This window comes from Papio anubis, chromosome 18, assembly GCF_008728515.1.
Source record: "Papio anubis isolate 15944 chromosome 18, Panubis1.0, whole genome shotgun sequence".
Lineage (NCBI taxonomy): Eukaryota > Metazoa > Chordata > Mammalia > Primates > Cercopithecidae > Papio > Papio anubis.
In genome coordinates, this window is record NC_044993.1 from 44,565,274 (window position 1) to 44,637,362 (window position 72,089).

A 72,089-nucleotide genomic window follows, 5' to 3' on the forward strand; every position below is an offset into this window, starting at 1 on the left:
GCTTAATAGTGAAAGAGATTTTATAGAGAGAAAGAGAAAAGCTCTCTCTCCTGCAGAGAGAGAGAGTGGCTCCCGAGTGCGTCTTCCAGTCCCATGGTGAAGTGCACAGGGTTTTATAGACTGGCTTGAAGAGGCGGTGTCCAATTTACCTAGGGCCCAAAGGTTGGTTGGACCAGGTGTGACATTTACATAGCACATGAAGAAGCGGACCACCCCCCACCCTAATCTTTTATTATGCAAATAGGTTTCCTACCTGGTTGACAAAGAAAAGGGAAGATGGAGCTGCCATGTTGAACATGCCTGGTGCCCTGGTAGCCTTTTCCTATTGTCACAACTGCTGGCATTCACCTGTGCAAGCTTCCATCTTGCTTATCTGTGTCTGCAACCTTATCTATGTCTGCAGCTCGATTTTACAGGCTGCTTTTTGATAGAAAATAAATGATTTGGGGGCTGCTTTTTATTAAAAGGGAAACCTTACTGAGGACTTCCTTACCCTCACTATCTGCCTAAATAATTTCTTTTTAACTCCTATATCAATACAATTATTGTTTGATGTAGGTCAAGTGGCTTTCCTTGGTGGCTTTCCTCCAATAATTGGTTCAAAAATCTAGGCTGCATCCATCTTGTGATGGTGTCATATCCATCATGTGCCCTCAAGAATTTGCCACAGACCAAGTGTGGTGGCTCATGATGCTTCTACTCCCAGCATTTTGAGAGGCCAAGGTGGGAGGATCACTTGAGTCCAGCAGTTTGAGACCAGCCTGGGCAACCTAGCGAGACCCCATCTCTACAAATAAAATTAGCCAGGCGTGGTAGTACACACTTGTGGTCCCAGCTACATGGAAGTCTGAGGTGGGAGGATCGCTCGAGTCCAGGAAATCAAGGCTACATTGAGCCATGATCACACCACCTCACTCCAGCCTGGGTGACAGAATGAGACCCTGTCACAAAAAACAATTTGCCACAGAAGACGAAGAGAGAGGGTGGATGATGACATGGGAGATTTTATGGCCAGGCTTGGAAGTGGTATACATCCCTTCTGCCCATGTCCCTTTGGTCAGAATCCAGTTACGGTGGCCCAATCGAAGGGCAAAAATGGCTGGGAATTGTAGTCTTCTTATGTACATAGGAAGAAGAAAAATAAAATGGGATTTGGTGAATGTATAATACTATCTTTGCCACAAGCTCCTAATTTTGTTGCTAGATGCTTTTCAAGTTATAAAAGAATCCTGCTTGTTGTAGCAAATGTAACATAGGCGTATAAAGGTAAAACTAATGACCTCCCTGCTCTCTGTCTCCTGGCTTCTATGCCCTATGTCGTCTGCCACACCGCCCTCCTTGTTGGTGTAATTGTATTCCATACGCATGAATGGTTCAGGAGACATTAACTCTGGAAGGCCCTTCTGAACTGGAAGTTCTCCTGATAAACCTTCTAGAGTTGCTGAAGAATGTCCAAATGAAATGTTTATCCAAGAAGTCCAGCAGGTTGACAGGGGAGCAATAGCGTTTTGTTGGAATTTAAGATCCAGTGCTTTCATTTATGTTTTCCTCCATTGGCTGCAGGGTTTGGCAGGAGCTGTGGCAACAGAAAGACCTGAGTTCAGACCTGCTCTGCCTCCTACCCTCCATGTGACTTTGGACAAGTAGTAAACTCCTCTGAACGTTATTTACCTCAGCTTTGAAACAGAGATCTGGTATCTAACCTATATCCCATGGGTATCAAATACCCATGTGGTATTTGCAATGCTACAAGATAAAGTCTAGTCTTAAATCTGCCAGATTGTTGGGTACCTCTGACATCTCAACATCCACAACTAAAGACCAAGCCAGCTCTCATTTCAAACGTGTACAGTGGGTCGGGCACAGTGGCTCACACCTGTAATCCCAGCACTTTGGGAGGCCTAGGGGATCGCTTGAGTCCAAGAGTGCTAAACCAGCCTGGGCAACATGGCAAAACTCCGTCTCTATGAAAAATACAAAAATTAGCCAGGCGTGGTGGTGCACACCTGTAATCCCAGCTACTGGGGAGGTTGAGGTAGGAGAATTGCTTGAACCCAGGAGGAAGAGGTTGCAGTAGCCAAGATCACGCCACTGCACTCCAGCCTGGGCGATAGAGTGAGACCCTGTCTTAAAAAAAAAGAAAAAAAAATCAAGTGTGTACAGTGTGACTGAGAAGCTGGTCCTCTGCAGAGCAAAGTGCCATATGATAGGGAGGAAAGGAAAAGCAAATATGGACTCAAAAATGTCTGGATTTGAAGGTTTGGAGTAATCAGGAAGAAAAGAAGATATATAGGGAAATCTAGACTGGAAAAGTTGGAAGTTATTAGAAGCATGTTGAGAAGGATCAGGCCATTTTGCTACGAATCTTCCTATTCATTAGTTATGTGTAGTTCCCATCAACAGGGGCAGAGCCCCGCTGTGGCAGATCTTGGTGTTTTTTGTTTTGTTTTGTTTTGTTTTTGAGATGAAGTCTTGCTTTTTCGCCCAGGCTGGAGTGCAATGGCATGATCTCAGCTCACTGCAACCTCTGCCTCCTGGGTTCAAGTGATTCTCCTGTCTCAGCCTCCCAAGCAGCTGGGATTACAGATGTGTGCCACCATGCTCAGCTAATTTTTTTGTATTTTTGTAGAGACAGGGTTTCACCGTGTTGGCCAGGCTGGCCTCAAACTCCTGACCTCAAGTGATACACTGGCCTCAGCCTCTCAAAGTACTGGGATTACAGGCATAAGCCACCACACCTGGCCTGCAGTTCTTGTTTCTAATGACCTAGTAGAACAAAACCTTCAGCGATGCTCCCAGGTGGCAATGTCCCAGAGGAAGTGATTGGGTTGTACAGTGCTTTAGCTGCTTTGTAGTTTAATGTAACAGGGATCTAAGAGCAAAGGAGAGCAATAAAAGGCAAGCGTCAACTCTCACCTGTCAATGTTGAGAGGGTGGTGGGAAGAAACGATGATAACCAAAAAATTAAAACCAGAAAGGGCCGGGCGCAGTGGCTCATGCCTATAATGCCAGCATTTTGGGAGGCCAAGGCAGGCAAATCACCTGAGGTCAGGAGTTCGAGACCAGCCTTGTCAATATGGCAAAACCCCATCTCTACTAAAAATACAAAAAAAGTAGCTGGGCATGGTGGCTAGTGCCTGTAGTTCCAGCTACTTAGCAGGCTGAGACACGAGAATCCCTTGAACCCTAGAGACAGAGGTTGCAGTGAGCTGACATCACGCCACTGCACTCCAGCCTGGGTAACAGAGTGAGACTCCGTCTCAAATAAATAAATAAATAAATAACTAAAATCAGAAAGGTCACATTGAAGAACTCAGCAAAAAGAAGAAAGGACAGGCACCTGAATGATAAAACCTTGGGTATTTACACAAATCTACAAAGGAAAAGAAATGGAAAAATGGTTTATCAGTAAATGTTCAGTAGAAAAAGCAGAAATCACTTCAGATATTTCAAACAGAGAGAGCTTGAATACAGGGAATTAAGTTATAAAGCTGGTGGAAGGACTGGGACAGCAAAAATGGGAGAGGTGTGTTACCTGGAGATTAGAAACTACAGGAAGCTGTGAACATACTCCATGTAGTTAAATTCTGGGCATTAAAACTGCTTATCATCTAAAGTTTTATGAACAGCTATGGGTAGAGTGTGGTGGTTCATGCCAATAATCCCACCACTTTGGGAGTTGAAGGTGGGAGGATTGCTTGAGGCCAGGAGGTCAAAGCTGCAGGAAGACCAACCTGGGCAACATAGCTAGACCCCATTTCTAAAAAAATAAATTTAGCCAGGCATGGTGATGCATGCCTGTAGTTCCAACTACTTGGGAAGCTGAGATAGATAGGTTGCTCGAGCCCAGGCGTTCACAGCTGCATTAAACTATTGATATAGGAGTTAAAAAGAAATTATTTAGGCAGATAGTGAGGGTAAGGAAGTCCTTTATAAGGTTTTGAAAGTTTTCCCTTTACTGAAAAGCAGCCCCCAAATCATTTATTTTCTAACAAAGATCAGCCTGTAATATCAAGCTGCAGAAATATATATCTTGTTGTCAAGTGAAAGACTATGTACATTGCCTGGCATGTGGTAGGTACTCAGAAATTGGCTGTTATTATTACAAGTCAGCTCACTGTACCTACATTTGAAGCCTGCCCAGTGGTTCCTCAGAAATCAAGCTGGGGTGTAGGAGGATAAACATCTCATCTGGATCCTGACAGCATGTGAATAAGGAAGAATCTTACCCCACGAACTAGCCTGTGATCTTGGGAAGTCACTTCACGCCCTGGAACATGCTCTCTGTTTTGCAAAGGGGAGATAATATTTCTATTACAGGGTTGTTGCAAGAATGAAATGAAATCACATGGCCAAACCCGACACACAGAACATGTTCAGTAAATGTTAGCTCTTATTGTTAGACGCACAGTTTTGGCAAAGGAGGCTCTTGGGAATGGTGGAGGTGTCAGAGGCGTTTGAACCAGAGCAATTCCATCCTGAATAGCGGCTGGGTAAAATGAAGCTGAGATTCCCAGATAGTTAAGGCATTCTAAGTCACAGAATGAGATAGGCGGTCAGCTCAAGATACAGGTCATAAAGACCTTGCTAATAAAGCAGGTTGCAATAGAGAAGTTGGCCCAAATCCACCAAAACCGAGATGGCGACGAGACTGTGCTCTGGTGGTCCTCACCACTACACTCCCACCAGCGCCATGACAGTTTACAAATACCATGGCCACGTCAGGAAGTTACCCTATATGGTCTAAAAAGGGGAGGCATGAATAATCCACCCGTTGTTTGGCATATGATCCAGAAAGAACCATAAAAATGGGAAACCAGCAGCCTCCGGGGACTGCTCTGCCTATAGAGTAGCCATTCTTCATTCCTTTACTTTCTTAATAAAATTTCACTTTACTCTGTGAACTCGCCCTGAATTCTTTCTTGGGTGAAATCCAAGAACCCCTCTTGGGGTCTGGATCAGGACCCCTTTCCTGTAACAGAGGGGTGGGTGGCAATGTGAAAACAGATCTTGGTGGTGAAGGACCCCCATTAGGGGGCACTATTTCTGCACATTTTTCAAAGGTAGTATCTACCAGTTTAAAAGAAAAAATTGAAAAAGCTGATCGGTTCACTACCTTATTAAAAGAAGAGTGGTTTGACTCTAAAACCCCAAAAGGCGGTAACTGGAGGGTTATGCTGTTTTATGCTGCAGGCTCTCAAGCCAGGCTCGTGCCTCTGATATCTGTAGTCCTAGTGCGTTAGAGGAGAAGGGATCAGGACTGGAGGTGTATTGTGATTTCTTGGCTGCAGCACCCCAGGCCCTACCCTTCAGTATGTCAGGAACTGCAGATCAAACTGAAATCTCCAGGATTCAGGCCCCATCTTGGTTTGCCTGGAGGGCTGTTGGGGCAGATTCCAGGCCTGGCACCAACCCTGAAAGGCAACTTTTAACGCAGCAAGGCCACACATCGTCCTCCCGGACCTTCCTTGGGGATCTTAGGAGTGCCTGAGAACCTACGCCATGCCCCCACGCTGGGGTGCTGGGGGTGATTCAGGCTTCTGTCTTCTTTAGGGAGGAATTGCATAGCAAGGGGGCTGGATTGATGTCCTGCTTGGCCACAGGCATGTGTGTAGGAGGCAGGACTGGGGTGAAGCACCTTCCTAGGGCTTCCAGGCTTTCAGAGATTGGGGCAGTGCCTGTCCTTTCGGAAAATCAGTGTTAAAATTGGAGAAAGTAGTGCATACCATGGGGTTGTTGAGAGAATCACAAATATCCATGAAATGTCCCAGAAATGATGGGAAAAGCTTTTGGGTGGCTGGCAAAACCAACAATGGTAGACAGGGTTGGAGCTAGAGAACTGTTTCTTACAATTTTAGTGGGGGATGTTTTGTTTGGGATCTAGTCTCTGCCAGCAGGCAGAGTCTCCACCCTCCTGCTGAGTGACCACCCAGAGGTGAAAGAGCTGAAGGCCACAAGTGAATGTTTGTATTTTTGCTGCAAGCAAGAGGTAACCTCCAGGCTCTGGAAGCTCGTCTTGAGGTCACTGGTTTGGTTTGGCTTGCAACAAGTGCACTCCTTTTGCTCAGTAAAGCCCAGATCAAGGGTTGATCATCAAAGGCACAAGTGACCAAGGTGGCAAGAAATCTCATTTTTATTAGGTTTCTTGGGACAGGGCTATGCCTTGCCCACCTTTTCATTCCCTCCCCCTCCTCTAATTGGTACTAATATATGTTTTTGGTTTTTTGTTTGTTTTTCTGAGATGGAGTCTCGCTCTTGTCATCCAGACTGGAGTGCAGTGGTGCAATCTTGGCTCACTGTAACCTTCGTGTCCCGGGTTCAAGTGATTCTCCTGCCTAATCCTCATGAGCACCTGGAATTATAGATGCCCACCACCATGCCCTGCTAATTTTTGTATTTTTAGAAGAGATGGGGTTTTGCCATGTTGGCCAGGCTGGTCTTGAACTCCTGACCTCAGGTGATCTGCTTGCCTCAGCCTCCCAAAGTGCTGGGATTACAGGCGTGAGCCAAGTGATCATCCTTGTTGATCACTGAGTAGATTCTGGAGTCCAGAAGTAGGTCTACAGCGACCCAGGGCAGCACTTTCTTTCATGTGCTCGGTCTCCAGGAGCTGGAATGACACCTAGATTTGGACTGTGTGTCCTCTCAGCAGGGCTGGGTTCACAAAGAGCCCATGCTCAGAAGGACCCTGGACTTGGTTAATGCTCTGCTGTTGCCATCTTGGAATTCTTCATTTTTCTTGTTTTACAATTTTAAAAGAATTATTTCATATATATATACACACACATATATACACATATATACACATACATACATATGTATGCATATATATATACATATATATACAGTAATTTGCCACAATTAACAAAAAAGCACACACAAACACATAGTTTTATATGTGTATTGCATGCTTTAATTTTAATTGTGAGACATTTTGTTTTAATTGTGAGACTATTTTTTTCTGAGACAGGATCATATACTCTCACCCAGGCTAGAGTGCAGTGGTGTGATCACGGTTCACTGCAGCCTCGACTTCCTGGGCTTAGGTGATCCTCCCACCTCAGAAATGGCATTCTGACACACCTCCTGGGTAGCTGGGACTACAGGTGTGCACCATCACACTCAGCCAATTTTTTTTTTTTTTAATTTTTGTGTAGAGATGAGGTTTCCCCATTTTACCCAGGCTGGTCTCAAACTTCTGGGCTCATGCGATTTGCCTGCCTCAGCCTCCCAAAGTGCTGGGATAACAGGTCACCACACCTGGCCATTTTCACTATGTTTAAGTGTATAATTCAGTAGCATTATTTACACTCACAATGTTGTGGAGCCATCACCACTATCTGTTTCAAAAACTTTTTGTTGCTCCAAATAGAAACTCTGTACCCATTAGGCAGTAACAACCCATTTCCCCTCCCCTCAGCCCCTAGTATCCTCTAAGGTACTTTGTCTCTAGGAATTTGCCTATTCTGGATATTTCATAGAAGTGGAATAATGCAACATTTGTCCTTTCGTGTTGAGCTTATTTCTCTTGGCATAATGTTTTTGAAGTTCATCCATATTACAGCGAGTGTCAGAATGCTATTTCTTTTTATGGCTGAATAAGATCCCATGATATGGATATACCATTTATCCATTTATCTCTTGATAAACAGTAGGGTGATTTCCACCCCTTTGCTGTTGTGAATGGTGCTGCTTTGAATATTGACATACAGGTAGGTATCTGAGTCCTTGTTTTCAATTCTTTTCTTTTTTTGTTTTGAGATGGAGTTTTGCTCTTGTCACCCAGGCTGGAGTACAGTGGCACGATCTTGGCTCACTGTAACCTCCACCTACTGGGTTCAAGCGATTCTCCTGCCTCAGTCTCCTGAGTAGCTGGGATTACAGGCTCCCACTGCCACCCCCAGCTAATTTTTGTATTTTTAGTAGAGACGGGGTTTCACCATATTGGCCAGGCTGGTCTCAAACTCCTGACCTCAAATGACCCACCCACCTCGGCCTCCCAAAGTGCTCAGATTACAGGCATGAGCCTCAGCACCCGGCCTGTTCACACTTCTTTTGGGCACATCCCTAGGAGTGGAATTGCTAGCTCATGTGGTGATGCTATATTTAACTTTTGAGGAACTACCAAACTGCTTGAAATTCTTAGTTTCCAAACAAGGGGACCTGCATTTTAATTTTTCACTGGGGCCTGCATGTTAGGTAGCTGGTCCTGCCCCTCAAGGCTATTGTTAGAGGATACTGAAGTCTAAGGCACCCGAATCACCTCTCCTTTATATGGCTCAGCCCTCAATGACCAGAAATCAACCATCACCTCTATCTTGGAGCCCACTTAAGGTTTATTTGCCTTCCTGTGGACAAACATGGTTTACTCTTCTGTATGTGCCACACAGTGGAATGAGAAGAGTTTACTTAAGGCCATTAGCTTAAGGACTGAAACCATCGAAACCCACATAAGCCTCCTCATGTCTGCATTACATGACTACTATAATGTGGTCTTCATAACATGACTTTACTATTCCACTGTCTTTCCCAGTGTATTTGTCTGTTCTAACATTGCTATAAAGAAATGCCTGAGATGGGGCAACTTATAAAGAAAAGAGGTTTAGTTGGTTCATGGTTCCACAGGCTGTACAGAAAGCATAGTGGCTTCTGCTTCTGGGGAGGCCTTAGAAAACTTACAATCATGATGGAAGGTGAAGGAGAAGCAGGCACATCTTACATGACTGGAGCAGGAGGAAATGGTTGGGGAGCTGACAAACACTTTTAAAGAACCAGATCTCATGAGAACTCACTCACCATCATGAGAACAGCACAGAGGGGAAGGTGCTACACCATTCATGAAGGATCAACCCCATGATCCAATCACCTCCCATTGGGCCCCACTTCCAACATTGGGGATTACAATTCGACGTGAGATTTGGGCAGGGACACAGATCCAAACGGTATCAACCAACATGATTTCACTATGGCAGGAAACACTTGCCTAGAAAGATAAAGATTGCAAGTAAATTTAGTGTTTGTTTTAGGAATTTTCCCCAAACTTACTTAGATTGCATCCAATGACTGTTAACTCACCTTGCTGTCTCCATGATCCTGGATGACATCATAATTCTATTCAATCTTAGTCTGCCGCACACTTAAAGAGCTGCCTTAAACCAGATTCTTAAACGTCATAAACACCCTGAATTTACCTATGCCACTCAGACATTGTTATGACTGCCAGGGTAGTGCTCTCTCTTACTGCCATGATCTTTGCTTTATCAACATGCTGTCTTGGTGGTATTTTATGGGAGCTAGCATTCAATAAGCTGCAATTTTCCTTTCCACACCTTGTAGTTGCTCCAATCCTATTTTATCCAATATCTGATCGATCCATCCATCCATTCATCCACTGATTTATTCATTCTACATATATTTATTGAGTGCCTACTGTGTGTTCAGCACCCTTAGATCCTGGTTCAGTGATGATGGATAATGTTATAGCCCTTGTCTTTACAGCGTTCACCCTCTCCTTCATCATTATGTCACGTTTCTCCTCCTAGGTGAAGGGGCCCAGAATATGCCACTTTGGTTTAAGGATTATTATGAGCTGAAAGCAATTGGGAAAATACAGACACAGGAAAAGTTCTCTGTCCTTCTCCTTTCTGCCTAAAAGCAGGCCACGTTTCCCTTTGTAAAGGTAACATAAATTTCCATTTGTAAAGGATTTGTGAAGTGGTGCCACTCTCCAGTACCAGAAGAGGAGAATAACACTTAATAATGGAAATGACTTATCACTGGAGACGATACCAAAGTGAGTCTGCATAACAAATCCTACTATTTATCCCTTATCTACTATACATTTCCTAGTTATTGTTCCACAGTTTACCACTCCTAGAAGCCCAAATGATCTGCTTTCCTTTGTCTAGTCACTTCACAATTTATCACCATTTGTTAAAATGGTATATAAGCCCCTGAGTCTGACCACTTCTTTGGGGTCTTTTTTTTTTTTTTTTTTTTTAATTTTGAGATAGAGTCTCACTCTGTTGCCCAGGCTGGAGTGCAGTGGCACAACTTTGGCTCACTGAAACCTCTGCTTCCCAGGTTCAAGCAATTCTCCTGCCTTAGCCTCCCAAGTCAAGTAGCTGGGACTTAACAGCTGTGTGTTACCACACCCAGCAAATTTTTGTATTTTTAGTACAGACTGGGTTTTGCCATGTTGGCCAGGTTAGTCTTCAACAACTGACCTCAAGTGGTCCACCCTCCTCAGCCTCCCAAAGTGTTGAGATTACAGGCGAAAGCCACTGCACCCAGCCTGGGGTCTTATTTTCTGTGAGGCCTCCTGTGCTAGAAAAAATATTAACATCAAATAAAATTTTTATGCATTTCTCTTGTTAATGGCTTTTATCCCTTTATTTTGAAGGCTTCAGTAACTGAACATAAGAGAGTAGACAAAATGTTTTTCTTCCTCTATGTAGGGAACATAGAGACTAGGAAGTACTTTCTCCTTGAATTGATCTGAAAGTGGAGCTTTCCAACAGCAAAAATGCTGGATCTTTGTGCTTTTAAAATCTGGACTCTGGATCTGGACTTGATCTTCAGAAAGTCAGGAAGCAAGGTGTTTGCAATGAGTTTGTCATGCACAGTAGTGATGAATTGAATTGTCAGTGCTGTGCTTCTTTGCCTCTAAGATCCTTAAGATCCTGCTTTTTTTTTTTTTTTTTTTTTTTTTTTTTTGAGGTGGAGTCTTGCTCTGTCACTAGACTGGAGTGCAGCAGCGCTACCTTGGCTCACTGCAACCCCTCCTGGGTTCAAGTGATTCTCCTACCTCAGCCTCTTGAGTAGCTGAGACTAGAGGCATGCACCACCATGCCCAGATAATTTTTGTATTTTTTAGTAAAGACAAGGTTTCACCATGTTGGCCAGGATGGTCTCGATTTCTTCACCTCATGATCCGCCTGCCTCGGCCTCCCAAAGTGGCTGTAATTACACGCCTGTAATCTTTGGGATTACATGCCTGGACGGTCCTGCCTCGTGCTTCTTTTTTCCTGGTGTTATCCCATGCAGCTGGTGCAGAAACAGAACCGAGAACTTGGAAGTCACAAGGTGGCCTCACCCCCAAATAGGACTGTTCTTTTGAAGCCCACTGCCCAGTTGGTAAAATGACCCACCAGCATTGCACAGGAGAGCCCACAGGGAGATATGTCCAGGATATATGATCAGTCTGGTAGGTAAGGGGCCCTATCAGAGGCTTTGCCCAGAGATATGACCTGCCAAGCTGGTTTGTAAAGCAGCTCTAGCTGCTTCAGAGTGATTGTGGTGTATCTGGATGAACACAAATCTGGATGCTCAAACAAATCTCTTGATGTTTGGTTTTCTTTCAATTTAGTCCCAGCAGTTTGGGAGGCCGAGGTGGGCAGATCACTTGAGGTCAGGAGGTCAAGACCAGCCTGGGCAACATGGTGAAACTCTGTCTCTACTAGAAATACAAAAATTAGCTGGGCGTGGTCACACATGCCTGTAATCCCAGCTACTCAGGAGCTGAGGCAGGAGAACAGCTTGAGCCCAGGAGGTGGAGGTTGCAGTAAGCAAAGATTGCACCACTGCACTCCAGCCTGGGTGACAGAGCCAGACTTTGTTTCAAAAAAAAAAAAAAAAAAAGAAAAGGTGTTTCACTTTTCTTCCCTTTTTATCTTTTTTGTAGCTGGTTCTTAGATATACTCCAGCCCAGTTTATTTATCTTGTAAGCTTCAGGCAGTTTACTCTTCCCCCAACCCTTCCCATCTCTCCTTTCCCATGTGATTTCATCTTTCCTTGGTAATGGGGTTTTGACTGGCCTTTTTTATAACACTAAGTCACCATGAGACAGAAAATTGCTCTCCTTATCTTTATCAGGCGCTTTGGTTTCCTGAGCTGTTTTTGTAAGTGTGTGTATTTCTGGTTTTGCTTCTGGTTGGCAAATAGACCCGGAATTCAGGGAGAAGATTGGATACCATGGTGTGTCAATTGGTCTTTAAAAGAAATAACAAAAGTTGATCACATGCTGAAACCGAGGGCCAGTGCGGAGCTGCCTCCCAAGAGGCCAATGAATTTCATTAAGGAGATTAAAAGTCTCGAGTGCACAAAGGCTCTGTCACGTGTTTCTGGATGCCTGCCTCCTCCAGCAGCCTGAGCAGGCAATGGAGTCCAGAGTGCTGGACTGAGCCCTTTGGGTCAATGTCAAGATGATAACGATAAGGAGAGGATACAAAAGGAAAACTTAGCTGATGGGACTCAGTGATTCCTCACAAGGCCATACTAGCAGCATGAGCAGACCTTCGTTCTGCAGGACTGACTTGCTCCGTGTAAGATGTTTGGCAGTGCTGTCCTCAACCCCACCAAATATGAGTGGCCCTGGATCCAAGCTACTGTACCAACCAAACCAAACCCAACCCTAAACAAAAGTGACACACCTGCACATTTCCTTGGACAGATGCATCCTTGGTACCAAACAGCCCTGCCTCTGATTTTCTCTCTAGGTGGAGAAGAGGCCTTGTGTGCCTCCCAGGTGGAGAATTGATTTGCTTTGTCCGGGCCCTTCTCGCAGGATTCTAGGGCTCCGTGTTCCCTGACTGCCAAGGGCTTTGTAGAGCCTCAACCACTGAGGGGCAAGGTTGGAGTGGCCGAGAAGGGCGAGGGGTAGACTTGCAAGGCCTGGCTCAGACCGAGGTGGAGGAGAGGTGCTTTGGCATCGTATAGACCCAGGGCTGGACCTATCTCTGACTCTTACGGGCTCTGCATTGGCTCTGAGCTTCAGCACGTGATCAGCTTCTGCTTATTTCTTTGTAAGACGGTTTGGTATACCAGATATCCAGTCTGAGCCCAGACTGAAAATGAGTTTCACTTTTGAAATTTCTATAAAAGAAGTCACCACCCACTTCACAGGAGTTATGCCAAGCTCACAGGAGGTGGTGTGTGTACATAAAGTGCACAATAGTCCCCAGCCTGGGCACCAGAGCGACACTCTGCCTAAAAAAAAAAAAAAAAAAAAAAAAAAAAATTAAATGTAAGTCAGATGCTTACGGAAGTCTTGAAATACCTCCTTTAAAGAGGAATATCCCAAAAAAAGTAGTTTAAAAACTGTTTCAGTAGAACACAGGCTAGAAAAGGGAAAATGACTTCTACCTAATTGTAATAATAGTGAACACATACATAGCACTTACTGTATGCCAGGCACTGCTCTGAACGCTCACAAATTAACACATTTATTCCATAGAATAACCCGATGTGGTAGGCACTAGGATTATGATCTCCAGCTTACACATGAGAAAATCAGTGGACAGAGGATTAAATGATTGGCCCAAGGTCACACCACTAAACCAGGGCTATGGCAGGTTGAGGCTGCAGTGAGCCAAGACCGTGCCATTGCACTCCAGCCTGAGTGACAGAGCCACCAGACCTTGTCTCAAAGACAAATAAAAAACCCAAACCCAGGGCTGAAAGCCAAATTCTCAACTTCCAGGCCAGACTATCTGACTATTCCAGAAAACCTCTTACTAAGGGCACAGTTGGTGAGGGGCTCATGTTGAACTTCCTGGTGGCTGGGTATCCCCCATGTGGCTATGGCAGCTGGAGAGAATCCCTGCATTTCCTGGGCTCCAGATTTTTCCATGTCATCTTACCTTCTGTCAGCGACTGAGACCTCTGTCTCAGCAGGGCATCTCAGACTATCAGTGGTAAGGACCCAGGTTTTTATTTGCAACGGGGTCTAATATGTGATGAGAAATGGAAATTTTTGTATTAAAAAACATACAAAATACAAGCTCTTTTCTTTTTTATTACTAGATTCTTGCAACATAGCATTGTTCTATTAAATGTGTGTGGATGCTCCTGAACGCTTCCTCTCACTTTCTCTGTTTGCCTCATTATGGAGCCAGAAACAATCTTTTGGGTCTCTATGAGTGGCACAGTTTCTTTTTCTTTCTTTCTTTCTTCTTTCTTTCTTTCTTTCTTTCCTTTCTTTCTTTCTTTCTTTCCTCCTTCCTTCCTTCCTTTCTCTTCCTTCCTTCCTTCCTTTCTTTCCTTTCTCTCTCTTTCTTTCTTTTCTTTTTTTTTTCTTTTTCTTTTTTTTTAGAGATGGGATCATAAAGATGGGATCTTGCTATGTTGCCCAGGCTGGTCTCAAACTCCTGGCCTCTAGCTATCCTCCCACCATGGCCTCCCAAAACACTGGGATTATGGGTATGAGCCACAGTGCCCTATGAAAGGCATGTCCCCTGCCAGCCTCTGCGCGACAGATTCTGAAACTTCCAGAGGCAAAATGTCACAAGCAGTAATCCGGCGAGGTCCTGACTGGGCCTTTCCCCATGGTTACCTTGGAGGGAGAGGAGCTCAAGGCCATCTGGTCACCTCTCTCGCATTGTGTAGCAGCAAAGCACAGGCCTTAGAAACTCAAAAGCAAATCCATTCTCCTCATTCATGAGCTGTGTGAACTCAGACAAGTTCCTAACCCGTTTGTGCTTCAGTTTCTCCATCTGGCAGATGAAGAGGACAATGCCTTCCGCTCAGAGAGGCAGTGAAGGTGAGATGCGATTGTGCCTGGAAAGTGCTTAGCGCAGTGCCTCGATACTCTCTGTTCCTCTTTTTCCACAAAAACACTCGAGTTAGGGCCACTGGGAACATGTGGGACTCTGGGGAGAGGGCGGCGTGACTGTGAGCTTTATAAGAACAACGTGAACAAAATATCAGAATATTTGTTTAATATCAGAATATTTGTTTATTCTTGAACAAAATATCAGAAGAGAGGTTCTGGGTGGGCACAACCTCCACAAGTCCACACATGAGTGAGGATTTCCCAGGAAAACCTTACCCCGGCCAGAGAATTGTTGAGAGAAAGGCAGGAGGTCAACTCAACCTCAGACCAGTTGCCCAAGAAGGCTCCAGTTTCACACCTTCTACTGAGATTTTCTGGGGTGGAAGCCTGGCACTGTGTCTCCAGGGTATCTAGGACAGACGTGGGGTGTATAAGCACCAAACAACTGGTCAGTTTGGTTTCTGGATTTGGCACTGTTAGCTTCAGAGGCACTGTCTTGGGGTGTAGAGCTCAGCATCAGGACACCTCAGGCCTCTGAATCATCATGGGTAAGGCAGCTGCAATGGCCCAGGTATTAGTATGTTCAGGCTGCAGTCACTTAAAGTAACAGAAATGTGTTTTCTCACAGTTCTGGAGGCTGGAAGTCCACGTCAAGGTGTCCGCAGGGCTGGTCCTTCTGAGCGTGTAGGGGAGGGGTCTGCTCTAGGCCTCTCTCCTGGGCTTGCAGATGGCCATCTTTTCCCCATGGCTTCTCATCTGTGTCAAAATCTTCCTTTTGTAATTGGAACACCAGGTTTTAGAATTAGGATTAGGGCCCACTCTAATGTCTTCATTTTAACTTAATGATTTCTGCAAAGACCCTATCTCCAAACCCGCGTGCATTCTGAGGTACCAGGACTTAGCATTTCAACATATGAATTCTAGGAGATTGAGGGGGGCACATAGTTCAGTCTGTAACAGCCCCTAACCCTACTGGCTTCTGCAGAACCAAGCAAATTAGTCCTTAGGGCAGACCATCCAAAGGCTGATCAACAACAACAACAAACAAGCTTTCAGACCAACAAGAGAAGACAAGATTGCAGTGTCTTCATAATGACATTACTTTACTGATGCAGTGCAAGGAAAACTACGTTAGAATCTATTGATTCTCTCTCTCTCTCTCTTTTTTTTTTTTTCAGAGGCAGTGCAGGCTTCCTTAAGCGGTAGCCAATTAGCTTGTGGAGTCAGAGTCCTTACCTCATTCCAGGAATGGAGCCAGATATGATAAATGAGTATGAAGTTGTGCAATATCTGTGCAACACTGTTTGTATTATCATTTAGACTGAAAATCATCAAGACAAAAAGCATGACAGCATGTAATATTATTGATCCAGACCTCTTGGTTCCTATCAGCATCATGGAAGGAGAGAAAATGGCTCTAGTTTGAATTTGCTGGGTCCCCGCTTCTGTGCCCTAGAGGAGAATGATGTGTAACAGGATTTGACAAAATGGGGAGATGAAATGTACTTGGCAGGTCATTGCCGATACACTATTGTTTGCGTCTGCATGTTAGGGTTGGTTTTGTCTTACAGCCATCTTCCACTTCTCAGTTGCTAATAGAACCTGCTAGGAACGCAGAAGAGAAGGGCCAAGGTGCTGATCACAAGCATCGGGGCAGATCATCTAAAGCAGTGGTCAAAAGTTACAATGTTCGATATCAAATATTCTGATGTCTAAGAGGCAGGAGTGGGCAGTCTCCAAGTGAGTGGAGGCTCCTCGAGGAGGGGAGGGGTGGGGAGCAGGCTATGGCTTGGATCTCATCCTGTAGAAATGGGCAAACCTGGAGGGAAAATGGGCATTTGTGATATGAATTATTAATAGAAATGTGACATGGTTATGGGATGTGTTCTCTGGCCAGTCTGCTTGTGGGAAAGAGAAGAGGGGCGTGGCAGCACATCCCTGCTGGGTGCGTGCCTCTTTGCTGGTGGGACAGGGGAAGGGAATAGAGACCAGAACTCATAATAATCGCTCTCAGCATCTGATGACGGAAGGAAAATAAGGTACGTTTATGTCTAAAATATACATGAGGAAGGCACCAGAACAACGTTTAAACTGTGTTTCTTACTCAGTCATGTGACCCACTGCCAGCAAGGTCTTTCTGGGTCCCTGAGAACAGCCTTCTACAGAATTTCCCCACTATTTTTTTTTTTTTAAGAAACAGTGTCTTGCTTTGTTACCCAGACTGCAGTGTAGTGGCCAATCATAGCTCACTGCAGCCTCTAACTCCTGGGCTCAAGCGATCCTCCCATCTTAACCTCCCAAGTAGGTGGGACGACAGGTGCGTGCCAGCTTGCCTGGCTAATTTTTAAGGGGTGTGTGTGTGTATGTGTGTAGATAGGGTCTCCATCTCCACAAAACATCCAGAGATGTTGTCCAGGCTGGTCTTGAACTGCTGGACTCAAGCAATCCTCCTGCCTCAACCTCCCAACTATTTTTAATTTTTGAGGAAACTCCATACTGCTTTTCACAATGGCTACACTAATTTATATGAAATTAAAAAATAATATCTAGAGATTTGTGGCCTCCTAGAGATAATTATTCTTATTTGATGGGAGAAAGCTGACTACACAGGGATTCTTCACTAGTAAATTGGCCCCCACTGTTACTTTGGGGAAGCTGAGACTTCAGTGAGCAAATCTGAACAGTCACATTCAGCTGGTGCTACTTTTCCTTGAAGAATAATCCCAGAAGCTCCAAGCCCAGAATTTTAAACCCACACACACAATCTGTGCAAGCATGCGTGCACACCCCCACCTTAAAATCCCTTTTACTTGATGTGGTGTATGTATGGAAGCTGCTCTTTTGTATGGAAGCTGTTCTTTCTACTGGCTCCACATCCATGTGTATGTGCCTTATAAGCAGAGACGAAAATGTTTCCTAAGGGTCTACTGACGTTATGACAAGGTTTAGCAAATGTATTAAAAGACTTCACTTTCTTTGTTGTCAATTCAAAATTGAATGCGAAATTACATGAAAAGATGGTATTTCTCATGGTGATTTCTATTAACTCAATCACTACTCAAATAATAATGCAGTTGGTGTCATGATGAAAGTTCCAGTTCTACTTCAAGTCAACCCCTTGTACATCGCACGAGCTCCCAGGAAAGAACTACCCAATTAAGCACAAAGGGAACTAAGGAGAACCCCATGGCAGGACACAAGGGAGGTGGGACAATGATCGTGGGAAGGCTGTGCACACATGTGGCCGCACACGCGGCGCTGGGGTTGACATTTCTGCCTCACACTCACTCCTGAGCACTTTTAAACTCATCTTTTCAACTTGTTTTTCATAAGGTCAGGATCTGGTAGGCCATCACATCACGTTGCCTCCTTGGTATTTAAAATATTGGCAATTTCAATGTTTTAAAAGGTTTCTCTTAAACAAAAAGGCAAAAGAAAATGTTGACAGATTCAACTACAGAAAAAAGTAAAATTTCTATTGAATGAAAAATAAGACATTTCATCAGAATGAGAAAAGCCAGTCGTACTAAATGTGACCAAAAAGATTCACTATCTGTCATCAGATAAAGAGCTCATTCAAATAAAAGAATAACTTCAAAAGTCCCTATAGATAAATGGGCAAAAAATATTTTATAAAAAATATTAGGAAAAATGTTCAATTAATATGTAAACCAAAGAACTGCAAAACACACTTTATACCTACTAAAATTAGAAAAACAATTTAGAAAGCTAATATTTGATACTAATAAAATTGGTACATTCAAACATTACTGTTGGTTCAGACAGGCAAAACCCTTTTGAGAAATGAGTAATATTTAATGGGAGACATAAAACTGTTACACCTTTGGACTGGTAATCTTACTCATGGAAATTTATCCTAAGGAAATAATTTGAAAAAGAAAAGCAGCTATAGGTGATCTCTACTGCCAAATACACTGAAACAATCCAATTGTGCAGTAAGAGATCGATGGCACTAGTGTGGTGGACACATTTCAGGGAACTCAGAGTGAAGCAGGGGTCTCCCCTTCAGGAAGCTACTGTGAAAGTCTGAGCTAGTGAAGCACCTAGGGTCTCTCAGAGAACTGGCAATGTTTGGTTAATCACATGATGTGGTAAAAAGAGAAAAAAGAGAAGGTGTGTGAGCTGAAAGAACATCGCAGGCTTGGTTTGGAGTATGCTGAGTTTGGGGTGTTTGTGGAGCAACTACATGGAGATGGCAGATATAGTCTTGGTTCCAGGACCCCCAGAAGATACCAAAATCTGCAGATTTTCAAGTCCCTGATATAGGCCAGGCATGGTGGGTCACACCTGTAATTTCAACACTTTAGGAGGCTAAGGTGGGAGGGTTGCTTGAGGCCAGGAGTTTGAGACCAGACTGGGCAACACAGTGAGACCCTGTCTCAATTAATCAATCAGTCAATCAATCAATAAACAGATAAATCCGGGAGTGGTGGTACAAGCCTGTGGTTCCAGCTACTCTGGAGGCTGAGGCCGGAGGATCACTTGAGCCTAGGAGTTCGAGGCTGCAGTGAGCTGCCCAGGCTGGAGTGCACACCATTACACTCCAGCCTGGGCAATCAAGCGAGACCTTAAGCAACTTGTACAATTGTGCCCTGAGACACTGGAGCATACAACAGCAGTGGAGGCATGCCCAGCCTATTTGCGTTATTTTTTATTGTTGCACTGAATTTTGTTTTTCTGAACATTTTCAATCTGCAGCTGGTTGAATCTGTGGACGCAGAACCTGCAGACAAGGAGGCCAAGTGTATTGAGACAGAGAAATCTACAATTCAAAGAAGGCGCCAACCTGAACACACTGGTTTAAGAGGCACAGACATACATGTAGTGTTTAAAACAGTGAGAGAGGCTGGGCACGGTGACTCACACCTGTAATCCCACTACTTTGGGAGGCCAAGGTGGGTGGATCACTTGAGGTCAGGAGTTTGATACCAGCCAGACCAACATGGTAAATCCCCATCTCAGCTAAAAATACAAAACATTACCCAGGTGTGGTGGCACGCACCTGCAGTCCCAGCTACTCAGGAGGCTGACGTAGGAGAATCACTTGAACCCAAGAGACGGAGGCTGCAGTGAGCCAAGATCGTACCAGTGCATTCCGGCCTGGGCAACAGAGCAAGGTTCTGACTCAGAAAACAACAACAGCAACAACAAAACAAAATAGTAAGAGAGAGAACGCTCACCAGAGAGAACACACAGAGTGGAAAGAGTATAGGCTGGGTTGGGAGCCCTGGGGCATGTTACGCTGCCAAGGAGAAGGTGGAGGCAGAGGAGTGCATGAAGTGGCCCAAGTGTGGCTGGCCAGGCAGGAGGGGCGGGGAGAATGGTGGGAAGGCCAGTGAGCGGTTCCAATAAAAAGGAGGGACCAGCACGCTGCAGGGCAGAAGAGGGGTAGGCGGGTAAGAAAGACAGCTTGGTGCCCTCTGAAGGTCAGTAAGGGCCAGGAAGTGTGGCCACTCTAGGGACACCTGGTCCAGAGGGGAGGGCAGAAGAAGAGGGGAGACAGGAGGGCCAAGGGATGGGGACTTGGGTGTGGGGTGCAGGCTGAGGGAGCAGTGGTGTAGCAGGAGAGAGCAGGATATAGGGAAAAAGAGGAGATGGTCAAAGGCACCACCCTGGGGGGAGGGCTGGGGCTGATGGATCTGGAATAGATATGAAGGGGCTTCCTCTAACAGAAGGAGGGAAACGTCATTTTCTGAACCCACGGGAAGGGAAGATGGTCGATTCAGAAGTGGTTCTAGGCTGGAGCAAACACTCCTGAGGCCTCAGTGGGCTCAGGGGCGAGGGACTCTGGAGGATGGAGGGTGTGGGGGAGGTGAGGGATCCTCTCTGAGAAGAATCGGAGAGGAAGCAGACCACAGACAACTAATACAGCTGCCAAGCTGCAGACGAGCTATGGGGAAGGGCTATGCAGTGTGGCGACAGGCTACAGGCTTTCCACCTCAGTCCCCTACAGCTCCTTTAGGACAATGGATGATAGGGCTGGTCTAGGCTCAGGATTTTGCTGGACAGTTTTGGCAGAAGAACAAAGATAAAATCCCTTGAAGATGCTGAAGGTGTGACCTGGCATGAATGAACTCACCTCTCCACTCCCTCCTATCTCCTTCACCCCCCAAATCTAGGAAGGACGGAAGGACATGAAGACAGAAAAAGGCTCATGGGCTTGGAGATATCTATAGAGATCAGGGAATGCAGATGTCAATGGGTTGGCAAGCAGGGGTCACGGAGCTGGAAGAATTGTCCCCTGAGATACCGGGACATGCAGCAGCAGCTGAGGAACAGATGCATGTGAGGATGATAAGGTGTGGCCAACAGTGCAGGGCTGAAATGCAGCAGAGGTGAATGTCACCGTGAACGAGGTCCAGCGACTACATAGGCTAGGCCATCTGTCATGTGGACAGAGAAGTGGTCAGGATGACAGTGGGACTGGGGAGTGACAGGAAGATGTAGGGCTACGATAAGAGTCTCAGTGGAAAGGTTCCATTGAAACCCCACCTGCAGAGAGGGGCAGTGATGCTTAGAAAGCAGAATTAATGACTGGGGAGAAAATCAACCAGGCTGCCCAATGTATGATATGGGGGGACCGGGAGAGCAAGGTGGGGATGTGCCGAGGAAAGGCTATCCCTGGGGGTGCACATGCTTTCAAATCCCTGCCACTAGATTCTAAGTAACTTCAGGGTCTTCATCTCTTTTGTCTCCCTCAAAGCACCTACCATAGTGCCTTTTTCTGAAGAAGAACTCAAGTATTTGATAAATAAGCAAACATATTTTCCAGTTTTGTTTCTAATGGAAGCAAATACATTAGCTTACAAATTTAGACTAACTGGGGAAAAATGTTCTATCTGAATTAGCAGGAAGTCTTTAATTAATAGGATCTATTCAAAGAAGCAAGGTCTTATTGCCTTCAAATGTCCACAAGAACATTTACTAATCAGATAATTTCCAAAAGGTTCTTGAAGTCCTGTTTTAATAAACAGAACAAAATATTTGCATTTAGCATCCTATTTATTTATATAAAAATATGTGCTACAAAAATGGCTGAATCCACTGTCTTAGCAGGTAAACATCTCTCCCCTTGTAATATTATTCATACAGTTAATTTCCATAGCAACCCCTCTTTTCTTGGGTTGTGAAATGCACGTGTCCAAATTAGCACACATTAGAAAGTCATGGCTCCAAATTAACAAAATGGATTTGGACTACACCACATTGAATGATTCCCATGTGTGCAGGCAAGAAGTTTAAGATAAGCCAAAGGAGACTGTGGACTCTGCTCCCACGTCATGTGGAGGTTCAGACCAGACCCTTCTAGTCCAACCTTGAGCTCAAATATTCTCTCAGTCACTAAAAGGGCAGCTATGTCTGGTTATTTTTTTCTAGTTTCAATGAAAACTTACTTGGTTTCAATAGAAGGAAGCCAAGAAAATCACCTGGGTCTGTGTCTAAGATCTTTGAAGGTGCAGCACTAGGCTTTTCAAAAAATACCTACACAAATAAATATTTCCACCGGACACATTATTGACACTCTAGTTCATGAATTGTGTCTAAACTTAAAAGAGACTTTTAACTGGAATTTCCCTACTGAAGATGAAATCCTATTCTCTCCATTACGATAGCAGATGAGGCCTCAAGAACAAGGCCAAAAGACTCAGTGCATTGATCTGCAAACAGTCAATATGCTCTGTGAATAGAGGTATCGAGGAGACAGAATGCATTTTTGCTACCTAAATCTATAGCTAAAGGTCAAGCTATTATCCTGGTAACAGTTCCATTAGGAGTAATGACGTGAAAAGAGGTATTGCATTAATGTATTGAGTTTTCTACTATGTTAATAGTGGGTCACTAAGAATCATAGTCGAATCATTTGCATTCATCTTTAGCATGCAATACATTCTAAAAAGAAATTCCCCTCCTTTCCTGTTTTAATATATGAAGAAGAAGCAAGGGCTAATTTTAAACGAGTCCAGATAATCTGAAAAAGTGGAATAAGATCAAAAATTAAACTAAATAAAAGATTTAAAGCATCTGCTTAATATAATTTGAGTCTCAAGGCACAGGTAGTGTGTGAAGTCACCAGAGAAATGATAAATACTCAGTCTGATCCATACATGAATAATGGCTTTTCCCAGATGCCGGCATTCATTTGAACCCCGACCTTTAATTGTATATAAAGAGTAAATCAGCTGCTGGTGGCTGGGCAGACCCTTCCTTCAGAATGCTGCTCCTCGTGTAATCATCATCAAGTGAACGCACCAGCATGTGGCGTGTCTGACAGGCTGAATGCACCACTCTGTGAATAGGGCAGACTGGCCATGTTCCCCAAACAGCAATCTATCCACACTGTCGTTCTCCTGAGGGACTTTTAATTTGGGTTTTTCTGGCTGGCTGTGCAGGGAAAAGCAGAATGTGGCATGGACTTTGAAAGGAAGTCACTGTGTCTAGCAGACACTTTAAGAAGGAGAGGTAGTTTGGAAGAGCTTTCACATTGCTGTGAAATCCTCTAAGAACTCTGGCCGGCAGTCACAGCCCAGCTTCAGCTTTGATAACTCAGTTTTAACTTGTGGTCAAATCAAGTTACATCATGCAAGGAAATCAAGGTTTACAGCATGCAAAACTGAAAACCAGGTCTTCATTAGATCTGCCAAACTCCTAGAGCTCACAAGGGGCAAGGGACAATAGTCTCTGCTGTCAGGTCCCAGGGGACAAGCAGAGGGACCCAACTGGGGACCACTTGCAGCCAGGGAATAGCGCTCAGGACCCAGAGGCTGGACAGCCCACCCGCCTGCCCCGGCCACTAGCCGCCAGGACCTGAGCACCGTCCCCGCTGCCTACGCAGGTCGGCAAAGAACGTCCCCTTTTAGCCTGTAGTTCCTCAGCAGAGAGGAGGGCCCTCCACAGGCCAGCATCGGGTCTCCAGCGCCACGCACACCATGATCACAGGTGGAGCTCAAGGTCACCACGAGGCCATCAGGCCGGGCAGGGCCGGATGCTGTGGGGGGAGTCCAGGACACCACTGGACTTAAGACAGGGATGGCCCCGGGCTTCGCGCCGCTGCTGCCCCCTCCCCTGTCGCGCCGCGGGTGCCCTGCAGCTCCAGGAGGGCACCCACACTGGGGAGAAGCCATTCAGCGGCGCCATCTGGGGCAGGGCCTTCACCACCAAGGGCAACCTCCAGGTACACTTGGCACTCACATTTGGAATAAGGACCCTCACACCCTCCCCCAAGGCGAGCTGCCTCGGTGGAACAGTCCATGACTCTGCTAGGGGGTGATGGCCTGAAGTTCTCTGAAACATTCCAGAAGGATCTGGCAGCCCGAATAATGAATGGCGACCCCAATTTTTGGAAACAGCCTGCTGCAGCTCTCTCCCAGGAGCTTGCCATAAAGAACAATGAGATTTCCATCATTCGGAACAGAGGCTTTTCCCAGATCCCTGGAAGTTTTGGCTGCTGCACCATCCCTCTGGGTACCCTGGGATGCAAAACGCACAAAACAGCCCTCCCATCATCAGCTTGGACAAAGCACCTCAGCAGCCTGCACAGCAGGCAGCGTCCACTCCCCAGGTCACCCAGGAGAACAAGGAGAGGGTATAAACTAGCTGAACACATAGGACTCGGGTCCTTCCACAGTGAATCTGACTGTTCTTGAGAACTCTGCAACCTTTTAAGTTAAAAAAAAAAAAAAAAAAAAACTTAATAGTCCCTAGAGGGAGAAAGGGCGTCCCCTGCAGTATTCCAGTGAAACTCACTTGCTAGTTTTGCTCGAATTAGACACTATGTTTTTAGAACTCTTCATCTTAAAAGAAGTGGTTTAGTAGTCCAAATGCTGTGTACCATGACAGTGTCTTCCTCTGACGTATTTATAATGTTAAGATTATGTGGGCAACAGGCAATATAATAGCCCCAACCTTAAATAAAGTTTACTTCGGAATACATCTGGCTAGGTAAACTTTTTTAAGCAAGATTTGTTTTACTATAAGTAAGTGGATTATTTCAATGCAATGTGAAGTTCTATTGGGAAAGATAGCATGCTTTGTGTGTACAAGTACCTGTCAGTAACAAGCTTTTTCTTAAAATTTAAATGTTTGTAGCCGCTTTGCGGACAGTTATTTTCTAGTGTGGTCTGTAGCCCAATGATTGGAGAACAAGTTACAGACAAAATATCATCATCAATTATTGACAATATTATAAGCAGTTGTGAGTAAATATTTTACATTATTAAAACTGTGCAATAAGAAGATAGTATTTCCGGGCGGGCACGGTAGCTCACACCTATAATCCCAGCACTTTGGGAGGCTGAGGCAGGTGGCTCACCTGAGGTCAGGAGTTGGAGACCAACCTGGCCAACAGGGTGAAACCCTGGCTCTACTAAAAATACAAAAAATTAGCTGGTGTGGTGGCAGGCACCTGTAATCCCAGCTACTCCAGAAGCTGAGGCATGAGAATCTCTTAAACCTAAGAGGCAGAGGTTGCAGATCACACCACTGCACTCCAGTCTGGGGGATAAAGTGAGACTTTGTCTCAAAAAAAAAAAAAAAAAAAAGATACCGTTTCTGTAATGTGATTGCAAACTTTTAATGTATACTATTGGACTTTTTGTATTTTGTATTAGAAAGGTTTGTTTATAATTTGAACATTTAAAATTATGTAAAGTATTTCATGAATCATGCTCTAAGGAAAATGAAAAAAACAATGTTTTGTCTTAAGATGAAACAATATTAGAAATCTATGCTACTTTACCAGAAGAGCCACCAAAACTTGTTAGCTCCTCAATACAATAGGAGCTGCTGTTTCTTAAAATGATTTAATTTTTCTACAAAGACCATTTAAAAACTGTGATCATCCCTAATGAAACTTCCATGAATTAATCTTAGGACTGTGACATGAGTACAAGTCAGGAAGGAACTAGGACAACACTGTTACATTTTACTGTAAGCAGGTCTGTCTCTCTCTCCTATTCCACAGACAAGATTGTGGCTGTCTGGTAGCACTGATCATGTGGACAGGTAACCTGAGAAAACAGCCAGTGTCTGGCATTATAATCACTCATAGCTTTTACATTTTCCGGGTTTGTGATTTATTTATTATCTTTTCAGATGAAAGCAAAACACAATGTCCTCTGATTATTCAGAACACAGTCTAATGCTGATGGCCTCTCCATTGCATCCAGTGAGAAAAGAGGCCAGGTCACTGGGGCAGGCTGAATCAAAACTTGAACAGAAGTGTTGTGTGTATCACCTCATTTTCACGCATTTCAAGTGTGCTGGCACCTGACATTATAAACTTTCAACAACAGAATTGTTCAAGAGATGTTCAAGAGATGCTCGAGTAGCTGAGTGACAGTGCAAGGAGGCGCATGGTTCCTGATGAAAGAATCAGACAGTGAAGTCTTCTCAGTTGAGACAGATAAATAGAAAATCTCTTTCTCATATGACTACAGCGATAACAGAAAACATTATAAGAGGATGAGCTATTTCTGCCAGTGCATCATCTTTGTAACTAAAAAGTTACAAAGACTCATTAGCGCTTTACTTCTGTTGGAAGTTAACATTGAGCTCTAAAGCTGTTTTTCATGGTTTTGAGATGTAACTCCCCCTTATCATACCACATGTTGTTCCCCATGTTTTCATAAGATGAGGGATTGGGGGTATTGCAAGTATTGGGAAAAGAAAATTGAAGTGGCTTAATGTTGCTGTGTTTCAGAAGTTGAATGTTTTAGTATTTATCTGTGGGGTTTTTTTTTGTTTGTTTGATTTTTTTGGTTGGTATTTGGTACCATGTAGTGCTATGTCTTCTCCCGAAAAAATGTGTATTTAATTTAGCAAAGAAATATAGTGTGGTAAATAAGATGGCTCATGAAGGTGCATCCTATATTCAGAGATAGGCCATCCCTCCCTGACAGTGAAGAGAGACACTATGTTTATACCGTAATACCATGTAGAGCTAGGGCTTCCCTGATCTAGCTGGGAATTGTTACCTAGACCCAATATTGTTTATTATTAAATCTTGTGGCTTGAAACATCTACGGATTGAAATGGATGTCTTAGTCTAGGTTACTATTTTTGACATACGTAATTGAAAAAAAATGCAGGATGTATATTTTAATTTTTTTAATTTACCATTTTATTTCAAGTCATTGTACCAAGCTCATGAAATGGTTTACTATTTTTCAGAAAAGTGAGGTTATGGCACATGCATTCTAAGATTTAATACATTGTTTTTAGGGAGGTTGAAATACAGTATCCTGAATCTTAAATATTATAGAACTTTTAAACAATTTGGCTTAGTTGGAGAAGGCTGGGGTATATTTAAGAATGTCATGTGTTCTGCATTACTCCTTAAGAAACAGATTTTCAGGCTGGGTGTGGTGGCTCACGCCCATAATCCCAACACTTTGGGAGACCAAGGCAGGAGGATTGCTTGAGGCCAGGAGTTCGAGACCAGCTTAGGCAACAGAGCAAGACCTGGTCTCTATAACAAAAGAAATTAAAAAAGAAACATGGTTTTGAGATAATAGTGATAACACTTGATTCTGTTACATATCACACTAAGACTAAATGAAGGTAAGGAAAATTGGTTCTGGAGATAACAGAGACAAAGTAGACAGAGCACATTGATTTCTGATGTAACACATAGTGTTTGAGGAAACTGTTTATGGAAAGTGAAGCCAAAGTACTTTATTTTACGGAGGTACCTTTTAATAACCCAACTGTTAGATGAATAAAGCTTTTTTTTTGTTTGTTTGTTTTTTTAGACAGATGCTCGCTCTGTCACTCAGGCTGGAGTGCAGTAGTGTGATCTCGGCTCACTGCAAGCTCTGCCTCCCAGGTTCACATCATTCTCCCACCTCAGTCTCCCGAGTAGCTGGGACTACAGGGGCCCGCCACCATGGCCGGCTAATTTTTTGCATTTTTAGTAGAGACAGGGTTTCACCGTGTTAGCCAGGATGGTCTTGATCTCCTGATCTTGTGATCCGCCTGCCTCAGCCTCCCAAAATGCTGGGATTACAGGCGTGATTCAAAGCAAATGGTACTCATCATTTGGAGTCTGAATGTCCCAGTTCACAGGGTTACTTCTAAAATGTAGAGCACATGCAGCCTTCTGATCAAAGGAGCGTGAGGAGACTACCCCTGCCAGGGCTCAGTTCAGCCCCAGGACCCCATGGCAGCCCATGGTCTTGGTCCATGCTGTGGGAGCAGTACAGGATTTATTCACTCAATAAACATTCGCTAGGGGCTTACCATGCCATGGATCCTAGGGGTCTACAGAACACATCCAGCTGACACCCTCTTCTACCGTAGACCTTCAGTTATTCAAAGACTACTCTCATTTTTTCACTGAAATGTCAGTCATTCTCAGGATAAACATCACTTGCTTCTTTAACCAGTCCTCACTCATTGTGGTTTTCAGTTCCTTCATAATCCAGCAGTCATGGAAGGAAATAGGAGAAAGTGGGAGAGGGTTTTCCAGTCACTGAATGGCAGTTGGGCTTCCAGTACCAAGAACTTTGGGAAGCAGGCCATACTCTTTCAAGGAGTGCATTATAAATGCAGTAATTCACACAAGTATTAAACATTGCAACATATATGGACTGTAAGTTTTTGTGGCTAGAGGACTCACTGGTATATTCATGGGGAAGTGAATGCTTTTGTGAGTTTCCGATCCTGCAGAAACACTTTGGGACCACATTAGGCTGCATCACATTGATTGTCTCGTGTTATTTCTCAAAATAGTCATAGATTCCATGTGGTTAAATCACCCATTTTAAAAGCAAAGCCAAATTTATTTCCTATGACCATATTTGACCATATGGTCATATTTCCTATGACCAATATGACTATATTATTTCCACATTTCCTGTAACCACAGGAACACCTCAGGGCATCACTAAAGTAAATTATGATTTTGACAAGCATCCACCAATACAGAATCGTTGAACGCTAGAGCTGGTCAGGGCTTTTAAAAATCATCTATTCCAATGCTGATAATTTGCAAAGAAAGGGCCGAGAATCATAGTGATTACATAACCCGCCCAAAGTCACAACAGTAGTTAAGTAACCACACTGGGACTCATAACTCCGTATCTTGAATTCTAGACCAGAGCTCTCTATTCTAAAGCAATGTTAGAGGTATTCTTTTTAATTATAATAATAATAAGTAAATTTTTATGCAGACTGGGTCTCACTGTGTTGGCCAGCCTGGACTTGAACTCCTGGCCTTAAGTGATTCACCCGCTTTGGCCTTCCACATTGCTGGGATTACAGGCAAGAACCACCTCACACCTGGCCTTTGGAGGGACTCTTGCTTTGTGTGTTCGGGCTGGTCTTCCTGTGTAGTCAGTAAGATGTTTCTGCAGTGTACTTTGGGACCTTTCTGCACAAATTCAGTAGATCCTGTGATTTTTTTAATGTAATAAAATGTGTTACAAATAAATTTGCAATAAAAATGCTGGACAATTAATTCACAGTTAGTAACCTATTGCCTAGAAAATTTCATTACTTGATCCACACATGTTTATAAGGAGGTGATTGAAGAAGTAGTCTAAATATGCAGATTCCTAATCAGCCAAGAAGAAGGGAACCACTGAAAGGCAACCTGGGAGGGTGTGTGGGGTTGTTCTGAGGCTGTGAAAGCCACTAAAATTCACACATAAGGCGACAGAAAAAGGGAATCCACATCTTTTGAGTACCTTCATGTGCTGAGAATAACTTGGTCTTCGTTAAGATGATGCACCACCTTTGGAGTCAGACAGAACTGGATTGAATCCCAGTTCCATCGTTCATTACTATATGATCGTGAACGTGTTTTTAACTCCTCTGAGTCTCAGTTTTCTCACCTATAAAAGATGGGGTTGTTATGAGGCTTATATATGGTACATGTGTAAAAATCTAGACACAATGCCTGTAATTTTGTAAATGTTCAATATACGGAGGGAGGAGTATTATATGTCCCTCATTTAATTTTTAGAGCAAGTTTATACGATTTGTGTTATTATTCATATTTTTTAGATAAACCAAGGATGAGAAAGATTACATAAATCACTCCAGCCTGGGCGAGAGTGAGGCCCTATCTTTAATATATATATATATCCTATACATAGATTGTTTTAAGATTATAGATAAAATAAAAATGTCTCCAAAATTTAGAAATTTGTTCTGAATTAATCAGTGTCCCTGTTAAATCATTTAAGTTAAAATTTTGCTTCTGATACTTGCTTTAGTTGTCTAAAAATTCAAGCCCTTGGACTTGATCCTTCTAGATGAGCAGAAGTCTAACTCTAGGCACTGTTCTTTGTCTGGAGCTATGCACCTAGTACATAATGAAAAGTGCTTACTGTCCGACCGCAGTGGGTCACGCCTGTAATCCCAGCACTTTGAGGGGCCGAGGCGGGTGGATCACCTGAGGTCGGGAGTTCCAGACCAGCCTGACCAACATAGAGAAACTCCGTCTGTACTAAAAATACAAAATTAGCTGGGCAAGGTGGCGCATGCCTGTAATCCCAGCTACTCGGGAGGCTGAGGCAGGAGAATCGCTTGAACCCAGTAAGTGGAGTTTATGGTGAGCCGAGATCGCGCTATTACATTCCAGCCTGGGCAACAAGAGCGACACTCCGTCTAAAAAAAAAAAAAAGAGAGAAAAAAAAAAGCAATTATGTTCACATTTAAAATCTTATTATGTGTGGTTTTCTCTCCTCTCCTCTCCCCTCACTTCCCCTCCCTCTCTCTCTCTTTTTTTTTTTTTTTTTTTTTTGAGAGGTAGTCTTGCTCTGTCGCCCAGGCTTTAGCGCAGCTATGGTCTTGGCTAACTGCAACCTCCGCCTCCCAGGTTCAAGCGATTCTCCTGCCTCAACTCCCGAGTAGCTGGAACTACATGCGCGTGCCACAACACCCGGCTTTTTTTGGTATTTTTACTAGGGACTGGTTTTCACCATGTTAGCCAGGATAGTCTCGATCTCCTGACCTCGTGACCTGCCCGCCTCGGCCTCCCAAAGTTTTGGATTACAGATGTGAACCAGGCCCGGTTTTCTTTTACACAAGGCTCTTCCTTTGCTGAAACCATCAGATCTTCCTCACAGTGGAGAAACCTGAAAGCTCCCAGCAGCTAGCAATGAATGAAAGGTGGGGGCGGGGCTGCCAGCAGGGCGGGGCCTGGTGAGCCAGGTGCCTAGCCTCCCACCTCACAATGGGGCGGGGGCGCGTGGAAGGTACTCTGGGCCTGATTGGTTCCTGCCAACCAGGAGGGAGCTCTGGCGGTTGGCAGGGCAACCTCCTTCAGTTGGTGGGAAGCAGTGAAGGAGGAGGAGGAGCTCCGTCTGTGCTCTCTTCTCCGCAATCACAGCTCTCAGGCTTGTCGCATCTAGACCCGTTCTAAATAAACCAAGCAGGTTCCCAAGGGACCCTTGCAGCCAAGTCAGCTCAGGGGAGGCGGCTGAGGCGGGGTGCGGGCTGCTGGTGGGGTGCAGCCCCATAGCCAGGGGCTGGCCCTGCCAGCGTGCCTTTGCTGGGAAGAGGTGGAAGTGCTAAGCTCTGCAGACTTGGAAGCAAGGGAAGGCCCAAGCTGCTGGAGAGGACCCGAGCTACCCCATGGGGAACACGCTGAGCTGTTGCTTCGGCACCAACGCCAGCCCCAAGCGGGGCCAGCGCAGGAGGTCTGGGGAGCTGTCCTGCAGCGCTGACATCTATGAGGCAGCGTCAAGCAATGGTGTAGGCCAAGGCAGAGAGGAGCAGAGGCGCTGCAGATGCAACATGCTGCTCCCTAATGCCAGCCTCAAGCCAAGTCAGCGCAGGGTGCGGTGGGCGGAACCGCCCTGCAGCTATAACCTCACGGAGGCGGAGGTGGCAGTAGCGCCACACCCCACTGATGTGGAGCCTGCTCAGTCGGATTTGGGAGCCCGCCAGGGCCATGACTTGCAGAACATCAGCGACCAGGAGACGCCCAAAGGTAAGGAGGCGACTGATACTGTTTGCCCTCAGGTGCATCTTTGGCCGCTGCTGACCCAAGGTCCCCCCTAGAGGCATCCACAGCCTCGGGCTCCTCCCTCCTGCCCCTAGCCAGTTTTCCTAGGCCCAGGCACCAGGCAGGGAGGACTGCCCTTGCCTCGTGCCCAGCCCCCCCACTCCCATTTTTTTTTACCTGCTGCATCTGGTGGTTTCTTTCCTCCTCCCTACCCCAGTGCCCAGTTCTGGCCCCTTTCTCATCCCCCAAGGCTAGGCGAAAACTAAGTTTTCAAAATAGAAAATGTATGCTACAGATTTCATTCCTATAGAGGAAGTGTCTTACAGCTCTTCTGTTTAAACTTTGGTTGGCCTCTTAATTTATTTAAACGTTCGAATTATTAAGCTTCATGATGAATGTGCCTTTGTAGATGGAAAGTACTGTACTGTCGGAATATTCACAAATCGTGAAAGAATGAACAAAGACAGTATGTGAATGAATTGTACCTTTATACACAAAGCATGCAAGTACTTGTGAATGTTGTTCCTTGTTTGGTGGTGTAAGGTAAGCCTCAGTGGTTTTACACACTAGGCAGTAGATGGATAGTGCTGGATGAGAGCCCAAAATAGACTCTTTATATCATTCTTTAGGATTTACAACACATTTCCATGTATGTCTCATATATCACCCTGTCTCTACAAAAAAAAAAAAAAAAGATTAAACCTTAGCCAGGTATGGTGGCTTGCACCAATAGTCTCAGCTGCAAGAGGATCTCTTGAGCCCAGGAGTTTGAGGCTTCAGTGAGCTATGCTGGCTCCATCGCACCATTGCACCGCTCCAGCTGGGGCAACAGAGTGAGACCCTGTCTCTTTAAAACATTGTTTTTTGCCCAAAACAGCTCTTTGTTTTTACATATTTGACATATTGAGCCGGTGTCTGACAGTAATTGACCACAGCATCACTTGCTGCTTGAGACTTTCCCTAAAATGTGCTGGTAATAGCAGCATAGAGGAGGGTGGTTTTATTTGATAAGAAGAAGGAGGAGGGCATGTATATGATTCATCTACAAGTTGCATCAGTTTATTTAGGTGCAAGTTTTAAAAAGAAGTCCCAGACACAGCCTGGTTTTATTCCACATACGTGGAGAACTTCTGTGAATTTTGCATTCTCCAGTAGAATTGGGACATTGTGTTCTTTATTTTCTTTACATTTATCACTAAAAACTTTTCTCAAGACTGTTAAAAGTGATTAAAATGGATGTGTAGCTTTAAAAAGAATTTTTTCTGCTCATCTAAATTATTACATTTTTCCTTCTTCTTCCTCTACAGATTTTGCTTCTGACTATCCAAGGGAAAACACACTCTTCCTGAGAAAATATCATATGAGTGGTAAGACAATATTGCTTCTTCCTCCAAGCAAAAAACTACAACCTGTTTCGTGTATTACAGAAAGTACTTAGAGGAACTCAGATATTAGTTAAAACTTTTCAACTTTTCATATATTTACATGTCTTAAATTAATATGTGACATAATTTCCTTTAGTTGTCACTGTTCATGGAAACATGCAGACTTTGTGTTTACACATTTGGTGACACTTTTATCAATGCAATTAATTGGCCACATGATTTAGTTTAGTAGTCATGGATTTATGCCTTTTTCTTCATACATCTTTGCCATTTTTCCCTTGCTCCAATGAGTACATTTTAATGATGAGTGATAGGATTTAGGCTACAGCTTGGATTTCACTTGAACAAATCAAAAGAATCCGTTGTTCTAGATTGGATCTGTGATTCTGGCCTCCTTTTTACACAGTGCTCTAACCACACAAGCCTATCACATCCATGTTCATGCTACTAGAACTTTTTCATTCGAATGTAATGGAAAGGTAAACATGGCCTGTGCTGTTTTCCAGGTTAGCCTCAGTGTGTGAAACTAGTGTAAAGTTTCCACATCCTGCTTGTTTTAGGATGAGAATAGAACTGTAGGAGTTTTCTGTACTCCTGCTTATTTTTTGTGACATTCTGTTAAATCTCACTTTATTTTCAAAAAAGCCATACACCATGTTTTTCAGTTATTTTCAATAGCAAGAATACAAGAAGTGGGGGTTCTATAATAACATCTGAAGTAATGCCGCACAATAAAACATGGGTTTCTCCCCTGCATTTTCATAGTTTGTGTCAGCTTTGCCTGTCTTGAGCTGGTAACTTCTGGTTAGGATTGTTGTATTTCTCAGTTTCTTCCAGAGCCATGGGCTTCTCACACATGGAGTGTATGGAAGTGGAAGAAAACCTACCCCATGTCCCTGTCCCTTCAGCACTGAGAAATGTGTGTCAGTGAGACCAGTTCAACTTCAAAGCAGGAGGCACTGTAGGGAACAAAGTGTGGCCCAAGTTCTCCTTGTAGCTTTTTTTCTTTGGACCTGTGTTAGAACAAAATGATTTTGTGTGCTGAGGATGCCATGTTCAATTATGTTGGCACACTCATTTTAACATTTGAGTTTAAGATAGGCTACTTTTCAGTTGTGTAAAGACCCATTTATTTTTTTAGTGACATATTAGTAGATGACCGATAAGTCATTTGGGATGCTTGCAGGGATTCTAGTGCATCTAGAGATTGGCTCCTGGCCAGAAACTGGTTCTTAGAGCTGTCAGCTATCAGATCCTGCTAATGAAAGTAAACTATGTGTAAATGTAGAATCAGAAAACACTACTGCTTAGGGGTTCGTATATACAATAGGTAATTTTTTTACCAGCTAAATTTCTCATCTGTCCTGTATTTTGGCATTTCTATCAAGGAATACCTGAGACTGGATAATTTAGAAAGAAAAGAGGCTTTATTGGCTCACAGTTCTACAGGCCATACAGAAAGTGTTGTGCTAGCATCTGCTCCTGGCAAGGGCTTCAAGAACCTAATAATCATGGTGGAAGGTGAAGTCATCTCTCACATATTGAGAGGAGCAAGAGAGAGTGGGAGGTGTTGCCTGCTTTTAAACAAGCAGATCAGGCCAGGTGCAGTGGCTCATGCCCGCAACCCCAGCACTTTGGGAGGCTGAGGCAGGCAGATCACTTCAGGCCAGAGTCTGAGACCAGCCTTGGCCAACATAATGAGACCCTGTCTCTACAAAACATTTAAAAATTAGCCAGGTATGGTGGTGTATGCTTGCAGCCCCAGCTACTCCACAGGCTTAGGTGGGAGGATCACTTGAGCCCAGGAGGTCAAGGTTGCAGTGAACCATAATCACGGCACTGTACTCTAGCCTGGGCATCAGAGTGAGACTCCATCTCAGAACAACAACAACAACAAACAACAAACAACAAAAACCCAAGATGATCATGCATGAACTCAGAGCAGGAACTCACTCATCACCAAGGGGATGGCGCTAAGCCATTCATGAGGAATCTGCCCCCATGATCCAAATACTTCCCGACCTCCAGCACTGGAGACTACATTTCAACATGAGACTTGGAGGGCACACACATTGCCTAATTTGTTTTGCCTTTCCTTGTGTACATGGGGATTCTTTCATTTTTGTGCAATAGAATATTTATTAGGTCAAAAAGTAAAACTATATTTTTAGATTTTACTTTATGAGATTCATCATGCCAGATTATTTAAATTATAAATTTTGTTGGTAAGAATTTTTAAAAATGGAAATTTATCTCATATAGTGATAATCAGATGATTAGCAACTACTTTTATCCTATGGTATTTATGCCAGAACTGATTAGTTATTTTTTCATTCTTAGTGCAAGAAAAGAGGAGGAGCTCTCACCTATATTATGTAAGTAAGCTTTTGAAAAGTTAAGAAATTAATTGTTTGAATTAAAACTCTGTCATGATTCCTTGAAAATTTAACAGGGAGTCAGTGCTGTTCGCATGATCATTTTTTGGTGGATTTTCTAAATCTCTTCTATTTTCCTAAGTATCAGGTTTATACTTTAAGTAAGTAAGTCTTTAGCTTACTGTGACCATGTTTAAGGGTGTCTGACATTTAAGTTACACAATTTGGTTGTGATAAAAATTGTGCCTTAAATATTTAATCTTTTGTATTCCAATAAAATTAAAAATAGCTAAATCCACTTTCTTCAACACTTTCTGCTGACTTCCTGTCGTAGCAGGTGAAAGCATAGCTTCCTCACTCCACTGTGACCTTATTTCCCTCCCCGTTTCTTCCACCTGAAACACATTTTTATTAAATCACTAATTGATATTTACATGATTATGACCATGCACATAGTATTCACTGCTGAGTCATGCAGTATTCTGACTGTGCCTCCTCCTTGTACATCCTTCATTGTTTCTCTGAAATAGTTCTGAAATCTGAACACTTCTGCACTTCTCCCAGATAACCCCCCTTTTCCTAGTCCATGATAGCTCATAAAGCCAAATGCGACCATTAGCCCCCAGCTGGCCTCTTTGTTTTCACATCCGTCATTATTTTGTGTGTGGAATTAATTTTCTGACTACGTTCCTTTGCCTCTTTTTTGACAGCTATTCTTCCCCAAGTGTTGTAACATTTGTCACATGCCTATCAAAAATAATATTTTATCTACTAAAACATATGTTCCATGTTTTCTCTGGAAGCAACTTTCCTTGGCCTTTAGTTATCCTCCTCCAGGATAGACTGTGTTTCCCTAGGCTGCCCTGAGCCTGTTTGCCTGGGAGCCCTCTCTGAACTCTTCTGTGACCACTCACGTTGGATCCCTGAGTCCTAGACTGTGCATTGCCCTCTGCCTTGTGTTACTCCCCAGTGGTGCTGGAGCACAGTTTCTGAGGAAAAGCTCATGGGCACACATGTATAGAGATCTAGCTTCTCTCAAAACCCCTCCTTTGTTATAGAGTATAAAATCCTACAGCGAAAACTAAATTTCATGGCTCTGAAGACATTTCTGTATTGTGTTTTCATTATACTGTTCTTGAAACTATTGCCATTGTGTGATACATCATATGTAACACATTTTTACATTTCTCGAGCTTTTTAGGACCTGCGCTATTCCTGGGATTCTGAAATTGTATAATACAGCTTCGTGGGAACCTTTTATTTTATTGTGGCCATTAAGCCTTCAGACTATCTCTTTTAGAGAATTGTCCTATTTTCTCTGTTTTATTATTATTATTTTAATATTATTACGATTCAGATATTGAGCCTCTTAGACCAGTATTTCTGCATTGATCTTTAATTTCTTCCCCTCCTATTTTCCAATTTGTCTTTTGCTCTGCTTCTTAGAGATTCTTTGACTTTCTACGCTAACCCTTCTATTGACTTTTTTTTTAATCTCCTGAAGGAGATTATTTTAAGATTTTTAAAAAAGTTTTGCTCCTGAATTTTCACTGGTCCCAGGAATTCCTTTTTCCTGTTATTTTGAACTCTTATTGGAGGCTTCCCTCAGATGTGTGGTGGCCTTTGGCTTTCTCTATTTGGAAGCAGGACCTTTGTTCACTGAGGGGTCTCATTGTGGGGATTTGGAGGTCAAGCCAGCTTTTGTTTTGGGGGACCTCAGTGTATCATATGAGGGTATGAGGGTATTTTCTTTGCATTGGTTCAGTTTTCTTCCAAGAAGGGTCTCCCAATTTTCTGCCTGGGCAGTGCAAGCATGGCTGCTGGCTTTCCAGAAGCAGGGTTGGGAAAGAAGGTGGAGTTTCACTTTGTGTGTGCAATTTATTCCCATTTCCCAGGTTTCAGCCCTTGTAGCTCTGAGCCCAGAAACCCTCAGGTATAATATATCCAGAGAATACACATCCAAATTCCTTATAAGATGGGAGGAGAGGTAGACTTTCCAAATTCCTTATAAGATGGGAGGAGAGGTAGACTTGAGGCTCTAAGCACAGATTTACAGTTGAACTTGCTGGTCTTGTATATTTCACGCTACCTTCCCAGGTACCATGTGCCTCTGATTTTGGAGCCTGGGTTGGGTTCTTCAAACAAGATTGCTTGTTTCTGTTCCGGTCACTCCCTGCCAGCTCCAAAGTTGTGCTTCCATGTCAGTTGCCACTCCTCTATCTGCTTTTCAACTCGCAGCATTGACTCAGAATCATCTGCCGTCTATCCTGTCTCCTGGTCCTGTATATAATGTTTATTTTATGACTAATGCTAATGAGATTTCAGAAGGAAGAGAAAATAAATTTCTGGTCAATCCATCATATTTAATCCAAATTTAGAACCCATATATAAGTGTAAATCTAAGTTTAAATTTGATATAATTATACATTAATTCAGACAATTTCTATTTTTACCTACAATAAGCATATTACACTTTTCCACTCAGGCCTTGTGTAAGAATTCTATTCAAACTCCATACCTGCCATGTGGTCCTATTGCTGTACAACATAGATGGAACTGTTTTTGTTAGTGCACAAAGTGTTAGAAATTTTTAAGTTAGCTAAAAGTCATTAATTATTTTAAAAATATCTGAAACATGTCTTGTGAAAAAATGGGGAGAAAAAAGTGATCTTGAGAGCTGGGCATGTTGGCTCACATCTGTATCCTAGCACTTTGAGAGGTTGAGGCAGGTGGATCACTTGAGGCCAGGAGTTCAAGACCAGCCTGGCCAACATGGTGAAACCCTGTCTCTACTAAAAATACAAAAATTAGCCCAGCATGGTGGCACACACCTGTATTTCCAGCTACACAGGAGGCTGAGGCAGGAGAATTGGTTGAACTTGGGAAGCAGAGATTGCAGTGAGGTGAGTTCAGGCCACTGAACTCCAGGGTGAGAAACAGAGCAAGAATTCAAAACAAAACAAAAACAAAAAAACAATATATGTTCATTATACGAAGTTTTAAATAGAACAAAATGGGGACAGATATCATCTAAAGCTGTAGCAACTAGTCTGTGTTTGGGTACTTTTTTTTTCTGTTCTTTTTATTCTCATATATGGATTTTTTCCTCAGAAACAACTTTTGTTATGGTGTAGTATTATGCTGTATTACCCCTAATAGTAGTGACCTTAAGGGATACCTTCTTTCATTTGGAATGAAAGTGTCTGAATGAGTCAATTTTCATTTTTCATAGTATATTTGTTTTTTGAGGCAATAAAAGTATGTACATCGACACACATACACTGTTAATGTAAAGTATACATATTAATAGAATAGCTTAAGAAACACAAGAGTTTAGCTAGAGTTAAAACATTTCTACCTTGAAGGAAAATTTGGTCCTTCATATAGTAATATTGTTCAAAAACATCTGGCATTTTTGTTAAGAAGTAAGTGAATTTACAGTAAAAAGCATCTAAAACAAGCAAAATGGTGTTAAACTGTATGGATATTTCTGATTACTGGCTACAGGCAATTTTTAAATACTGTGTACTTTTTTTTTTGGAGACGGAGTCTCGCTCTGTTGCCCAGGCTGGAGTGCAGTGGCCGGATCTCAGCTCACTGCAAGCTCCGCCTCCCGGGTTTACACCATTCTCCTGCCTCAGCCTCCCGAGTAGCTGGGACTACAGGCGCCCGCCACCTCGCCCAGCTAGTTTTTTTGTATTTTTTAGTAGAGACGGGGTTTCACCGTGTTATAAACAACCACTAGATCTTCTCCCTTCCCTGTCTTTTATGTACTTGTGGGAGGCCCTGATGGAAGAGTGTGATAACATGATGCAGACAAGCATATCCCAACAGAAGGAAGGCAGGCTCATCTGAGTTATTTTTTAAAAGCTAAAATAATTGGTATTTTTTGGTTTTAAATAATGCTGTTGATCTCTTCAACTATTTGGTAACTAGGATTTGGTTACTGCTATTATTTTTAAGAAAGAGCTTTTATTTATTTATTTACTTATTTTTTCAGACGGAGTCTTGCTCTGTCACGCAGGCTGGAATGCCTTAGCCTCCTGAGTAGCTGGGATTACACCCACCCGCCACCACACCCAGCTAATTTTTGTATTTTTAGTAGAGATGAGGTTTCACCATCTTGGCCGGGCTGGTCTTGAACTCCGGACCTCATGATCCACCCGCCTCAGCCTCCCAAGCTGCTGAGATTACCGGAGTGAGCCACCGTGCCCGGCCAAGAAGAGCATTTTTTTTAGACATAGATGATGCAGTTTCCATATTGACTGTTGCACTCTTGACAAATGAATAGATACTTTTAAAGTGTTTTAGAGATACTTTATTTTCTAGAGGGCTCAAAAGGTTCACTGTAACCTCTCTGATAGCACTGCAGATAGATTTTCACCGATTTGTAACTGTAGGAAGATTTACCTTCCAAATTGTAACCGATTTAAATAACTTGTCAAGCACTTATTGAACACCTTAATTTCTCCAACATTCTGTGCTCAGCAGCTGCAGGTAGGAGAAGAAGGGCCCTCCCTCCCCTGGAGAGGCTTACTTTCTCACCAGAGGGATGCTCTGCAGGCAACTGTTATCATGTAACAAACGGTGAATTAGACTGAGGAGTACACAAAACCGGAAATGTTTTGTGGTGTGGCTGCTGGCAGAGGGATCCCAGAAGGCAGAGGAGGTGAAGCTTGCTGGGACAAGGAGGAAATAGCTATTCCAGGCAGAGAGCAGCATGAGTGAGGCAGAAAAGTGCCATGATGTGTGTCAAATAACTTACAGGATAAAAATCAATCAACTTTTGAAATGAATGCAAAGTATTCTCAGAGGTTCTCATTTGAGTAATGTAATAGCAGTCTTATGTAAACATGAAGTGAAAGTTAAATTCCCAAAGTTGTTTTCATCATCTCATTTTCAGATGTGAGAGAGTCTTAAAGCAGTACTTTTTCTATCTTCCCCCAAGGAAACAGGCCCAGAGAAACCTATGGCCCCTCACTTGTTTGGTCACTGAGCCGCCCTGGCACACAGAGTCTCTGACACTAAAACGCTGGTTCCATCACACTGTCTCTTGAATGAGCACACTTAGGATTAGCAATTTAGTGAATGTAATATTAGGTCTTTATTTGCTGCAATAAAAATGGTCTTGTGCCAGTATTTTTTCATGTATGACGTTTTGTTGTAGTTAATGAATAATAAATATAGAAAATCTCAGCTGCTTTTTACTGCATAATTAAAAGAACATGAAATCTTATTTTAAACTTTTCCCATTATTTATAAAGGGAATTCATAATAGAGCCAGGTTTGATGATTGGTATCATAGCAAGGGCAGCATTTTATAACCCATTCCTCGAACATCACCTGCGGAAGTGAAGCACCCCCAATGAGTTTCCCATAGAGCTGCTCACGATACCACACTCAGGCAGGTCACGGGGCATAAGAAATACCTTAATGCTTTATTGTTGGACATTTTGACTAAGGAAAACAGTCCACACTTTTGTAAGTTCAGCCTACTGTGACATTTTTCTCTATCTTCTTTCTCCTTCAGATACCGCCATGGCATCTTGATAGAAAATACAGCTCATGTTCCACCATATTGCTAGATAACAGCACAGTCAGCCAGCCTGATCTTAGACACACACTAGAAAGGTGAGTACAATGAGGCTGCCAAGGGCTGAGTGACAGACGCCCATATGCTAAAAGCATCCCAGCCATCCTCTGTCATCTCAGACATTTGGTTTCCCTTTTCAGCAAGCAGTTTAAGAAATTGATGTCAATGATATATGGATTGCTGGGACCTAAATATGAATTTTCTGTTTCTCTTTTAACCTCAGATGCTGTGTGGTAGAAGGGAAAGCCAGATAGCAAATAAGCAATCCCAGAAACAGTGTAGCTATTTGATGCATTTATGTTATGACAGTGTTGAACCTAATGGGAAGGAGAGGTGCTTTTTATTGGACGTTTCTGTGAAAAATTATTAGGCCTAAGACGATGAGTATTACTTTGGAAAGTACTCTTGGAAGAAGGAATAGCTTGTCCTCCAGTGGTGCCATAGTGTATCTGCATTTAAATTTTCCCATCATGCATGAGCACTTCATAGGCCACAATCACACATGACTTTTCAAAATACCCTTGAAAGACGGGTTCAAGTTTCTTTAAAAAGTCATAACAGGCCGGGCACGGTGGCTCATGCCAGCACTTTGGGAGGCTGAGGTGGACAGATCAGGAGGTCAGGAGATCGAGACCATCCTGGCTAACACAGTGAAACCCCGTCTCTACTAAAAATACAAAAAATTAGCCGGGCGCAGTGGCGGGCGCCTATAGTCCCAGCTACTTGGGAGGCTGAGGCAGGAGGATGGTGTGAACTCGGGAGGCGGAGCTTGCAGTGGGCAGAGGTCGCGACACTGCACTCTAGCCTGGGCAACAGAGAGAGACTCTGTCATAAAATAAAATAAAATAAAATTTTTTAAAAAAGTCACAACAAAGCCCAGTTCCATTGGAGATGTCCACGGAACATTATTAACATCTCCTTAGATTATGAGTGCTGATTTTCAGGAAAACAGTTTGAGAAGTCTACCTTTGAATGTTAATGTCCTTATCCCTAACTTAACTTTCCAGTCTATAAACATGACTAGCTTACAAGCTTCATTTTGTTTCTAATGTACTAGCTTTTTAAGCTACTTTGTCAGTAACCTAATTTAATTAAAAATGGTAAATTTTTACTCATAATAATGTCACTTTCCGCTCTCAAGTATAACAATTATTGAGATCAAATTCTGTTTCAGTAGGAACTAGACTCCATCTATGTCTAACTAAAGCCCTGAGCTTTGGCCTCTATGGAGTCATCACTTAATGTTTGTATTCAACCCTGAGTAAAACGGCACTCTGTTTTGGCTCAAGTCCCTGGTTTCCTCTGATTTCAAAAGATTCTGATGTTTCAGTACGCAATTCAAAAGCAGTTGTTAAGCTTCACCTTGCTCAAACAAGTAGAGGTTCTGCTTTTTCTTCCAGCGTCATCTAAGTCTTACAAGTTTTTCTAAAATATATATATTTTTTCCTTTTTAGAGACGGGGTTTTGCTATGTTGGCCAGGCTGGTTTCAAACTCCTGGGCTCAAGCAATCCACCCAACTCAGCCTCCCAAAGTGCTATGATTACAGGCATGAGCTGCCATGCCTGACCTAGAAGTCTATTTTTGAAATACAGTTAGTTTTAATTTGCTCTCAAATTTTAGAAGGGATCATTTGATATATTTACTTTGATTAAATAAAGATTTACTGAGCAAATTAATACAGCAAATTGGCTTTTGAAAAATGTTTTTCATGGTTAGTAGTCCATTGTTCTCCAAGGGATGAGTGAGCCATACTAGAATCACATATACATGTTTCTTCAAAATATATGTTTACAAACACATGCATCTTCCCAGCTCCACATTCCCTCCATCTCTGGGCACTCACAAGCCTTTTAGAAAAACGGTTAAGTATGTGAGGCATTAATTTGTGGATAAAAGCGTTCCAGATGATTCTGACCTTAACCCTAACTCAGTCATTCCCAAACTTTGCTGCACATTGGAATCACCTGGGAAACTTTACCAACAACCCTGATGCCCAAATCACACCCAATGCCAATTAAATCAGAATGTCTCCAGCTGGCGGTGAAGCCATTTTAAAAGCTCCTCGGGTGATCCAGTGTGCATCAAACAAGGGGGCCACTGCTTCCTTTGCGTGGAGGAGTGATGGTTCTAACGTATAAATTACACGTTTTCCCTGTCATTTGCTCTTCTTCCTACCCATAGAGCCTTTCGTCTGTGCAAGTCATTTCTATGTATGTGTGCATATGCTTAAATTTAAACCATACCATGGTGTTTTGTGAACACCTGCAGTTCACAAAAGCACTATTTGGGGACCTTGGGCAAATCAGTTTGAAGCCTTGGTTCTCTTATTTGTAAAATGGGTGTCATGTAAGGTTCAGTGGTCCTTTTCAGCATGTAACTTTAAGTTCTGTGATTTTGAAATCAATTTGGAGATGAAACTGTTTGAGTCACTATAGAAATATCCATCTTAGAGGCTAATAATGTTGTAAGGCCTACTTTCTACAACCCAAATTTGCCTTCTCAAGTTATTCTGAGCCTCATTTTAAATGCTGAGGGCAAATGGAAGCACAGAACTTATCCAAGAGAAGCCCCTGTTTGCTGACACACAACATCTGAGGATGACTTAGGACCACAGTAACATACATCTGAAGAGTTGCATTTGTTCACTAATATTTTGTTTAAACGAATGTGGAAACACCTGTCATGAGTATTTTATGATGCAGTGTTACACTGTGTGTTCAGTGCTGCTTATTTCAGGATAGCTACAAGTGTCATCAATTTTTGTGTGCATTATGTTTACTAATAAATTTTCCGCTAATAATTATGCATAGGTGATTTTAAGTTACTTTATTTGATATAAAGCACATTCATTATGTGCTTTTAGGGAAATAATGACAAATGGGTGAGTAGGTGACGGTGAACTAAATCAGCTGAAATGCAGGGCCTAGCCACTAAAAAAGCAAAACACTACTATATGGCCTAAATGTAAACATATGTACACATAGATGTGAGTGACTTGCATGGGATGAAAGGTTCTATGGGTAGAAGAGCAAGTGACAGGGAAAATATGTAATTATTTATATATAATAACCACCAGCAGAAACATCTTCTAACAGCATATTGCCTAGCATTTTGGTTCTCCTATTTTCACTATAAAGCCAGAGAGCTAAAACAAAAGTGCTCATATGGTACTCTTTTGAATGGCAAGATTTCAGGGCCACTAAGAGAATTCCGTCCTCTCCTTTTAAAGACATATATTCAGGCCTAACAAATGATAAAATCAGTTCTTACAAATATGTTTCTTTCCCCTCCACAGTGTGACTTCGGCAATATATTACAACATAAAGCACAGGTGAGCTCTTTGAAAACCTGCCTTGTTACTCCAGCTCATCACTTTGTATAATATGACACATGCTGTTAGGTTTTAACTATAGACATTATAAGCTGTAGAGTGCTTATCTTACAGCATTAAAATGAATCATTTGTGGGGTTTTTGGTCTGCAAGAGTCTTTTAACCCTTAAATTATTGAGGATCTCAAAGTGTATTTGTTTATGTCTTGTTTGCAATTTATTGTAAAGAAGAAAGAAAAAGATGAACTAGCCTCATGCAAATATATAGTAGGAAAAAATGTGTATTTTTAAAGCTTTCAAGTAATTGTGGGTATCCTTTAACCACACCAAAACTTCACAAGTGCTGATTTATTAAAACAGTTATAATGGGATTGTACATATCAATGAATTCATTCCACTAATACTCATGGATCTTTCTTGTACAATAAATGGATCTTTCCCCTCATTGGCTTTTATAATATTATGCACTGGCTATTTGGAAAATATTACTTCATATTCATATATAGTGTCAAAAAAACTCACTTTCATAAGTATCACCATGATTATAAAAATGTCTTCAAATATTGAGACGCTGTCAAGCTCCCAGTAGTAGGTATGAGTTTTCCAAGTCCTGATTTTTAGTTTGAAAGCTTTAGCTTTATTATAGACAACAAATTCTTGCTATTTTCCTTGAAATGACAGACTCACTTGACTTCTTTTTTGAGAATGACAGTCAGTCATACTTTCAGATGGAAATGGTGTTCTGTGAAAAATTGGCTTGTTCAGCACACAATTAAATCACAAGTGCTTTTCTTTAACATGACCATACTCCAGTATGCAGAAGTGTTTTATGTGAACTTCCTACTTAGAATACCAAAAAGAGAGTTCAGGATTTAATAACACCATTATTTTTTACTGTTTCATCAAGGACATTATCAAGTGAAGCAGGCTACTTTCACAAAAACTGCAAGGGGCAGTGAGGAGTGGAATGAATACTAGTATAATTTGGCACCATGGCCTTTATTCATACTGAGAAGCCAGCAGTTTTACCCACTTTTGCTTTTATGAAATCATTACAAGTGTTGACAGTGAGAAAGCAAGCAATGTCTTAATACTTTCAGAAAGTAATAAATTATTCTTATGTTTTATTTTCAATCAGCTTCTCAGGTTGAATTAGTATTCTTATAAGAACATTTTGGGCCATAGGTGGTGGCTGACACCTGTAATCCCAGCACTTTGGGAGGCCAAGGTGGGAGAATTACTTGGACCAAGAGTTTGAGACTAGCCTGAGTAATGTGGCAAGACCCCATCTATATCAAAAAAGAATTTAAAATTAGCTGGGCATGGTGGTGTGCACATTTCATCCCAGCTACTTGGGAGGCTGAGGCAGAAGGAATGCTTGAGCCCAGGGAGTCAAGCCTGTAGTGAGCCATGTTTGCACCACTGTGCTCCATCCTGGGTGAAAGAGCAAAACCCTGTCTCAAAAAAAAAAAAAAAAAGTTCTGACATCATGGACCTCCTAGGGAATCTCAGGGGTACACAAACCACATTTGGAGAACCACTGGTTTCCTAAGTGAGCACACAATGTGTTAGTTTTTTAAAGTTCATTCAAGACTGACCTCTTTTAAAACAAGGCAATTAAGTTTATAACTCAAACTACTTAAACAAATATGATAAACGTATAATAAAGGAAGATTTGGGAAATCTGAATCTCATTCACATTTATTAAAAGTTCTAAACACTTTATTGGCAACCGCTACTGCTTTATAAAATGGTCTTGTGTTCCAGCATGAGGTCAGAGGAGTGAAAATAGATATAGTTTATTACCATTCCTGTTAGCAGTGGGGGTCAATATTTAAAGGCAAGTCTGGCTCATCAATGTAGACAAGACTTCACAGTTCAGGACATTATGTGCAAAAACTGTTTTGGTGAACGAATTTTACCAAAGCAAACAAGATGTATCTCCCTCCACCCTCCATGTCCTACTCCCAGCAGATACTTCACCAAGATGTTAACAATTCCCGAATTAATTTCTTAAATGCACGTTCTTATTTTATAGATATGCAAATAGATCTCTGGCTATTTTTGAAGAGTCAATACATCCACTTTCAGTAAGTGTCACTTTCTTTGAGGTTCTATTTTTGTCTCAGAGTTGTATGTAGTTCATGCTGAAGTCAAAATCACCCACCTTTAAGTCTTGCCTCTGTTGTGTCTAATCATCTTATATAAGGAGTGTTGTCAATTGGGCATGCTGGAGCAAGAGCTGACTTGCAGCTTTGTTTAATTAGTGCGCTAAGGGGAGTAAATATACCATCCAGATAACAAAATGTGTCATTTAAAAAAATAATTTTCGATAGCAGGAAACAATATAAGTATTTGTAAGTAGTCCTAACACATATGCACAATCTCTGTGAACAGAATTAGAAAACAACTTAAATTTAAATCAGTTTAAATGCTATAAAAATTTAAAAACCTCCTTCTTCAGATATATGATAGCCACAGGACCACCTTAGGGCCTATGTTTGCAGAAAACCAAAAATATTTTAAGATCCTGCTGTTTATATTTCTAAAATTAAAAGACATTTGTCCCATCAAAATTGTTGCAAGGGACACGTGGGCACAAATGTGAACACTGCCATCTTAAGAGGTCTAAAAAGTTTTCTTGAGTGGATATTTATATTGTCTTTTTTCTTCTTTCAGCAAGAGAAGGCTCCAGGGAAATCCTTCAAGCATGATCCCAAACGCAACTGTATTTTCAGATATTTCTGTACTCTTTTTCAAATCATAAAACTAACAGCTCCATGTGCCATCGTAGCTTTGGTAAGATATTTCTTATCTAAAAAGCATCTTTAACAACTGGTCTCCTACACAGCGTATGGCCGTGTTTCTAACCAAAAGTAGATTCCTGAAATTATCATCAGATCTTTTAAGAGAAACCTGTGCAAGCAAAGTAAATACACATATTTGAGTTTAATCATCATTATGGTTTAAAATGATGCCATTGCTTTTCTTATCACAGAATAATTGCTATTAAAGGCAGCAGGAGAGATTTCTGGTTTCTCCCTCAACAGATTCCAATGTAGGTCTAAGCTGAGTCCCAGGCCATATTCCCCGGGCACTTCTGATGCATGCTGTGACTGGGAGTCTGAATGCTTTGTTGTTCCTGCTGACCTCTTGTTCCTGCTCCGGAAATAGCTCAGGAATGTGGTACCAGTAAGACTTGGACACAGGCTTTGCCAGATAGCCTGCTAAGCCGTGGCTGTGTTCTCACCTCTACATCATTCTCACACAATTCCTGTGGTGAGACTCATTCTGAATATGAAGTCCTCTTCAGATGACTGGGATTGGTTTACCCCTCCCCACACTAACCTGTAGAGGAATGTCAACCACACAGCGAGGAGATAAAAGATACCCTCTCCTTTAGCATCTGGCTAGAGCTTAGAAAAGAAGGCTTCTGCTAGGCACCTGCATAGAAATCCCTCTGTGGGATTGGATCAGACACAGGCCTCGTCATTGAGCTGCAGGCCCTTTGGAATTTCAGCACATGCTGGCGGGAAGCAGGAGTGGAACTTCCAGCTGGGGAGAGAGAGCTGAAGCTGGAGGGAAAGCTGGATTGGAAGAAGGGGGAGTTCACTGTAGACAGGCTAAATTTGGTGTGCCTGTAAGATAGCAGAGTGGCCGTGTGCAGTCAACATTTGGATCTATGGGACTGGAGCATGAATCTGAACTGGAAATAAGGAATGAGGAGTAAGAGTACCGCTTCTCTTGAGCAGGTACTTGAGCTGGGCACAGTGGCTCACACCTGTAATTCCAGCACTTTGGGAGGCTGAGGCAGATAGATCACCTGAGGTGAGGAGTTCGAGAGCAGCCTGACCAACATGGTGAAACCCTGTCTCTACTAAAAATACAAAAAATTCGCTGGGTGTGGTGGCAGGCACCTGTAATCCCAGCTATTCAGGAGGCTGAGGCAGGAGAATCACTTGAACCCGAGAGGCAGAGGTTTCAGTAAGCCGAGATAGTGCCACTGCACCCCAGCCTGGACAATGAGAGTGAAACTCTGTCTCAAAAAAAGAGAGTAGCTGCTCAAATGCAGAGAAAGTATTTAGAATGGAAGTGGAGAAGCAGGGCATGGTGGGACACACCTATAGTCCCATCTACTCAGGAGACTGAGGCAGGAGAATCACTTGAGATCAGGAGTTTCTGTCCAGCGTGGGCAGCATAGCAACTCCCCATCTCTAAAAAGGAAAAGAAAAGAAGATGGACAGAAGATAGCTCTGTAAGGACTACCAGCATGTAAGGGACAAGCCCCCAGTAAAGTGGCGGGAGTGGGAGGAGGAAAAGCAGGAGAGGATAATAAAAGAAGAACACAGGTTCAAGATAGGAAAGACTGTGGTCACAGTGCTAAATGCTGCAAGAAGTTGTCCATTCCATAAACACCTGCTGGATGCCGACCCTGTCCCACTCTCCTAAGTGCTAGGGTAGAGAAGAGGACAGGTTGAACACAGTGCTTGTCTTTATCAGCTTATGTTGTAATGAAGAAAGCATTTTTTTAGGTTATGGAAAATAGCAAAATAATAAAGCAGGATAAATAGAGAGTGATGGGAGGGGCTATTTCAGATAGAATGATCAGGAAGAGCCTCTCTAGAGGGTCACATTTGAACAGTGACCTGACTATAAAGCAAGGACAATAAGGAGGGCTGGCAATGACAGGCAGTGGGATGAGTGCCAAGACTGAGACAGGAACACATTTTATGTGTGTTCAAGGAACAAACAGGAGGGGCCCATGTGGTGAGAGGAATGAAGAAAAGAATGGAAGAGATGAGGCCGCACAGGCAGTGCCACGGCTCACAGAGCCCTTTGGCTTGCAGGCCATGGGAAGAAGTTCAGGTTTTACTCCAGTTTGATGGGGGCACTCATGGCAGATCTTGAGCAGGGGAGTGCAGTGTTCTTAATTTAAGAGGTGATGGCGACTGCTTTGGGGAGAGTAGACCGCAGTTGGGAGGAAGGTTGGGGCAGAGAAGAGGATAAAGAATCAGCTAGGGTGATGTAGATGAGCCGTGACCCATGGCGGCTTAGAATCTGAAGCAGGCAGCCTACCAGTGAAGGTAGGCACAGAGAGATTGCACACAGATTGAAACAGGGTAACTCACATGTAAGTATTAGTCCCCAGGAGCTCGGCCAATGGCAATTCCCTGGACAAGGATAAGGCTAGCTTGGGGAGTGGAGACTTGGGGTGAAGGGCTCTGGTTTGTAGGTGTCAAGACTCTGAGGACCTTGGCAAGAGGAGTCTCAGGAGAGTGATGGGGGTGGGTGAGGTGGGTTAAGGAGAGATGGGAGGTGAGGAGCTGGCAACAGGGCCTGATGCTGTGAGCAAATGAGAGGATGCCTCTGGGGAGCTGTGGGGAGCAGGATGGGAACAGGACACACATTCGTATTAGGGGAAATCTCTGGCAGACAGGGAGAAAGTCTTCAAGAAGAAGTGATTTGGGGAACAGTGTTCTGCAAAAGTAGGATGGGATCCACCGCGCTGATAGAAGAGTTGGTGTTAAAAAAGGACCTTTCTCACTGACCCAGGAGGGCAAGTGATATTAGCGAGTGTCAGCAAGTACAGCTTACCAGTAAAGGTGACAGGAGGCTGAGGGCTCGCCAATACTGTTTAAGTGCTCTCTAACGAGTCCCATGGAGTTGAACCCTGGGAGGGAGGGTCATTCCTAGGATACCCAATTGTGCAGAGTTAGGGGGAAAGGGAGCAGAATCTCTCATAAGAACATATCACGTTCAACAGCCATCTGATTTTGAAAACACAGTTGAGTTTGGAGAACATTGCCTGATCTGAGCCACCAATCTGATAACCTTCAGACAATGAATAAACTCTCTTAAAATGAACTGTTTTCCTTTGGTCTTGAGACAAAAACATCAAGTAACACAGAGACATACTCTTCTGCAGAGCACCCTCTGGGGTAGCAATGCCTCCCAGCTCACCTCTGTCACCTTCACTCAGCTGGTCCCTCACCCAGTTCTTTATAGGACAGAAATTGGATAAACAGAAAATACTTCCTGAGGTTGTCTCACAAACTGCTTGGCAGGTTGAGAGGAACCCCAGGGAAACAGAGGCCGACAGCTGTCTCTGCCTAAAAGCCAACCGAATTGACTGAATGTAGATGCTGTAGGACAAGAAATGAGTTTTCATGAAGTGATTGTGGAGATGTGGAAAATAGGGGCTGTGAGCAGGACCCTCCTTTCATACACATGCGTTCCTTATCAAGCACTGAATATGGGAACTATTTCTCAGCGACAGAGACCTGCGCTTGTCATGCTGTCTGCATGGCAGGCATTGGGAAGTGCTCTTGACCCGCAGTTCCTCAGCTGGTGTCCCAAGAGCCGGTTAGTTATTGTGAAAAGGAGAAGATAGCAGTGTTGTCAGTATCACTTGGGTGTTACATTTTCAAGCATGGCACACCTGTAAAATTCCTATCTACCTGCCAGCCAGCTGTGACACTGCACACGGATGGCACTGGAGTGTTGCTTGAACAACTTAATCTGCACTGGGCCTGAGTTTGTGCTGCCTTTCACGAGTGTGAAGGGGCTGATGGTGCCTCTCTTCATGCCCACAGGGATGTCCAGTCATCCCTGTGACCGAAATTGGGCTGGAAATGTCTATGGGCAGAGTAGGCTGCAGAGGTATCTGACTATGACTGTGATTTGGCCTCTTGCTTTGTCTGAGCAAAGTCTCTGCAGACCATAAGAATAAAAGGCACTTACTTTCTGGTCAAAACCAGAAGAAATATTTCATTCTTAAATGTTCTTATCACCACACTTAAACTGAACTGAAATCAAAGAGCAGTGCTCTATTTTGCAGGTGTACATCGAACGACTTTTAACTAGTGCTAACATTGATCTTTGTCCTACTAATTGGAAAAAGATTGTCCTTGGAGCCATGCTTCTTGCCTCCAAGGTTTGGAGAAGTCGTGGTCTGTGCAGTGTGGATGACAGCCAGAATCCCAAGGACATTGCAGTTGAGAACATGTGAGTTTGTAAGATTTTGGCGAAATGTGTAACCAATTTCCCTACCTCATTTGCTCTCCAAGTTAACATTGTAGAAAATATCTTTATAGGTTCCATTGTGCAGACAAAGGAAATAGGCATAGGGCCACAGACTTCTCTCTATCCAGCTTTAGTATAACAGTTTATATTTTCTGGCATTCATGGGTAGGTCTTGATATGTTATTGTAATAACCTCTTGGATAAACTGAAAAGTATTTTTCTGATTGTTTTTTGGCAAAACTCATACAAGTGTACTATCAGAATGACACAGTACAGTAAATATCTTTACAGTTTTTTAGAAGCTATCTGCCAGTTTCAGTCCCTTTTTAAGGGGAAAACACCTGGCCTTTGAAATAACTGGCCACTGTTAAGGTCTTAAGGACTCTGGACTATGGAGAAGTTATAGCTTCAACCTAAGACACCCATTGTGAAGTTGCTTTTGGTGGTCCTTTCCTCCCCCTTTTTTCTGAAGATCTGTTTTTATAGGAACCTTGAGATATGAAGTTAAATAGCCACAGATTCCTGTGCCCTGGCCCCTCCCCATTGGGAGTGTTGCATGTGTTTGGAAATCAGCCTGAGTTAGAAGCTCCAACATTCGCCTCCTGCAGTGTGAGAGTGTTTCTGGGGCATCTCCCCATGCCCACCACACTCACAAGGCTCCATGGGTACTCAGACATCCACAGCAGCACACTGGGGTCTGGAGTTGTCCATGAGAGTGCGAGGAGCGTTGCAGAGTCATGGAGTTCCTCCCAGATGCACCAACATGACACTGAAACACAGCTTCACCAGGGCTCCCTTCCAATCCTGCCTCATGACTGCTATGAAGGGACGGGCCCTGGAGCTGGCAGGCAGGGTGAGCAGGGAGGCATTTCCAGCAGAGCCTTCCTGGGTGCCGGCTGGACAGTGAGGACAGCTGTGCAGGCTGCATCTGTGCAAGACAAGGGAGCAGCTCTTGTTCACATTAAGCAGCAGCAGCAGATCAAGATCATTCCAGGCAGTGGCTCAAGTTAGTTTTATGACCTTTGTCCATGACTCCAGATAATACTATCATTCTGAATCACCTCAGTGTATGTCTGCAATTGCAGATATAGTGTCTATTGTAGATACACCTCAGTGTATATCTACATTTTTAAATGATCCCTTTGTGGCTGAGCTCGGTGGCTCATGCCTGTTATCCTAGCACTTCAGGAGGCTGAGGTGAGTGGACTGCTTGAGCTCAGGAGTTGAAGACCTGCTGGGTAACACAGTGAACCCTATCCGTACAAATTAAAAAAAAAAAAAAAAAAAAAAATTAGCCGGGCATGGTGACAGGCAGCTGTAGTGATCCCAGCTACCTGGGAGTCTGAGGTAGGAGAATTGCCTGAGCCTGGGAAGTTGAGGCTGTAGTGAACTGTGATCACATCACAGCACTCCAGCCCTGGTGATGGAGCCAGACCCTGTCTCAAAAACAAAACCAAAAACCTATTGTTGACACTACTTTGCTAATAGTGTAAACCAAGTGATCGTGGTGGTATTTCTGGTAGCCATTTTAGCAAAGAGTGTGACAGCAAATGAACTTGAAACTAACAGAAGTACTTTGGACACTGCAAACACTAAAGTGGCCTTGATCATAGTCATCAATTTGCAAACTGGTCCCTCAAAGGAAGCAAGATTTGTGACTGCCTGAGTTCTCCTCGCCTGCTGCCTAGCCAGAGCTGATTTATTAAGACAGGGGAATTGCAATAGAGAAAGAGTTTAGTTCATACAGAGGCAGCTGTACGGGAGATCAGAGTTTTACTATTACTCAAATTAGTCTCTCCAAAAACTCTGGGATGGTTTTTTAAAGAATAATTTGGTGGATAGGGGGTCAGAAAGTGGGGAGTGCTGATTGGTCACATCAGAGATGGAATCAGAGAGAGGTGAACCTGTCCTCCTGCACTAAGTCGGCTCCTGGATGGGGGCCACAAAACCAGATGAGCCAAGTTTATTGATTGGAGTGGTGCCACCTGATCCCAATACAGGGCCTGCAAAGTATCTCAAGCTCTGATCTTAGGTTTAACAATAGTGATGCTATTCCCAGGAGCAATATGGGGAGGTTCAGACTCTTGCAGCCTTCAGCCACATGACTCCTAAACCATAATTTCTAATCTTGTGGCTATTTGTTAGTCTTGGAAAGGCAGTCTAGTCCCTAGGCAGGAAACAGGTTTGTTTTGGGAAGGGGCTGCTACCGTCTTTGTTTCAAAGTTAAACCATAAACTAAGTTCATCCCAAAGTTAGTTTGGCCTTTGCCTAGGAATGAACAAGGACAGCTTGGAGGTTAGAAGCAAGATGAAGTCAGTTAGATCAGCTCTCTTTCACTGTCATGATTTTCTCAGTTATAATTTTTGCAAAGGCAGTTTCAGATTTGTAATCATGAACACTTAGTTCTACCATCATGACAGCTGAATTGTTCTCAAAACCTGCAGCTAAGCTGGCTGGGGCTCTGAGTTCTAGTCACAGGATCAGAGCGCATGCAGGGATATGTGCAGGTTCCACAGAAGTGAGCTCCAGGAGCAGTGGGGGCAGAGCCCAGCTCCAAGAAGACCAGTTCCAAACAGTGCTGTTGCTGTGTGAACGGGGAAACACCAGGAGCTATGCTCTGAACAGGCTGCTTCTGTTTATGATCTTGGGAAGTTGAAAAGCATTACGTCAAAGTGTTTAATAGACATTTGTCTCAGCCCCCTGCTGTTGACTGTTTGTAATGGTCCCATTTTGAGTGTAAATGTAGTAGTTAAAAAATTGGTGTCCATCAGATTTTTCTTAAAACTTTCCAACATCTATGTGTCTCCCTAGAATATATTTCCTTTCTAAAGAGTAAGTTAAACTAAGTAGCCGCTATTTGGAAAATTTGCTGTGTCTGTAAAGGGTATGCTATTCAATCACCCAGCCATTTTAAAAAACCACAAAGCCCAGAAGATGCATATTCTATACACAGAATGCTTTTCTTCAGGATTAAATTTCTATTAATATGTTAATGCTGTGAAGTACTGTATTTCTACACAGTTACAATGTACGAGTGAAGAAAATAAAAAGGGATCGTGAAGTGCCTTTAATTTCTGTAATAAGTCTAGTCCTGATTAGCTATCTATTCATATATTATTTGAATTATACATATAACTCAAATTATATATATATATTTCAAATATATATATTTAAATTTCTATAGACTTGTGGACATGTGAACAGAAAATTAATTTTGGAAGTAGGTTCAACTGGGTTTTAAGTTCAGCAAATGAGATCACCACATCTTGGCTCATGATCTAACTGTCCCCCTTACAGGAGAACATCAAGCATTTGTTGACTTAGCCAGTGGGTAAAATATTAAAATTTTCAAACCAAGAAACCAAATGTATTGTTCAGATACTGATCATTTTTAAGCAATTAACTCATTACAGGGATTACTGTGAAAACAGCCAGATGTACTCTAACTGTGTACCTATTAATTTAGCCTTGGTGAGGGCGGCTAGATGACCATGTGGCAGAGGATGGCTCCCAGCCCTTTCCTGTTCCACTGCATTCAACTCCCCCACATCCCGTTCTGGCCAGGGGTGACAGATGCTGAGCACTTCAGGGTTGCATTCCCAACTCAGGAGCAACACTGCCTGTGTAAGGTCAGGGCCCTACTAGAAATCACATCATAAAACGGGTTTAGTCTAGCCAAAATGTCTCTCCTTGATTTTTCTGCCTTTGAAATTAAAGAATATCCTTGCCCTGTCATAGTGGCAGTTTCAACTCTTCATAATACTGAGGTGAGCAGAAACTTGAGTTATGCCCCCTTGACATAGCCTTGTGTGCTGGAGCAGAGGGAAGGGGATTCTTTTTGCCATGGAATGTAGCTTGCTCAGGTATTTATTTGGGATGAGTCCTTCTTGTAGCCTTAGAGTTTTCCTCCTCTGAGATAATAGGGTGGCTCTCCATGGGTCCATTTGTTGCTGTGGTGATGCGCCCAGTCCTCCTGTTGGTGCTTCTCTACTTCAGTAAGCCCCTTCCTGTTATCGTCCTGGTAAAAATGCCTGGAGGTCCTTCAGAGCTAATAAATGGCACCCATCATGCCTGTCATGTGATTGCTATTGCGGGGCTCATGAGTGAGCACGGAGTCTGAGTTGTGCAGCTGCCCTAAGGGAACTCTGAAGAATGAACCCCGAGTCCGCAGCAGGAGTACAGAAGAGGCTTCCACCTTTCCCTCATCCCAAACTTGGGGTGCTGGGATGCAGAAGAGACCCCAAGCAGCTGTGTCTTGTTTGGACATCAGTGTAGGAACCCGACCAGGCAGCCTTTATTTGTTTCAGAACAGAATTTAGAGCATCCTAGTAGCTCAGAATGATATTTTTAAAGATAACCCACTTGACTAGAATTGTCCTACGTTGGTTTTATTATGTTTCTCCTCCCCCAGGAGCAAGATGGAGAAGTGTTTCTTGGAGCTACTTGAGTTTAATATTCATGTATCTGCCAGTGTCTATGCAAAATATTACTTCGACCTGCGTGCCTTGGCAAATGACTATGACCTGTACTTTCTATTTACTTTTCTTCACAAAGATAAAGCACAGAGACTGGAGGTAAGGATGTGAAGTCACTTATTGGAGTTTTTCATCGGCCACAAAAGCCAACATCTGTTACAAAATCATATTAAGTAGTGATTAGGAAAATGAAAGCCTTAAAATTAACAGACAAAAGAGCTTATTTCTTTGGCATCGTATTGCTTATCTGTTATGGTTTATAGAAGGATCCATATTCTTAATTAATTAATTTTTTTGTTTTTTGAGATGGAGTTTCACTCTTGTTGCCCAGGCTGGAGTGCAATGGCGCGATCTTGGCCCACCGCAACCTCCGCCTCCCGGGTTCAAGCAATTCTTCTGCCTCAGCCTCCCGAGTAGCTGGGATTACAGGCATGCGCCACCACACCCAGCTAATACTGTATTTTTAGTAGAGATGGGGTTCCACCATGTTGGTCAGGCCGGTGTCGAACTCCTGACCTCAGGTGATCTGCCCACTTTGGACTCCCAAAGTGCTGGAATTACAGGCATGAGCCACCGCGCCTGGCCAATGATCCATATTCTTAAAAAATTATTGATATTCTTTCTGCTATGACCATAATTCAGAATATTTTTAATTAAATTTAATCTGATTTTAATGGGTTTTGTTTTTAACCTCTATGCATTCACACAACAATACGTGAATAAATGCAATTGTATTCCTAATTATATCTACATACACAATGCACTTACCACTCTTGACTGTCTTTTACTTACACAGTTTGGAAATTTATGCCATTGTCTACTGTATATATCATGATGCAGTCCCAGGAGTTTATTAGACAAAGCAGTAGTGGCTGAGAGACTTGTACTTAGACTGCATAAGGTGCCAGTGTTTCAAGTACTGGCTGTAGGAAGGACATGGGCAATGTAAGATTTATGGCTTATGATCCTCAGTGAGTATACAGGAAAATTACAACTGAAATCGACATATATAAAATTGGCACTTTCTCTGGTATCTTGGTGGTACTTTAGAATAATACATTTTTCCACCACAGTGTGCATATAAGTAGCACCTTATGGTGCTTCAGTCGTTAGACTTCTTGGATGTTCCAAAATAGCCCAGCACACACCTGTCTCATGAAAATTTGCTTTGAATATATAGTAACTAATAAAGATGGCATAGAATTTGAATCACTGAGTAAACTGATTTTTTGGCACAAGTGCATGTTTATTATGTTGAAGGAACAAGTGCACAGGTAACAGATGATATTGTTAGGATCGTGTCACAATACTCTTGAAATCTTTGGGAGGCCTATTTTATTTTTTATGTGACTGTATCATCAAGTGATGAACCCAATTTTAAAATAACTTAATAAAGTAAGTTCCTTTTGGCTCTGGCAATCTATTCATAGCCCTTAAAGGAGATCACCTTAGTGAATGGGCAGGGAGTAGCATCCTCAGAACCTGGCAGTGTAAACCTCAGCCAAAGCAGTTGCAGGGGAACCATCTAAAGGAATCTGTATGTGTGGCTTCTTATCAGTGATGCCTTTTATAAAAATGCTGGAGCCTGGCCGGCCACGGTGGCTCACTCCTGTAATCTCAGCACTTTGAGAGGCCGAGGCGGGTGGGTCACAAGGTCAGGAGATCGAGACCATCCTGGCTAACACAGTGAAACCCCATCTCTACTAAAAATACAAAAAATTATCTGGGCGCAGTGGCGGGTGCCTGTAGTCCCAGCTACTCAGGAGGCTGAGGCAGGAAAATGGTGTGAACCTGGGAGGCAGAGCTTGCAGTGAGCCGAGATCGCGCCACTGCACTCCAGCCTGAGCGACAGAGCAAGACACCATGTCAAAAAAAAAAAAAAAAGTTGGAGCCCTTTTTAAAAATTGTACCTGTTTTCTCTCTGATTTACTTTCCTAGGCTATGTCACGGCTGTGTGAATACAAAGACTTGCATCGAGATGCAGCTGCAATGAAAAGGGCTATCAGCATGAACTTCATTGGTATTCGGTGCTCTAATGCCATCTTATCTTAAAGAGAGAAATTAGCCTTAAGAGACCCTGAACTTCTCAACTGCAAAGACTAGAAAATATCACTTCTGCTGAAAGAAACAACAAAATTAGGATTTTCTTTTTTTTCTTTGTTTTGTTATTTGTTTTGTTATTTGTTTTTGTTGTTGTTGTTTAGGATTTTCATCCAGAGGAAGCATCTTCAAGTTTGCCACATTGTGGAATTTGGTGATGGTGGTATGAACAGTGGGTGCCAGGTGCTTCCTGCCCTTCCTCCTTCACTGGGTCCAGATGGCATTCCTAGGGCACCACCTTGTTGAACAACTCTTGGGGAGGAGTGTCACATGGACACAGCACATCCCAGCTCAGAGTCCACAGTCACCCACAGTCTCAAGCAGGTGCCAGTGGTGTCCACAGTCACCCACAGTCCCTAGCAGGTGACAATGGTCTGAACTGAGCTGGAGCTCAAAAACCTTTAGAATTGGCTCCATATTTGTGAGAGCACCTGGGTTTGGTTCTCTGTCCACGGAGGCACTGAATGTGCAATGGCCCAAAAGTCAACAATGGTGGGAAGAGAGAGTGGCATCGGGGCAAGGCTGTCATTACTCCAAGCACCACAGTGGCTCAGGCCTGCTCATCTAGTCTTTGGAGGGAATCTGTGCATGTGAAATGAGGTCCCCACATCATAGTTATAAAGGAAGAGATGAAATCAGCTCATCTTTCCCTAGGCCAATAATGGTCACGCCACCCAGGGAAGCAGTAAAAGACCTGGCCTTGGGATTGTTAGGGGAGCTACAGAAGTGAAAACTGAATTAATCCAGTTCTGGGAAAACAACAAAGGAGGAACATCTGGGTTCAAAACGTTATCAGAAGATCATTTTCCCAGCTAATCTTGCCCTAGTACATTGTATAGTCTCAGCACTTGTCAACAAAAAAAAGCCTCTCAATAATTCTAACACAGGGACACACCACGACTCACATTTTCCAGTGTACCGCAGTGGTTCAAGAGATTGCTGGTGCTGCCTGCATCTGTCAGTCTGTTCACAGATGGAGAGGAGCAGCGGTTCTCATGGGAGTGGCTTCTGCATCCTGAGGAAGTTTGCCCACACAGTTCTGGTTGTAATAACTGGTGGCACCCACTGAAATGCAGTCAACAATGGGACTCCTATGGTGCACAGGACTGCACCCGTTCTCAATCAAGAAAGAATTTTCTGGCTTCCAAAATAGAAGGCACTGAGGATCAATTGCCTCAGAACCTACACGGGAAACACTTTCTGAGACTTTGTTTTTCCTTACAAGACCAGATCCCCACCAATGTGAGACGTTAGATCAAGTTTTTGTGCAAGGGTGGATGTGGGGGGCAGAATCCTAAGATGCTCCATGATCCCTGCTGTCTTTTGTTACACCTGAATCCTCATCTTTCCTTGGGTATGGCCAGACCTGTGCCTTGTCCTAGACATTTGAATATGGCAAAGTGAGGGAGTGGCTTTCTGGGAGTTACTTTTCCTTTCCTTTTATCAGAAACAATAGGAATCCCTATTTTCTTTCTTGCTTTTACTTCCACAGTACAGTAGTTTGGAATATCCCACTGTCGATTTGCAATTTCCTCCTCCAACCATAATCTGTGGCCCTTTATATGTAACTGAATTTACATGTATTGATATTTTGTGTCTGAAGATAAAATATTGACTAAAGATGTTAAAACATTTCATGCAAAACCTTCAGTGGTTGTAGAGTCTACTCTTTGGTAAATACACAAATTTAACTATTTTCTATATTAAAAATTATATTAGTTGTGATAATGATATTTTCTTTATCTTCACTTATTAGATACAGTTACTTAAATTTTCCCAAAATTAATGATATTGTATCTTATATTTGATTTACAATACTACCAGGATATTTGGATTGATAGTTGAAAATAAATGGCAAAGTAAGAATTGCTGAAACCTAGTGATAATGTACTTAGGATGAGTTTATTATCTATTATCCCTATCATTGTTAAATGTTTAAATTTCCACGAAAACCTATACATAAGAACTTAAAATTTTGTGTAAAATCCTTCGTGCCCTGCACTTTAGCTCCACTGCATAATGAATAAAAGGAAAATGGATTCTCCTGCGGGAAGTTCTGTTGGACTCTCCGTTTCTTTTCCCTGCAACATGGGGAGAGGGTTTTGAGGTCTCCATGGGATGAGGTGGCCGTGAGTGCCGGGAGGAGTGCGTGTGTGGAGATGAGTTTCGTGGCCGCGATTCTCCCTTGGGTCTTTCTGGTTGTGGTGGTGGCTTTGAGGATGGTTTCTGAGGATCCTCTCCAGGGGAGTCCTCCGCTTGTGAGGTCTCCATCTGGGGAGGGCCGAGGATGTCTGGGGAGGGATTTATAGGGTCGCTCTGTGTGACAGAGGCGCCCTGTGCGGGGTCTCCGGGAAAGCATCTTTTTAGGGGTGGTTGGGGGAAGTCATCGCCTGAATGGAGGGTGGGGCCTGGTCTCCACTGTAGGGTGGGCGGGATGTCTGAGGGAGTGCTGGAGGGTCGTCCTGTGTGTCGGGGTCGCTATGCCGGGTCTCAGTACAGCCTTCGACCTGGGGAAGTCATTGTGGAGACTCCGAGATGGTTGGGACGGGGAAGGGGCAGCCTGGGCAGTCGCCGCGGTGCGTTAGCGTGGCTGATGCCAGGAGACAGGTTTGGGAGGCGTCTTTGGAAGAGAATAATTGTGGGGTCCCCACGTTTCCGGCCGGGAAAACTCGAGGGTGCTCCAAGGCCAGAGGTCAATGCAGGGTGCGCGGGAATAACCTAGGAGGGCTGCAGGGGAATGATGGCTCCCCCGAGAAGTAAAGGGTGGAAGGGGCCTCATCAGGTTAGGTCTTGCAGGGCACTTCTGTAGGGCGTCTGTGAGATAGATCCGTGGGGCCCCTAGGGTCGCCGGGTATTTTCCTGGCGTCAGACCTTTCTGGGTCCCGGAGGAAGCAAGTGAAACCGGCTTTGCCCTTCGCACCGCCCGGTGGACGCGGCCAGGAGGCCTGGGCTCCTGCCTGCCACACGTGGCGCATGGAAAACTCAGTTCTGGGGAGTCGCGGTGCTCCTGGGCGGGGAACCTCCTCGAGCCTTGGTAGCGGGGCCACCCCTTAAGGGCCGGCAGTAGGAAAGGACGGAGCTAGTAGCGCACCTCTGCATCCTTTTATTACGGAATTGGAATTGGGTTTACTTGGCGGACGGTGCGGAGTGGAGAGTGAGGTGGGCGCACACCCTGCTCCTTCTCTGCCAGGCGCAGTTTCCAGCGCAGACCTGAGCCCCTGGGGCGCCTGCTGAGCGGAGCGCGGCCTGGTGAGGGGGGCGTCCGCGGGCTCCCGGGACTGTCAGGGGAAATCGGCGCCCTGTGAGCGCCAAGCCCGCCCCACAGCTCCTGAGCCAGCCAACACTGGCACTCGGTGCAGAACGCGGACCCGCAGCCTGAGCTCCCGAGGTGGACAATTTTGCTCCAGAGAGCGGCGACAGGTAGGGCTACAAACAGAGGGAATGCGGAGGGCTGGCCGTGAAAAAAAAGGCAAATTATTGAATGTGGTAGTCATGAAATGTGGAGTTTCGTATTAGATTTGAGTGTTACATTGGATTTAGAATGAGTGACTACAATGCATTTTTAGGACTGGCGGTAGACAACTGTAAAACTCCAGGCAACTGCGGATAGGAAAGTCGCTGATAACCTTTTTGTGAGATGGCTCTTTGGAGCTGTGTTTGATAAGAAATATGCCCAACCCTGCGAGTACCGCTTTCACTAACAATCTGAGTCACTCTGAGTCAGAGTGGTCTTCAATAAATTATTATCATTTCCTTTGCTTTTCTGACGTGGTTAAACGAATCACGTGGTTCCTGCCCATTAACACTCCTGCATCAGTAACCAAACCTTTGCGTGTTAGCTTGCCGCCTCCCTTTTCTTTATTATGCTTTGAAATGGACAAGAAATAGATTTCATTTTTACAATCCGTGACTTGGGTTTCTGAAAATCTTAAACAACCTTAGTGTACGTTGACACGTTAATTTTTTAAAACGCTTTACTGGGGTATATTTTATATAATATAATCACATATTTTAAGTACAACACCAGGCTATTTAGTGTATTTATAGAGCCATGCGAGCTTAATTACCACCTAAGTTTAGAATATTTGTATCTCTTAGGAGGAAAACGCATCCTATTTGCATTCACCTTTGCCATGTCAGATCTAGACAACAATCAATTTTATGTCTCTATAGATGAGCCTATTATCAGAGTTTCTAATAGCCAGGATCATGAATTATATGGTCTTTTGGATCTGATTTCTTTCACTTAGCCTAATGTTTTTGGGTTTCATTTCTGTTGTAGCTTGCATCATTACATCATTCCTCTTGGATGGCAAGTAGCATTCTATTGCATGGACATTACCACGTTATGAGCATTCATATAAGAGTCTTTTCCTTTTGCATACTAACTTTGGGTTAGAATTTCTGTGTCCTATAGTGATTTTATGTGCAACATTTTGAGGGATAGCCACATTTTTATTTCGTTTTGTTTTCAAGGTGGTGCAATATTTTACATTCCTATTTGCAGCATATGTGAGTTCCATATTCTCCACTTCTTTTCTAACATTTGTCATTGTATCTTTCGTATAGCCATTCTAGTGGGTGTCAACTAGTATTAATTGTGGTTTGACTTGTATTTTCTTAACAACTAATGATATTGAGCAAATTGGCAAATTGTGTATCTTCTATGGAAAACGTCTATTCAAATCTTTTGTCAATTTTTACTTGGTCAATAGTTGTTTTATTATTGATAAGAGTTTTTTATATATTCTAGATACTAGCTTCTCTGAGTTTGGTTTTTAAGATTCCATAAATAAATGAGATTTTATATATAAAATATATATGTATATATGTAGTGTTCTTTATAAACCCTAATAGACCCAAATAATGTATACAATTTAAAATATTTTCTCCCATTAAGCAGCATATTTTTTCATATTCTTTTTGATGTTCTAAAAGCAAAAGTTTCCAATTCAATAAAGTATAATTTATTTTTTTAATAAAATTGTGCCTTTGGTATAGTATCTTAGACATATTTATGTAACCCAAGAATACAAATATTAATTATAGGATTTATCCAAAGAATTTTGTGTTTAACCCCTTACATTTTGATATATTACCCTATTTGAATATTTTTGGGGGTCTGCGGTTTGAGTTGGGGTCCACTTGTTCCTTTTGCAAAGTGTATATTTAATTTTCCCAGCAAAATTTTTTGAAAAGACATTTATTTTCCTATTACAATTTCTTGGCATATTTGACACAATCAATTTACCATAAATTAATGTGTTTATTAGTGGCCCTTCTAGTCTATTCTGTTGGCCTACGTGAATCTATACTTATGCTAGTACCAGACGATAACATTGCAGTAAAAATTGATACTGGATGGGTGAGCATGGTGGTTCACACTTGTAATCCAAATCATTCAGTTGGCTGGCAGCAACCCCTGGTAGGATTCTGGACGGAAGCTGATTTTCATTTTAGATTTTAACAGAAACTCAGGGTGAAAACTTTTCAAGACTTAAAAAAGCCCAAGTCTTTTAAATTTTTAGTGTAATTTGGGGTATTAGAAAATCAGTATTTTCAGCATCTCTGAAATCACAATGCAAAAACAGCCCCAGCTTCATAAGGCCAACCCTTGGTATCTCTGTTCTGCAAAGTAGGGTAAGATGATGCCAAAAAAGGCAGGTTGTATGCAACATTATCCTCACTCCAACAACAGAACTATCACACTTTAATCCAGGGTGTCTTTAAATTATAAGACATAAAGAAAAACTTTCTTGAGAGGGAAACATTTACAAATCAGAGAAAAAGTTTCTAGAACATAACATTTACATCTTATAACAAATAAATTATATGACCTTATTGTTTCCTTATAAATTCATTATTAGTTTTTCCATAATACTTTTAATTTTTAGCTTGAAAATACCAGTTGCTTAAACAACACAAAGACACAAAACGAAACTCCAGAATTTTTTTTTTTTTTTTTGCAACAGGGTCTTACTCAGCCTCCTAAGTAGTTGGGACTACAGAGCCATGGCACCACACCTCACTAATTTTTGTTTTGTTTTTTGTAGAGATGGGGTATTGCTATCTTGCCCAGGCCAGTCTTGAATTCCTGAGCTCAAGCAATCCACCTGCCTTCACCTCCCAAAATGATTATAAGTGTGGGCCACCATCCCTAGCCTAATTTTTTTAAGCTGATAAACAATACATATAATATTTAATATTGTATTGTATGGCCTAATTTTTTTAAGCTGATAAAGGTAACACAGCAGTACCTTCTGGGGGAAAAGCTTTCAAGCAAAGCAGTCATTTTTGGTAGAGATTATAGAAGATGCATTCATGGAGAAATGGTGTAACTAATCCAGAACAGTTCATAATCCCTTTCTCAGATCTTCGCTCAAATCAGCCTCATGCATAAACACTCCTGACCCTCACTTAGTAATACACTTTTTCCTCTCTCTCTTTTATACTTTCTCCCTGTAGCTGTTTTTTTGTGACTCCCTGGCAGGAAAAGAGAAAACATGCTACTTATTGAACACTATTATGTGTCATAAACTATGGTAAATACCTTCAAGAAGAAAGTCTGGGCTAAAAGGGCTTCACCTCAGTCTAGAGGATGTACCTCACAGGGTCTTTGAACATTTGGTGACAGGCATCTTGGGCATGTCTTCTACGCTGAGGTGTAACCCTTATGGGACAGACTCACTCTGAAAGAAGCTCAAGTCTTACCCCAAGATCTCTGTCTCCTCTGTCTGGGGCAGTCAGGGAGAGAGAAGCCCAGAGCACTCTGCACTTGGGGATCGGCCATAGGAGCTGCTCCCCAGGTGGGGAGATGGGAGCTAGCAGCTCAGGATGGGGACACAAGGTGAGTTCCAAACAGCTCTGTCACAGAGACTGCCAGCAGAGCTTTGTGACATCAATTGCAAAGAGAGGGGCATGTGATGGAAGAAGCCCTGAGTGATGAGTCACAGCCCATTCTGAGGAAAGGGAGAAGAAAGTAGCATCTTGAGGCTCTCTTGCCTTATTAACCCATTGCATTTCTTCTCAGAGGCTCTTGCCTAAAATAAGACATTATTCCACCTCCATCTCCTTACACTCCAAGCCAGAAATATGTGTGAGTTATCATTCAAGTGCACAGAGGTCTCTATTTTCTTCCTCCTTAAATGATACTTTTAATACTAATAAATACCTCAGAATTTTTACCTCACATACGGGAGACAGAAGAAATAGGGCTTCAACACTGAGTTAATTAAAAATAATTCAAGTTATTTATTTTCCTCCGTACCATAAATTTTGAACAGCGTTTTCGTTATTCTTTGGGTGTTATAACACACATGCTTAAGCAGCCAAGCAAGCATCTCATTAATCTTTACTAATGATTTCAAGGAAAGGCAACTGTACTTCCTAAGGATAGTCAAAGTATGTGAAATGTAGAGGGTGAGGGAAGAAAAGGTGGTAGCTGGAGGTTCCAACATTCAATCAGGTTTAATTTATTTATTTTTGTCCTGGTATACAATTCTATTATTTTTATTCTTGTTTGGTGTCTTTTTTGTTTTACTTTATTTTTGATTGACAAATAGTAATTTACGTATTTATGGTATACAATGTAAAATTTCCATACACGCATACATTGTGTAATGATCAAATCAGGGCAACCATCAAATTCACTACCTTAAACACGTATTATTTATGTTATATTAATGGAATTAAAATGAAAATGTTTATCAGTGGTTTCCTTGCCTCAATTTGTTTTACACACACTAGTGTTTAAGGCTTTGTGCTATCCACTTGTCAACATCAGTGGGCTTTTTCAAGCTAACTGTTTGCTCTTGGAAAGAAATATTATTCCTATCATTTTCTTCAGTCTCCAAATCTAAATGCGCAATCAATTTTCTGAACAGTATAGAAAAATTACTAGATGGCAGATTGTGGTAAATTCCAAATCACAATAAATAGCAACAAAAGGTATCCACAGGCTCTTCCTTTATTAATGCATAATTACTTGTTAGGTGTGGTCATCAACACTTAGAATTCTCTAATTGACTGACCTTTCTCTTTGTAATAAATGTTAAATATTATCTATATTATATTTTGAGTATTCTATTACCAAGAAGATGAATCCTCTTTCATATATGGTAAATTATTTATTTATTTTTACATTGCACATTAATTTTAATATTGTATGTATTGCAGATTTGTGTGTCAGTTTTTTGTCTTTTAATTCTCTAATTTTAATATATTTGAATTTGTTAGTTTCTTGTTTTCTCTTTTCCTTACATCAAAAACGCCTATTCTTTGTCAAAAAATAACCCCAAGGTGACGTCTATGAAGGTGAGTAATGTGGCAAAGTATTTGATTTTTCCAGTTTTCTTCTATGACATGAAATGAACCAAACTAGGAGAAAACCCAAAGACTGTAAGAAATGTAATAAAGCCTTCTGGGGTTTTTCATGCTTTTCGAAAATTTGAAAGCACTCATACCGAAGGAAAGCTTTATAAATGTACAAAATGTGGTAAGGCCTTTAGTTTTTCCAGTTGTATTTGGTGGCATAAAATTACCTGCTCTGGAGAATAAAATAACTTTATGAATGTGCCAAATATAGGACTCTCTTTATTTCTTACATATTCATTCAAGGATACAAGGCATATGCCATGGACTGACCTCATAAATATAAAAATACACACTGGATTGAAATTCTGGTAGTGTGGAAAATACATAAAGTTCTAAATTTTAATAACTACTTTAAAAGTCATGTGAAAACTTTTGCTGGAAAAATCTTGTAGATGTAAGTAATATGGAAAGCATGATGCCGCCTAATTATAATACTTGAGAAAATTTATAAAATGAGTGAAATCTTATATGAGTTATAAACAGATTGTGGTTATCACTGGCTCATTTTTAAAGAGGGTCTCTGGACTATGGATTTCCACTTCTTCTGCAAAGAATTATGAAGGTGAGAATTCTGTAGGTACTCTTTAAGCAATAATACATAATTTTAATAGGTAGCACGGGTTTTAAGCCAATAAGTAATTTTTTCATCCAAGTTTGTTTAATGTTATGTGTACATTGAAATGTATTTCCAATATGTATATAGGCTTAATTTTTATGGTTGTTTAATTATTCTGTTATTAATGGGCCACTGAAAACTGAGTTTTTGTTAAACATTGCAATTTTCTTAGTGGCCTAATATGGCAAGATTCAGATATTTTCATCTTTTATTTGTATACCAAGTGCTACTGTTTTTTGATGTAAAAAAGTATATTTTCTTTGCTAATAAAGAGTTGGTGTTAATCTGTAAGTACACAAAATGTATTACAGAATATAGTCTAGTGAATTATTATTTAAATCTGTTACTCTTTATTCTTTGTCATTATTTCTGGCTTTTATTTGCACATATCACTTTGAATTATGAACAGATATCTGTGATAGAACAATGTGTTGTGTCTAATCTGAGAAAGAAAACATTCATTGTTGTATTAATTCATTCTCACACTGCTATAAAGAAATGCCTGAGACTGGCTAATTCATAAAGAAAAGAGGTTTAACTGGCACATGGTTATGTAGGGTGTACCGGAAGCTTGATGCTGGCTATCTGCTCAGTTTCTGGGGAAGCCTCAGGAAACTTACAATCATGTTGCAAGGCAAAGGGGTTGCCAGCACTTCTCACATGGCTGGAGTAGAAGAAAGAGGAAGGGAGTGGGGCCACACACTTTTAAACAACCAGATTTCACGAGAACTCTAACATGAGAAAAGCACTAGAGGGATGGTGCTAAACCATTAGAAACCACCCCCATGATCAATCACCTCCCACAAAGGGGATTACATTTCAACGTGAGCTTTGGGTGGGTACACGGAATCCATATCATATTAAATGTCAACATTAATTATGTTATCTGTGATATTTTCATAAATGCCTTTAAGCAGCTTGAAAAAGTTTTCTGCTCATTATGTATTGTTCTGTTGTCAAGTGTTGAACATTTTCACATGGTTTTTGTGCATCTATTGTGTTGATCTTGTGGTTTTTGAATTTTTTTCTATTAAAATGACAGGTTAAATTAATTGACTTTCACATGTCAAAACAAGATTGCTTTTCCGGGTTATATTTCTCTCAGTAATGAATTATATGTCTTTCTGTATATTGGTAGATTCAGTTTTCTAGTACTTTTCTTGAGGCTTTTTTTGCATCTGTATTCAAGAATATCTACCTCAATATAATATATAGTATACACTATTATCTTGTATGCATGTGTGTGTGTATATAGTGCATGTGCATACGGTTATGTGTGCGTATATAAACATATATAGCCATGCATCACATAATGCCAGGGATACATTCTGAGAAATGCATTGTTAGGCAATTTTATCATCGTGCAGTCATTATACTGTACTTACACAAACCTAGATGATACAGCCTACTTCACACTTAGGCTATACCATCACACCTGCAGTCTGTCATTGATCAAAATATTATATAATTACCTAAAATATGTTGGAATTATTCTCTGGGCTGACAGGCAGCTAAAACACATTACACAATCAACTGTTAAGACTACAATAATATACTATAATACATAATGCTGCAATATATTATATACTATATAATATGCTGTATTATATAGTATACTATAGTATCCTATATACTAACTACAATAAATTATCACTTTATCATCTGCACGTTCTTGAAATTGTGACCTTAACTGAAAGAATGAACTATATAACAAAACCAATTTTGCCATAGCCTAATTGATACAAACAAGAGTTAAATTATCATGTCATATGTTACATTGTTTCATTTCAAGTCATAATTTTTAACAAGCTATTGACACTTTAATCCTCTTAAACTGTAAGTAAATTTCTGTTAAGCCCCCCAGTTTATTGCGTTTTGTTATGGCATCCTGAGCAGAATTATATACCATTTTTACCATCTTAATCACACACTATCTTAATCATTTTCAGCATACAGTTCTTTTGCATTAAGTATATTCACAATGTTGTATAACCATTACCACCTTCCATTTCCAGAATTTTTTCATCTTTCAAACCTAAAACACTGTAACCATGAAACAGTAACTCCTCATTCTCCTATACCCCAATCCCTGGAAATGGCCATTCTACTTTTTGTCCCCATGAATTAGATTACTTTAGATACATGATATGAGTAGAATCATGTGCATTTGTCATTCTAAGATTGACTTAGTTCACATAAAGTCCTTAAGGTACACGGATATCATACACATGTCAGAATTTCCATTTTGTATAAGGCTTAATAATGTTCCATTGTATGCATGCACCACTTTTTTCTCTCATTATCCATTGATAGACATATGAATTGCATCTATTCTTTAGTTGTCAAAAATTCTGCTGTAAACACTGGTGTACCAATATCTCCTTAAAACTTTGCTTTTCATTATTTTGGGCATATACCCAAAAGCAAAATTACTGGATAGTGTGGTAATTTTATTTTTAAATTCTTCAATAATTCACATACTGTGTTCCATGGCTCCTGTACTATTTTACATTCCAAGCAAGAGTGCACAATTCTTCTAATTTCTCTGCATTCTCATCAACCCATGTTATTTGCTAGTTTGTTTCTTTTGTTTGGTTTTGCTAGTTTACTTCCAAGATGTTATTTTCTTTATGCCTTTTGTCATACTTTCCTTTAGTTCTATGAACATACTTATGTCTACATGAAAGTTTTTTTTTTTTTTTTTTTTTTTTTTGTTAACTCTGACATCTATTGTTCTTCCAGGCAGATTTTATTGCTGACTATTCTTTTTTCCCCCAGTTTTTGGGTCATACTTTCATGTTTCCTTGCATTTCTTGTAATTTTCATCACAAGCTGGACAGATTACATAATATATTGAAACTTCTCAGTGTATGCTCCCCTTCTTTAGTCTGTGTTGTCATTATTAGCTTGGTTTTCTGGTTAGTGGCTGGCTGGATTATCTTGGTGAAGTCTATTTCTGCCTCACAGTGTTAAGCCTCTCATTGATCTTCAACAGGAGGGGGAGTGGCTCAGCTTTGATTCTGTCCACAGTCTTCCAGGAATGACAGTGGTATTGGTGGGATTCTGTTCCCCTCTTGGAAAGCAATCAGATATTAAACTGTACTAATTACTCTCTGAGGGCTATTTGCAACAAAGTCCTGGGATAAATTTGTCCTATAAGGTGATGCAAACATGTTTCTCCTTTATAGGAATACTGTCTAAGGTTAGTGTGTGATGTTGTCTAGAAATCTAATGATTTTCTCCTAGCAATGTTATTTTCTGTTTTATTTTTTTTTCTACATACTAGCTGGCTTACAGTCTAGGCTTTATTTTCACTAACTTCATAAATTACTTGCTAACTACTTTTAACCTCTATTTTCTCTGTCTTGAAGATGGGGTGCCCTTTGGCTGGAACTTCTTAAATTCTGTTAAAATTGAAATGAATTTCTTTGGCAAGCAATGAGGTGCTCTCTGCTTTATGACTTGCCTCTTTTCACCTCAAAAAGTCTTTCTGATAGAACCCTGAAGCTTGAGTGGAGAAAATGGCAAGCTGCTTTTTGACTGATCCTCTCTTTTGAAGAAAGTGTTCAATGGAGAAGAGGGACAGCAGCCTGATATCTTCACAGTCTGTCTCCTGGTATGGATCCACCATCTCACAAGCTGGGGCAAGGCTGATCAGTGTCCCAGTATTCTGGGCACACCATGCTTACAGTAGAGCTTCTAGTCCATCAGTAAGGCTTGGGTAGGAACCAATGTTCCCACCTTTTAAGCACACCCACACAGGATGTAACCTCAGTAATGGGTAGGAAAATAAATGTTAAAGCCATAATTTTTTGAGAAAAAGACCTCTTGCTGGAAGCTTAGGTGGATAGAGAACCTTGTATTCTTAGGTGCACAGCCTGGAGTGGTGTTCATCTCACTGAGCTGAGATAGAGAGGCAGGCAGTGTTCAGTGTTCAAACACCACATATTTTTACATTTCTCATAGGATTTTGTGAATTGCTTTGAACAGATGTGCCTCATTTGCTTTCTGCCTTTAGGATATTTCTTAGAGGCTTTAAATGATTGTTTTAAAATAATTATTACATTCCACAGGGCAGTGGGTCAGCAGAGCTCCTCAGGCTGTCATGCCACCCTAATGCAGTTAATATTCTGCCAATTTCAGAAAATGATCTGAAATATCAGTTATTTTATTTACAAACAAAATTAATAAAAATATTTTTATGATTTGCGAAAACATATTGTGCACTTTTTAAAAACCCAATTAGTGGATTAACATCAAACTAGAAATAAATTAGTCATTTAATTGATAAACTATAAAATAAAATGTGGTTTTATGAATTTTTAAGTTTATTATTGTTTATAGTGAATGTGAACATTCAAAAACAGCCTGAGATTTAGAAGTCTGCATGAAGGCTCACCCTTAAAAATTCTTGCAGCATTTAAGTCTATTTTCCTCAATATCCCAAAGGTAACAACATTATTACAGGGGGCCTTCTGTATTCCTGGGTTCCAGATTCATGATTCCAACCAAGCAGATGAAAAATATTTTTGAAAAAGGAATGGTTTGTACTGCACATGTACAGACCTTTTTCTTGTCATTATTTCTTACAAAATACAGTATAACTCCTATCTACATGGCATTACATTGTACTACATGTTATAAGTAATCTAGAGATTACTTGAAGTATATAAGAGAATATATATAATTTATATCCAAATAATATGACATTTGATATTACAGACTTGAACATCCTTAGATTTTCATATCTACGAGACATCCTTGAGCCAATTCCTCAAGGATACAAAGAGACTAGTATATGTTTTGTAAGCCTTTTCAGCATTTATGTGAAAAAAGGTAATTTAAGCTATTCATATTTTTCTTCCCTTTGATATAAAAGGCAAGGCAACAAGGTTTACACAAAGAGAAATACTATGCATTTTGTTTATTTAAAAATAAACCAGATGGATTCACAGCCGAATTCTACCAGAGGTACAAGGAGGAGCTGGTACCATTCCTTCTGAAACTATTCCAATCAATAGAAAAAGAGGGAATCCTCCCTAACTCATTTTAGGAGGCCAACATCATCCTGATACCAAAGCCTGGCAGAGACACAACAACAACAAAAAAAGAGAATTTTAGACCAATATCCCTGATGAACATCGATGCAAAAATTCTCAATAAAATACTGGCAAACCGGATTCAGCAGCACATCAAAAAGCTTATCCACCATGATCAAGTGGGCTTCATCCCTGGGATGCAAGGCTGGTTCAACATTCACAAATCAATAAACGAAATGCAGCATATAAACAGAAC

At 42.1% G+C, this 72,089-nt stretch overlaps 1 protein-coding gene across 1 annotated transcript; it reads left to right on the plus strand.

Annotated features, from left to right (window-relative positions):
* The first annotated feature begins 31,150 nt into the window (after nucleotides 1–31,150).
* Nucleotides 31,151–57,852, plus strand: LOC101008744 (cyclin-Y-like protein 1). Its single transcript, XM_009196347.4, has 10 exons — nucleotides 31,151–31,508; nucleotides 32,831–32,890; nucleotides 35,249–35,283; nucleotides 40,814–40,914; nucleotides 44,173–44,208; nucleotides 46,246–46,297; nucleotides 46,887–47,006; nucleotides 51,046–51,212; nucleotides 55,642–55,804; nucleotides 57,644–57,852. The coding sequence occupies exons 1-10, from the start codon at nucleotides 31,151–31,153 to the stop codon at nucleotides 57,755–57,757; spliced, it is 1,206 nt and encodes a 401-aa protein (XP_009194611.1). The 3' UTR covers nucleotides 57,758–57,852.
* The last annotated feature ends 14,237 nt before the right edge of the window (nucleotides 57,853–72,089 follow it).

What these genes read in the sequence shown, in the direction of transcription:
- LOC101008744 (XM_009196347.4), top strand. Translation starts at nt 31,151, where the DNA reads ATGGGGAACACGCTGAGCTGTTGCTTCGGCACCAACGCCAGCCCCAAG. An exon ending in CGACCAGGAGACGCCCAAAG is followed by an intron (nt 31,509 to 32,830) that starts GTAAGGAGGCGA and finishes CTTCCTCTACAG; the next exon opens with ATTTTGCTTCTGACTATCCA. An exon ending in ATAAAGCACAGAGACTGGAG is followed by an intron (nt 55,805 to 57,643) that starts GTAAGGATGTGA and finishes TTACTTTCCTAG; the next exon opens with GCTATGTCACGGCTGTGTGA.